Below are 72,089 nucleotides of genomic sequence, written 5' to 3'. Positions count from 1 at the left end.
GGCTTTCAACTTATGGGAGTTCGACCCGGCCCAGCACCAGACTCTACGCGAGCTCTTCGACACGACGCATAAGGACGTCTAGAAGGTGCTGTTCAAGGGCGCCGAGGTCCCTCCTTCTCTTACCGAGGACCGCGGGCTAAGCGCGAAGCGCCCTGCGAATCCGGTAAGTTTTGTTCATCTGGTAGGGCATTTATTTCCCATAGCTTAACCATGTGCAGGGTCTGAGCTCTCATGCCTTTGACAGGACTGGGTGGAGGCATCGGAGCAGATTAACTGTCTGGCCCCACTGCCCGAAGACCCTGCGGACGCTCTCCTGACGGAGATGCGAACTCCGGCTCCTTACGAGGTGCCGGAGAAGACCAAGAAGAAGGCCAAGGGAACCCGAAAGAGTTCCCGGCGCCAGGTGGTATCGGACTCATCGTTCGATAACTCCGAGACGCACTCCTCCCGTGAAGACGAGGAGAAGGAAGATGAAGATTCTCCCCCTCCAGCCGGGGGAGACAAGAAAAGGAAGGCCGCCCCAACCGGGAAGGCCGAAGGGTCCAAGAAGGGAAGCACTCTCCTTCTGGACTATTCCACCACCATCGCCGACGGTGAAGACGAGTGGCTGCTCAGGGCCAAGCCCCTGGCGAAGTCGTAAGTATTCGGATACCAGAGTAACTCATAGCATACTTTTATTGCACTGCTTCTCCTAACGTCGAATATGATTATGCAGTCCGCCCCAAGCCCGTATCGACGTATCATCGTCGGACAGTTCCTTGGACTCGTCGGACATGGATAGTGATACACTTCCAACCGCCACCTCTCCTTGCCCTACGGACAATGCCGAGGTACTGTCTCAAGGGGAACCGAGCCGGGGGGAGACAGTCCCGGAGGCGCCTTAGGGCGACCTTCCGGACTCCAAGAGCAAAGGGAGCAAGGCTCCCAGGGGCTCCAAGTTCGGCCCGCAGCCGGACACCGCACCGGAACCTCCAGTGGTTCCGGACTCGGCCAGGCGCCCCCTTCCAAGAGGGGCAACCCGTCCGTGCCGGTGACCTCTGTCCATCCAGAGGCACCGGATGAACTGTTGGGAGCGCTTAGCGGCGCTTCCATCGACAAAGAGCACCGCACTATTATGAGTGCGGTGATCAAGAAGGTTCAGTCCGCCAAGAGCGGACTGACTGAAGCCTGCACCAACCTTCTAACAGGCTTTGAGGTAAGTATTTAAAATATAGGAAAATATTACTGCATAGACAATAGCCCATGATGCTCTGTTTGGTGTTCACAAAGAAAAGCCGAATAGAGGATCAAATAATATCTGCAGGAGTCTAATATAAGTATGTCTGTATGCGTATGCAGGCTTCGCTGCTGATCTCTGCCGCACTGACTGCAGAGGTCGCCGCACTAAAGCAGGACCTTGAGCGGTCCGAGAAGGAGCTCGGCCTTGCCAAGAGGCAGCTCGAGGAGAACAAAGGTAAGTAATACCTTGTCTATATAAAAAAGAAAATGTGGTTGCGAACTGACAGGATCATCATGAATGTGCCAGGGGCCACGATCGAAGTGGCGACCCTGAAGCAAGCGCTGTCCAAGGCTGAAAACAAAGCGGCCAAGGAGCGCACCGAGTGGGAAAAACAAGAGGCACGGGTGGGCGAGGTGTAGCAAGAGCTCCAGGCTCTCGTGAAGAAGCACGAGGCTTTGGAGCTTGACTCGAAGACGCAAGAGTCCGAGCTTGCCGCGACCCTTGAGAGCACAAAGCATGCCAAGGCTGAAGCCCAAAAGGCCCTCCAGGAAATTGAGGCGATGAGGAAGATAGAGGTGGGTAAGGCATTCAATATGCAAAGCAAGCATGTGAAAGTAAATTACTTGTTACTTACCCGAGTCCGGAGCTCTCCAGGAGCATTCGCAGATTTGCCCCGCAGCGTGTCGGATGCCGCGAAATGTTACCAGGCCGAGGATGGAAGCTCGACGAAGAAGCTGTTCTGGTCTCAGTATACTGGAACCAAACATCCGATGCCTATGAGCGACTAGCTGAAGCAACTGGCCGAGATGCACAAGGCGGCCGAACAGGCCATGAGGGGCCTTATAGTCTGGATGTGGCCTGGCGACTCCCTTCCCAACAGATACTTCGACCTAGTGAGGCAGCTTGTGGATGCCTGCCCACGGCTGGAGGCCATAAAGCGGTCTGTCTGCATCGAAGGTGCACGCCTGGCCTTTGCCCGTGCGAAGGTGCACTGGGCCAAGATGGACGCCGAGAAGCTGGTGAAGGAGGGGCCGCCGCAGGGCAAGGAGCATCGCCACCCTGAGATGTATTATGAGGGTGTCCTGAAGGGTGCCCGTCTTGTGGCGGACGAGTGTGCGAAGGATGTAATTTTTGAATAAACTTGCTCGGGTGATCCTGTATTATGAAAACCTTTTTATATGCGCTATGCAACGCTTGTTTGAATTTAAAATATTACCTTTTGTGCGGCTGTTTATCAAATCTGAGAGATGGCCAGTCATCGGCTTCTGCCCCCATGCCATGAGTGCTGGGGTGTTCGGGATAAACCTGGGCACTCTTTTTCCCATTGTTGGGTCCTTCGAGGGAGGTGCTCAGCACAACGAACAAGGCAACCGGACTATAATGCTTTATCACTCTCACTTAGCCATAGAAGTCTACAATTTTAAATTTTGGCGAAGCCCCTAGTATTCGGAAGGCCGAGTTCGGGGCGCTATACACGCCTTAAGCCGGACAAAGCCGACTCCTCGCTCTAAGCGGCATAAGTCTTTAGGGACTCGAGACCTCTCGAACAGCGACCAGCTCTCGCCTTATCATGACAGTCAGTTTTAGCTTTCTCTACTGAGGTGCTTAGCCCAGCCGAACCGGGGCACAATCACAATAGTTCTCCTAGTGCTACCTTAGCCGATATAGCGGAACGTAAGGTACCAAAACATGGGAGCCGGGCAAACCCAACTATTGACCCAAGACATGATTCGGAGCTGATGCATATAATGCTGTAAGTTCGGGGTGTCGCACTGTCTAGTGTCCGGACTTCTCACGCCGTATTATGGGGTATGCTTAAGCCCCTGGCGTATTGGCCATACCAGAGTGTACGGGTGCTGAATGTCATGAATGAACACACACACACACACACACACACACACATATATATATATATATATATATATATATATATATAAGAATAGAGAATGTGGTAATAGTCTAGCGCTATGCATTGTTTATTCAAAAAGGTGCGTCGAAGCAGAATGATACAAGTAGTGCGATAAGCAAAAAGTAGGACTATTTGACATGTCCCCTCCAAGGGCAAGCTGAGGAACGGTATTTAAAGCAAGTATTTCACTCGTTATCGGAGACCACCGGGGAGTTCCGTGGTGCGACGTGGCTTATTACCTCCTTGGTTGTTGCATCGTGTGTCCGGCAATCGTACTGCCGGACGGGGTTTCCAGAGATTAAAGTCCTGAAAGAGAGAAAAATAACAAAGCGGGAAGCCCCTAGTGCGGTTGAGCCGCGTCTTGGGGCGTGCCGTAGTCGTGTTCCCCTCCCCACCTGTGCCCATGGTATTTCCAATGCGTAACTATGTACGTGTGGCACGGATTTCGCTGTTTGGCTGGGACTGGGGTGGGGGCCGCATTGCTATGCAAGCTCGGAACGTGCCAGTCGGTCTTGTTGCCGATTACTCTAGGCGCACTTGAAGGTGTCCGGGTCTTTAATCGCCGAACTGGTGGATTGCCTTAAGAGACTGCTTTGTGCTTCTACTACGAGGGCCGCAGTGTGCTCCTCCGTGCGGAGAGAGCGCTCTGTGTTTCCATTGACTGTGATGACCCCCCGAGGTCCTGGCATCTTGAGCTTGAGATATGCATAGTGTGGTACCGCGTTGAATCTTGCAAATGCGGTTCGCCCGAGCAGTGCATGATAGCCGTTGCGGAATGGGACTATATCGAAGATTAACTCCTCGCTTCGGAAGTTATCCGGGGATCCGAAGACCACTTCCAGTGTGACTAAGACTGTGCAATGGGCCTCTACACCTGGTATGACGCCTTTAAAGGTCGTTTTTGTGGGTTTGATCCTTGACGGGTCTATACTCATTTTGCGCACTGTGTCTTGATAAAGCAGGTTCAGGCTGCTGCTGCCGTCCATAAGGACTCGAGTGAGGTGAAATCCGTCGATGATTGGGTCTAGGACCAGTGCGGCGAATCCGCCATGACGGATACTAGTGGGATGGTCCCTGCGATCGAAGGTGATCGGACAGGAGGACCATGGGTTGAACTTTGGGGCGACTGGCTCCAACGCGTATACATCCCTTAACGCACGCTTTCGCTCCCTCTTGGGGATGTGGGTTGCGTATATCATGTTCACCGTCTGCACTTGTGGGGGGAACCTCTTCTGCCCTCCGGTGTTCGGCTGCCGGGGCTCCTCCTCGTCATCGCTATGTAGCCCCTTATCTTTGTCTTTGGCGCTTAACTTGCCGGCCTGCTTGAACAACCAACATTCCCCGTTGGTGTGGTTGGCTGGCTTGTCGGGGGTGCCATGTATTTGGCACGAGCGATCGAGTATACGGTCCAAACTGGACGGGCCCGGGGTGCTTCTTTTGAATGGCTTTTTCCGCTGACCGGGTTTAGAGCCTCTGAATCCGGCATTGACTGCCGTATCCTCGGTATTGTCGCTATTGACGCGGCGCTTATGTTTGTTGCGACGTGACCTGCCATTGCTATCCTTAGTATCTGAAGTACCATGGTTCTTTGATATGTTATTGTTGCGAGCCAGCCAGCTGTCTTCTTCCGCACAAAAGCGGGTCATAAGTGTCATGAGGGCTGCCATGAATTTCGGCTTTTCCTGGCCAAGGTGCCGGGCGAGCCACTCGTCACGGATGTTGTGCTTAAAAGCTGCTAGGGCCTCTGCATCCGGACAGTAAATGATTTGATTTTTCTTTATCGGGAACCATGTCCAGAATTGCCTGGCCAATTCCTCTGGCTGCTGAATTATGTGGCTCAAGTCATCGGCATCTGGTGGTCGCACATAAGTGCCCTGGAAGTTGTCGAGGAATGCGGCTTCCAGATCTTCCCAACAGCCAATGGATTTTGCTGGCAGGCTGTTGAGCCAATGCCGAGCTGGTCCTTTGAGTTTAAGTAGGAGGTATTTGATGGCATGTAGATCGTCACCCTGGGCCATGTGGATGTGCAGGAGGAAGTCCTCGATCCATACCGCAGGATCTGTTGTGCCGTCGTATGATTCTATATTTACGGGTTTGAAACCCTCTGGGATTTGGTGATCCATTACTTTGTCTGTGAATCATAGGGGGTGTGCGGCGCCTCTGTACTAGGTTATGTCGCGACGCAGCTCAAATGAGTCTTGTCCGCTGTGTTCGGCCCGGCCGAATTTACTTTTACTGTATCCGGCGTGATGGTTATCGTCCCGCGTGGTGGCGCGCCCTCGCGATCCGTAGATCGATCTTTCGTGTTTTGCTTTGTCCTCCAATATGTCTCGCAGGTCTAGCATGTTTCCCCATGCCTTGACATTTTTATTTGAGTGGCGTCGGGGTGCGGGCTGAGCTTTTGGCTGAAATGCCTCTCTGTCGCGGCTACGAGGTGGTCGATCAGCCACATCATACGCTGGAGATGTAGGTTTTAATGCTTCCTCCTGCAGTCGGGGTAGCAACCTGCGCTTTGGGTAACTCTTGGAGGGGCGTTCGATTTCATATTCCTCGGCCGCAAGGACATCAGTCCATCTGTCAGCTAGCAAATCTTGATCAACTTGAAGCTGCTGCTGCTTTTTCTTAAGGCTATTTGCCGTGGCTATAAGCCGACGCTTGAAGCGCTCTTGCTCGACGGGATCCTCGGGCACGACAAATTCGTCATTGTCGAGGCTTGCCTCGTCTTCGGAGGGAGGCATGTAATTATCATCCTCCGCATCTCCATCTGCCGCTCTCTCGGGAGGGCTGGCTTCTCCATCCTCGTGCTCTAAATCTTGCTGGAAGGGATTGTTGTCGTCTTTGGCACTGCCCGAAGTGCTATTATCTCCTGTGCTGGTGTCACCGCTTTTGCTTTGGCGAGACTTAGAGCGGCGCCGCTGATGTCGGCGCTTGGGTTGTTTCTTGGAGGGGTCATCCTCCCCTGTCTCGTCGCCATTGCCTTCTTTGGGTGTGTCCATCATGTATATATCATATGATGAGGTGGCTGTCCAATGCCCTGTGGGCAGTGGTTCCTCTTCATCTCCTGCATCGTCGTCCATACCATCGATGTCTTCAGAGTCGAAGTCGAGCATGTCGGTCAAATTGTCGACAGTGTCTACTAAGTGGGTGGTGGGTGGGCGGCGAATTTCTTCGTCATCCGCATCCCAATCCTGCCAAACATAGTTCGGCCAGGACTCTCCTGACAGGGAGAGAGACCTTAATGAGTTCAATATGTCGCCAAAGGGCGAGTGCTGAAAGATATCTGCGGAGGTGAACTCCATGATCGGCGCCCAGTCAGATTTGATAGGTATGGGCGCAGGCGGTTCGGAGTCTGTGGCCGGGGAAGAATGTAACGCCCCGAGACTGATGTGCCAGGTCTCCTCCAGTTATTCACTGTTGTTGCCTTGTCTTTGCTTGTGTGTCATGCATTTCATGTCATGTCATCATGTGCATTGCATCATCATGTTTTCGAAACTTGCATCCGTCCGGGTTCCCCCAATTCCGTCCGTTGTCCGTTCTGAGCCCAACCACACTTGCACGCGCCCGTGGCATGTCCGAAATATTATTTTATAAGTGGCCGGAAAATGTTCTCGGAATGGGATGAAAGTTGGCGTGTGGTCTTATTATAGTGTAGATAGACCGCCTGTCAAGTTTCATCGCATTCGGAGTTCGTTTGACGCCCCAACGATTAACTATAGCGGCAATATAGCCGGTCTAACATCGGACGTTTTCGGCCTCCGGAAACTGCTGCCGGGCCCTCTCTCTCTCTTCTCTCCTCTCGGCCTCGCCACGGTCCACCTAGGCCCATGCCTACCCTCTCTGCACAGTGCATCGAACCCCTCGCGTGCGTCCGAAAGTTGTCCCGAACCTGACCCGGACTGTCGCCACCGTTGTGTCCGGATCATCCCCAAACATCTACAAAACGTCTTCGTTTTCTTATTTGGGCTCCCTAGCCTATTTTTCCCGACCGTCCGATTATGATCGGAGGGACGGATTAGCCCCTACCCAAAAATCCCCTGCTATATATATATATATATATATATATATATATATATATAGAGAGAGAGAGAGAGAGAGAGAGATAGGTCCAACCCTAAAATCTAGGGACTTTGTCCCGCCGAGCCGCCGTCACCTACCGTATCTTCCTCGGGATCCAGATCCAATCCGCTTCCTCCCCGATCCAAAAGGCCCTCCTCGCTTTCACCACCACACCAACCAGAGCCCCCTGCTCCCTGTCTCCTTCTCCCCGCTCCCGATGGCCAACCAGCGCCCGAGCCAACTGCCCATCGCCGCCGCTAGCGGCCTCAACCACCACCACCGAAGCCTCCAGGTCCGGCCGTCGCCGGCAGCTACAACCAATAGATGAGCGCCGCCCTTATTTTATTTCTTCCCTCGTTCTTCCTCCTCTCCTTTTCTTGCTATCTCTCCCGAGCTCACCTCTCTCTCTCCCTCCCGTTCTGCAGGAAGCCACCTCCTGACGGCCTCCTCTCAAGCCCGGCGCCGCCGTGATGGATCCCCTCGCCGAGCTCCATCAAGTCCGCCGCCTGTTGCCGTCTTCTCGGCGAATCCCGTCGAAGCCGCCGCCCCGGCCACCTTGCATGACCTCCTGCCTCGTCCTCGTCTACGCGGGATATAAGCGATAGAGGCCGCGCGCCAAGCTTCCCTGCCTCGCCCGACCTTTCTCGTCGCAGAAACCACACCATGACGCCATCTCTCTGCTTCCTCTTCCAGCAGGACCACAAGACGTGTCCCCACCTCCTGCCGCGCCAAGCCTGCTTCCTCTCCAGCGCAGCGCCCGCCGCGGCAAGTCCCACGCCACCGCTACGCCCCTGTACTGAACCTGCTACTGCCCTACATTAGTCCGTCGTCATGCTCATGGACCTTCCCTGCGCCCCAAGCTAGTCCGCGTTGTCCGCATCGCCCACCGGAGTCGCCGCCTCGCCAAGCTCCGTCGCCGCCGGTGGTCTTCGCGTCGAGGAGCCAAAGTTCACGCCCCTGCCCCGCATCGTGACTCTGCCGTCCTTTGTTTCGCTGGTGGTCGAGCGAGCCGACCGCTCGCGTTGACTGCTCCCCCTCCCTCGTTCGATCCATCCAGCACCAAGGTGGCCCGGCCCAGCTCTAGTGCGTGGAAGGCCCAGCCAGATCCGGCCTGTCCAGCCGCATGCCAGCAGGCCTCTTCCACCAACCGGGCCAGCCCAATGTGAGCAGCGCTCCTGATTTCGGCCCAACTCTATATTTTTCTGCCTGAACGATTTTTCCCCATTATCCCGTTTTGCGCTCTTTTACAAAAAAGTCCCTCTTGATCATGCATATAATAACTCTCAAACCATACATCATAAGTAAAAACTTTATATATGAAACTTGCTTAAAATTTCATCTAGTTTCATAATATGTCATTTTCATCCATGTTTTAAGTGATTAAATTGTTGTTTGTTTAAATTTGCTTAAATAACTTGTTAAAACGGTTTAATTCATAACTAAATAACCGTAACTCCGAATTTAATAAACTTTATATGTAAATGGGGTGGAAAAATGCCTAGTTTATCATGGTGCACTCATCTTGCATGTTTAATAACTATAAAAATTTGGTTTAGGGCAGAACAGTACCAAATCCATAAATATGCACATGAGGAGTTTCCGGACTTGTTGTTTTGTTGTTCCGGCCTCATTTAAACATGCCTAAATGTTTAGTTTACTTTTGCTTCACCCTCTTGCCATGTTTAATAACATTTAATATTGTTGGGTACATAAACAAGATCGAACTAAATAACTTGTTGTGGTGTTTCGTCAATATGCAACTCGTTGCATATTGAGCCCCACTTAATTTGTAGAACTGCTTGTGCACTTTGCCATGCCATGCCTCATTAAACCGGACATGCATCATACTTGTTTGTGCATCATGCCATGTTATGTGGTGGTTGTTTACTATGTTGTGTGCTTCTTTCCGGTGTTGCTTCTTCGGGGTGGTTCCGATTACGTCGCGTTTGTGAGGAACCGTTCGACTACGTCCGTTTGTCTTCTTCATGGACTCGTTCTTCTTCCTTGCGGGATTTCAGGAAAGATGACCATACCCTCGAAATCACTTCTATCTTTGCTTGCTAGTTGCTCGCTCTTTTGCTATGCCTATGCTGCGATACCTACCACTTGCTTATCATGCCTCCCATATTGTTGAGCCAAGCCTCTAACCCACCTTGTCCTAGCAAACCGTTGTTTGGCTATGTTACCGCTTTGCTCAGCCCCTCTTATAGCGTTGTTAGTTGCAGGTGAAGATTGGAGCTTGTTCCTTGTTGGAACATGGATATTTTTGTTGGGATATCACAATATCTCTTATTTAATTAATGCATCTATATACTTGGTAAAGGGTGGAAGGCTCAGCCTTATGCCTGGTGTTTTGTTCCACTCTTGCCGCCCTAGTTTCCGTCATATCGGTGTTATGTTCCCGAATTTTGCGTTCCTTACGCGGTTGGGTTATAATGGGAACCCCTTGACAGTTCGCTTTGAATAAAACTCCTCCAGCAAGGCCCAACCTTGGTTTTACCATTCGCCACCTAGCCTTTTTCCCTTGGGAGTCGCACATCCCGAGGGTCATCTTTATTTTAAACCCTCGGGCCAGTGCTTGTCTAAGTGTTGGTCCAACCCAAAGCACCGTGCGGGGCCGTCCCTTGGCAACTTGGGTTACGTTGGCTCCCGTACGCTTAGCTTATCCGGTGTGCCCTGAGAACGAGATATGTGCAGCTCCTATCAGGATGTCGGCGCATCGGGTGGTCTTGCTGGACTTGTTTTACCATTGCCGAGGATGTCTTGTAACCGGGATGCCGAGTCTGATCGGGTATTCCCGCTAGAAGGAATATCCTTCGTTGACCGTGAGAGCTTGTGATGGGCTAAGTTGGGACACCCCTGCAGGGATTTGAACTTTCGAAAGCCGTGCCTGCGGTTATGGGCAGATGGGAATTTGTTAATGTCCGGTTGTAGAAAACCTGAAGTTGATCTTAATTAAAATACATCAACCGCGTGTGTAACCGTGATGGTCTCTTCTCGGCGGAGTCCGAGAAGTGAACACGGTGTTGGAGTAATGCTTGACGTAGGTTGTTCTAGGATCACTTCTTGATCATTAGTTGTTCGACCGTGCTTTTGCCTTCTCTTCTCGCTCTCTTTTGCGAATATGTTTAGCCACCATATATGCTAGTCGCTTGCTGCAGCTCCACCTCATACCTTTTACCCTTCCTATAAGCTTAAATAATCTTGATCGCGAAGGTGTGAGATTGCTGAGTCCCCGTGACTCACAGTTACTTCCAAAACCAGTTTGCAGGTGCCGAGGTTACCGAGCAAGTGACGCAACCAAGCTCAAGGAGGAGCTCGATGAAGATCTTGCCCTTTGTGTTGTTCGTTCTAGTTGATCAGTAGTGGAGCCCAGTCAGGACGATCGGGGATCTGTGTAGCTTTTGGGGTAGTCTTCTTTTATTTTGGTTCCGTAGTCGGACCTTGATTGTATCTGGATGATGTAATGCTTTATTCATGTATTGTGTGAAGTGGCGATTGTAAGCCAACTATGTATCTCTTTCCCTTATGTATTACATGGGTTGTGTGAAGATTACCTCACTTGCGACATTGCTTTCAATGCGGTTTTGCCTCTAAGTCATGCTTCAACACGTGGGAGATATAGCTGCATCGAGGGCGTTACAAAGAATCCGGCAGTTCGGCGTCACAGCTCCCGTAAAGGGTAAGGTCGATATTCGGCTCGATCGCCGCTGAGAATACGGCCTCCGAGGCGGGGTCTATCCACCCGTAAATGGATGGCGCAATTGGCTCCGAATTGAGGGTCGGAGCGGTCGCCGGTGCGGTCGCCTGAACACTGTCCGATGGTAGAGCCAAATCATGCTCATCGTGACCGTGCGGCGCACTCGGCAGGGGCTCGAATCCGTCGCAGATCAAGTCTCCGCGGATGTCGGCCGTGTAGTTTAAGCTTCCAAACCTGACCTGGTGGCCAGGGGCGTAACTCTCGATCTGCTCCAGATGGCCAAGCGAGTTGGCCCGCAGTGCGAAGCCACCGAATACAAAGATCTGTCCGGGGAGAAAAGTCTCACCCTGGACTGCATCGCTATCGATGATCGAAGGAGCCATCAAGCCTAACGGTGACGACACAGAGGAACTCCCAATGAAAGCACCAATGTCGGTGTCAAAACCGACGGATCTCGGGTAGGGGGTCCCGAACTGTCCATCTAAGGCGGATGGTAACAGGAGGCAGGGGACGCGATGTTTTACCCAGGTTCGGGCCCTCTTGATGGAGGTAAAACCCTACGTCCTGCTTGATTTATTCTTGATAATATGTGTAGTACAAGAGTTGATCTACCACGAGATCAGAGAGGCTAAAACCTAGAAGCTAGCATATGGTATGATTGTATGTTGTCCTACGGACTAAAACCCTCCGGTTTATATAGACACCGGAGGGGGCTAGGGTTACACAAGGTCGGTTACAAAGGAGGAGATATACATATCTGTATTGCCTAGCTTGCCTTCCACGCCAAGTAGAGTCCCATCCGGACACGGGACGAAGTCTTCAATCTTGTATCTTCATAGTCCAACAGTCCGGCCAAAGGATGTAATCCGGCCGGCCGGATACCCCCTAATCCAGGACTCCCTCACCCTCGATGCTCATTATGTGAAAGATATTATGTACTACTTTGATAATCCTGAAAAAACCCATTCAACTTTATAATGGGAGTAAGGTTGGATCAACGTGAATACTTTAGGGATTATCGCTTGACTCAAAAAGGGTAACTATTATGGGATCAAATTTATATGTTGCATTGGTATGCTCGGCAACTATGCTTGAGATATGATTATACTTATTGCTCTAGGATGAAGGCTCCACACCTTCCTTTTTCATGCGAATTTAATGATAATGAAACCTTAGCTTCTTATGCTAATGATATATATGATTACTATGATGTGGAACGAATAGAAGAATTCGTTGCTTTTATGGGTGCTTATGAAATTGAATCTTTGTTTAAAGAGTGTGGAAATCTTGATGATGCTGTTTACAGACCTGGAAATTTTGCTATACTTAGATATTGCTATGAGAATTGTCAATTCAACTCCAATATTGATGATTTTATTGAGAGAGTCTCTGCTGTCCAAGAAGAGACTAATATTTTGCACGAGTCTATGGAAGAAGAAATTGATGAAATTGTGAGCTCATTGGATGAAAAAGATGATGAGGAGAGCGAAGAACAAAAGGAGGAAGAGCGGATTAGCTACCCGTGCCAACCTTCTAATGAGAGTAACTCTTCAACTCGTACATTGTTTAATTTCCCTTCGTGCTTACCGAAGGATGATTGGTATGATGATTGTGATGATCCCGTTGATTCTTTTTCAGATATCCCTTTTTGATGATGCTTGCTATGCTTGTGACCAAGATGCCAATATGAATTATGCTTATGGAGATGAACTTGCTACAGTTCCTTATGCTAAACATGAAATTGTTGCTATTGCACCCACGCATGATAGTCCTATTATCTTTTTGAATTCTCCCGACTACACTATATCGGAGAAGTTTGCCCTTATTAAGGATTATATTGATGGGTTGTGTTTTACTACTACACATGATGATTTTGATAGATATAATATGCATGTGCTTGCTGCTCCTACTTGAAATTATTATGAGAGAGGAACTACATCTCCGCCTCTCCATGTTTCCAATATGATAAAATTGCAAGAAACTGTTTATACTATGCATTGGCCTTTACTATGTGTGCATGAATTTTTCTTTTATGATATGCCGATGCATAGGAAGAGAGTTAGACTTCATTGTTACATGATATATGTTGCTTTGTGCTCACTACTAAATGCCAAATCATTGCTAATTCCAATTGGCTTTGATATACCTTGGGATCTGGGTGGATTCATTACTCGAGCACTATATGCCTAGCTTAACGGCTTTAAAGAAAGCATTGCCAGGGAGACAACCCAGAAGTTTTAGAGAGTCATTTATTTCTGTTGAGTGCTTTTATATAGTTTAAAAACAAAAAAATAAAGAGGGGAACCCAAAACTTTTCAAAAAGGAAAGTGAAAGTGAGAGAGACAAGCATTGTTGAAGTGGGGGAGCTCCTTGAACTTTGTTCATGCTCACGGAAACTTTGTGAATCTTGATTATAGAATTTTTTCAACAAAAATAATTATCCCCTTGTACAATTCCATTGTATTATAAAAATAATGTACCAAGATTTGCCTTTAGGATGTTTACATTGCTTGTTGGTTTGTGCGGTGCAGAATAGAAACTTTGGCTGTAGTGCACGATTTTACATTTCTTACTGGAATGTCAAACGGTTCTGAAACTTTTTGCACTGTATTTATATACAAATTTTTTACTTTTTTCTAATTTTTTCATAATTTTTGGAGTACCAGAAGTATGGTGAATGTTCAGATTACTACAAACTGTCATGTTTAAGACATTCTGTTTTTGATGCATAGTTTGCTTGTTTTGATGAAACCATCAATTTCTGTCAGTGGATTAAGCCATGGAAAAGTTATATTACAGTAGCAACAATGCAAAAAAATGTGAATTGGTTTGCAATGGTACTTAGAGTAGTGATTTGCTTTATTATACTAACGGATCTTACCAAACTTTCTGTTAAATTTTGTGTGATTGAAGTTTTCAAGTTTTGGGAGAGATCGCGATGGATGAAGGAATAAGGAGTGGCAAGAGCCTAAGCTTGGGGATGCCCGAGGCACCCCAAGGAAATATTCAAGGACTCCCAAGCAACCAAGCTTGGGGATGCCCCGGAAGGCATCCCATCTTTCTTCTAACAATCATCGGTAATTTTACTTGGAGCTATATTTTTATTCGTCACATGATATGCGTAAATCATGGATCATATTTTGTATTTAGTTTTCACTTTTCTTTTATGCATCATGCTGGTATGAGATAGTCCTTGGTTGATTTATAGAATGCTCTTTGCACTTCACTTATATCTTTTGAGTATGGCTTTATAGAATGCTTCATGTGCTTCACTTATATCATTTGAAGTTTGGATTGCCTGTTTCTCTTCCCATAGAAAACCTCCATTTGTAGAATGCTCTTTTGCTTCAATTATATCTGTTAGAGCGTGGGCATATATTTTGTAGAAAGAATTAAACTCTCTTGCTTCACTTATATCTATTTAGAGAGATGACAGGAACTGGTCATTCACATGGTTAGTCATAGAATCCTACATAAAACTTGTATATCACTGAATATGATATGGTTGATTCCTTGCAATAGTTTTGTGATATAAAGATGATGATATTAGAGTCATTCTAGTGGGTAGTTGTGGATTGTAGAAATACTTGCGTTGAAGTTTGTGATTCCCATAGCATGCACATATGATGAACCGTTATGTAACGAAGTTGGAGCATGAGGTATTTATTGATTGTCTTCCTTATGAGTGGCGGTCGGGGACGAGCGATGGTCTTTTCCTACCAATCTATCCCCCTAGGAGCATGCGCATAGTACTTTGTTCTGATGACTAATAGATTTTTGCAATAAGTATGTGAGTTCTTTATGACTAATGTTGAGTCCATGGATTATACGCACTCTCACCCTTCCATCATTGCTAGCCTATTCGGTACTGTGCATTGCCCTTTCTCACCTCGAGAGTTGGTGCAAACTTCGCCGGTGCATCCAAACCCCGTGATATGATACGCTCTGTCACACATAAGCCTCCATATATCTTCCTCAAAATAGCCACCATACCTACCTATTATGGCATTTCCATAGCCATTCCGAGATATATTGCCATGCAACTTCCATCATCATCATCATATACATGACTTGAGTATTTATTGTCATATTGACTTGCATGATCATAAGATAGCTAGCATGATGTTTTCATGACTTATCCATTTTTTGATGTCATTGCTACGCTAGATCATTGCATATCCTGATACACCGCCAGAGGCATTCATAGAGTCATATCTTGTTCTATTATCGAGTTGTAATATTGAGTTGTAAGTAAATAAAAGTGTGATGATCATCATTATTAGAACATTGTCCCATGATCAAAATAAAAGTGGCTAAAGAAGCCCCCCACCCCACCCCCCAAAATGATAGAGGCCAAAGAAGCCTACAAAAAAAGGAAAAAAAGAGAAGGGACAATGTTACTATCCTTTTACCACACTTGTGCTTTAGAGTAGCACCATGTTCTTCATATAGAGAGTCCCTTGAGTTATCACTTTCATATACTAGTGGGAATTTTCATTATAGAACTTATATTCCAACGATGGGCTTCCTCAAATGCCCTAGGTCTTCATGAGCAAGCAAGTTGGATGCACACCCACTTAGTTTCAGTTTGAGCTTTCATACACTTATAACTCTTAGTGCATCCGTTGCATGGCAATCCCTACTCCTCGCATTGACATCAATTGATGGGCATCTCCATAGCCCGTTGATTAGTCGCGTCGATATGAGACTTTCTCCTTTTTTTGTCCTCTCCACACAACCTCCATCATCATATTCTATTCCACCTATAGTGCTATATCCATGGCTCATGTTCATGTATTGCGTGAATGTTGAAAAGGTTTGAGAACATCAAAAGTATGAAACAATTGCTTGGCTTGTCATCGGGGTTGTGCATGATTTGAATATTTTGTGTGGTGAAGATGGAGCATAGCCAGACCATATGATTTTGTAGGGATAACTTTCTTTGGCCATGTTATTTTGAAAAGACATGATTGCTTTATTAGTATGCTTGAAGTATTATTGTCTTAATGTCAAATGATAGACTATTGCTTTGAATCACTCGTGTCTTAATATTCATGCCATGATTAGATTACATGATCAAGATTATGCTAGGTAACATTCCACATCAAAAATTATCTTTTTTACCATTTACCTACTCGAGGACGAGCAGGAATTAAGCTTGGGGATGCTGAAACGTCTCCATCGTATCTATAATTTTTTTATTGTTCCATGCCAATATTCTAGAACTTTCATATACTTTTGGCAACTTTTTATACTATTTTTGGGACTAACATATTGAGTGCCTAGTGCCAGTTCCTGTTTGTTGCATGTTTTTTGTTTCGCATAAAATCCATATCAAATGGAGTCCAAACGGGATAAAAACTGACGGAGATTTTTTGGAATATATGTGATATTTTTGGGAAGAAGAATCAACGCGAGACAATGCCCGAGGGGGCCACGAGGCAGGGGGGCGCGCCCCAGGGGGTCAGGCGTGCCCTGGGCCCTCGTGGCCACCCCGTAAGACGGTTGGTGCCCTTCTTTCGCCGCAAGAAAGCTAATATCTAGATAAAAAACGTGTCCAAAATTCAGCCCAATCAGAGTTACGGATCTCCGGGGATTTAAGAAACGGTGAAAGGGCAGAATCTGGAACACAGAAATAGAGAGAGATAGAGAGACTGATCCAATCTCGGAGGGTCTCTCGCCCCTCCCATGCCATGGAGGCCATGGACCAGAGGGGAAACCCTTCTCCCACCTAGGGAGAAGGTCAAGGAAGAAGAAGAAGAAGAAGAAGAAGAAGGGGGCTCTCTCCCCCTCTCTCCCGGTGGCACCGGAACACCGTCGGGGCCATCATCATCACTGCAATCTACACCAACAACTTCACCGCCATCATCACCAACTCTTCCTCCCTCTATGCAGCGGTGTAACCCCTCTTTTACCTGTTGTAATCTCTACTTAAACATGGTGCTCAACGCTATATATTGTTTCCCAATGATGTATGGCTATTCTATGATGTTTGAGTAGATCCGTTTTGTCCTATGGGTTAATTGATGATCGTGATTGGTTTGAGTGCATGTTTTATTATTGGTGCTGTCCTATGGTGCTTTTCGTGTCGTGCAAGTATGAGGGATCCTCGCTGCCGGGTTTGCAATGTGTTCATGATTTGTTTATGGTGGGTGGCGTGAGTGATAGAAACACAGACCCGAGTAAGTAGGTTGTTTGCGTATGGGAATAAAGAGGACTTGATGCCTTATAATGCTATTGTTGGGTTTTACCTTAATGATCTTTAGTAGTTGCAGATGCTTTCTAGAGTTCCAATTATAAGTGCATATGATCCAAGAAGAGAAAGTATGTTAGCTTATGCCTCTCCCTCAAATAAAATTGCAATAATGATTACCGGTCTAGTTATCGATTGCCTAGGGACAAATAACTTTCTCGTGACAACAAGCTCTCTACTAAAACTAAATTAGTTGTGTCTTTATCTAAACAGCCCCTACTTTTTATTTACGTGCTCTTTATTATCTTGCAAACCTATCCAACAGCACCTACAAAGTACTTCTAGTTTCATACTTGTTCTAGGTAAAACGAACGTTAAGCGTGCGTAGAGTTGTATCGGTGGTCGATAGAACTTGAGGGAATATTTGTTCTACCTTTAGCTCATCGTTGGGTTCGACACTCTTACTTATCGAAAGAGGCTACAATTTATCCCCTATACTTGTGGGTTATCAAAGCGTTAAGTAACGCGGTTGATGTAGTCGAACGTCTTCGCGATCCAACCGATCAAGTACCGAATGCACGGCACCTCTGCGATCTGCATACATTTAGCTCAGTGACATCCCTCGTACTCTTGATTTAGCTGAGGCCGAGGGTGAGTTCTGTCAGCATGACGACGTGTTGATGGTGATGATGAAGTTACCGACGCAGGGCTTCGCCTAAGCACTACGACAATATGAGCGAGGTATAAAACTGTGGAGGGGGGCACCACACACGGCTAAAGATCAACTTGTGTGTCTATGGGGTGCCCCCTTCCCCGCATATAAAGGAGGGGAGGAGGAGGGCCGACCGCAAGGGGCGCGCCGAAGGGGGGGAATCCTACTCCTAGTAGGAGTAGGTTTCCCCCTTTCCTAATCCAAGTAGGAGAAGAAGGAAGGAGAGGAAGAAGAGAAGGAAAGGGGGCCCGACCCCCCTAGCCCTAGTCCAATTTGGTTTGGGCTAGGGGGGGAGCCACACTTTGGCCTGCCTCCTCTCTTCCACCATTAGGCCCATGAGGCCCAATAACTTCCCGGGGGGTTCCGGTAACCCCCGGTACTCCGAAACTTATTCGAAATGGCCCAAACCATTCCGGTGTCCGAATGTAGCCTTCCAATATATGAATATTTATGTCTAGACCATTTCAAGACTCCTCGTCATGTCTGTGATCACATTCGGGACTCCGACCAACCTTCGGTACATAAAATCACATAACTCATAATACATATCGTCATCGAACGTTAAGCATGCGGACCCTGTGGGTACGAGAACTATGTAGACATGATCGAGACTCATCTCCGGTCAATAACCAATAGCGGAACCTGGATGCTCATATTGGTTCCTACATATTCTATGAAGATCTTTACCGGTCAAACCGCATAACAACATACGTTGTTCCCTTTGTCATCGGTATGTTACTTGCCCGAGATTCGATCATCGGTATCATCATACCTATTTCAATCTCGTCACTGGAGTCTATTTACTCGTTATGTAATGCATAATCCCGCAACTAACTCATTAGTCACATTGCTTGCAAGGCTTATAGTGATGTGCATTACCTAGAGGGCCCAGAGATACCTCTCCGACAATCGGAGTGACAAATCCTAATCTTGATCTATGCCAACTCAACAAACACCATCGGAGACACCCATAGAGCATCTTTATAATCACCTAGTTACGTTGTGACGTTTGATAGCACACTAGGTGTTCCTCCGGTATTCGGGAGTTGCATAATCTCATAGTCATAGGAACATGTATAAGTCATGAAGAAAGCAATAGCAATAAACTAAACGATCATAGTGATAAGCTAATGGATGGGTCTAGTCCATCACATCATTCTCTAATGATGTGATCCCGTTCATCAAATGACAACACATGTCCATGGCTAGGAAACTTAACCATCTTTGATTAACGAGCTAGTCAAGTAGAGGCATACTAGGGACACTTTGTTTGTCTATGTATTCACACATGTACTAAGTTTCCAGTTAATACATTCTAGCATGAATAATAAACATTTATCATGATATAAGGAAACATAAATAACAACCGAATTATTGCCTCTGGGGCATATTTCCTTCAGCCTCCCACTTGCACTAGAGTCAATAATCTAGTTCACATCATCATGTGATTTCACACAAATAGCTCACATCGTCATGTGACTAATAGCCAAAGGGTTTACTAGAGTCAATAATCTAGTTCACATCGCTATGTGATTAACACCCGAAAAGTGATCATGTTTTGCTTGTGAGAGAAGTTTAGCCTACGGGTCTACAACATTCAGAGCCATATGTATTTTTTGCAAATTTCTATGTCTACAATACTCCGCACTGAGCTACTCTAGCTAATTGCTCCCACTTTCAATATGTATCTAGATCGAGACTTGGAGTCATCTAGATCGGTGTCAAAAAACTTGCATCAACGTAACTCTTTCTGATGAACTCTTTTATTACCTCCGTACCCGAGAAATATTTCCTTAGTCCTCTAAGGATAATTTTTACCTCCGTCTAGTGATCTACTCCTAGATCACTATTGTACTCCCTTGCCAAAATCATGCTAAGGTATACAATAGGTCTCGTACATAGCATAGCATACTTTATAGAACCTATGACTGATGCATAGGGAATGATTTTTCATTCTCTTTCTATTTTCTGCCGTGGTCGGGTTTTGAGTCTTCACTCAACTTTACACCTTGCAATACAGGCAAGAACTCCTTCTTTGACTGTTCCATTTTGAACTACTTCAAAATCTTGTCAAGGTATGTACTCATTGAAAAATCTTACCAAGCGTCTTGATCTATCTCTATAGATCTTGATGCCCAATATGTAAGCAGCTTTATCAAGGTCTTTCTTTGAAAACTCCTTCCAAACACTCCTTTTATGCTTTCCAGAAAATTCTACATCATTTCCGATCAACAATATGTCATTCACATATACTTATCAGAAAGGTTGTAGTGTTCCCACTCACTTTCTTGCAAATACAGGCTTCACCACAAGCAGTATAAAACTATATGCTTTGATCAACACATCAAAGCATATATTCCAACTCCGAGATGCTTGCACCAGTCCATAGATGGATCGCTGGAGCTTGCACACTTTGTTAGCACCTTTTGGATCGACAAAACCTTCTGGTTGCATCATATACAACTCTTCTTTAAGATATCCATTAAGGAAAGCAGTTTTGACATCCATTTGCCAAATTTCATAATCATAAAATGTGGCAGTTGCTAACATGATTCGGACGGACTTAAGCATCGCTACGAGTGAGAAGGTCTCATCGTAGTCAACTCCTTGAACTTGTCGAAAACCTTTCGCAACAAGTCGAGCTTTGTAGATAGTAACACTACTATCAGCGTCCGTCTTCCTCTTGAAGATCCATTTATTCTGAATGGCTTGCCGATCATCGGGCAAGTCCACCAAAGTCCACACTTTGTTCTCATACATGGATTCCATCTCAGATTTCATGGCCTCAAGCCATTTGTCGGAATCTGGGCTCATCATTGCTTCCTCATAGTTCGTAGGTTCATCATGGTCTAGTAACATGACTTCCAGAACAGGATTACCGTACCACTCTGGTGCGGATCATACTCTGATTGACCTATGAGGTTCGGTAGTAACTTGATCTGAAGTTTCATGATCATCATCATTAACTTCCTCACTAATTGGTGTAGGCATCACTGGAACTGATTTCTGTGACGAACCATTTTCCAATTTAGGAGAAGGTACAATTACCTCATCAAGTTCTACTTTCCTCCCACTCACTTCTTCTGAGAGAAACTCCTTCTCTAGAAAGGATCCACTCTTAGCAACAAATATCTTGCCTTTGGATCTGTGATAGAAGTTGTACTCAACAGTTTCCTTTGGGTATCCTATGAAGACGCATTTCTCCGATTTGGGTTTGAGCTTATCAGGTTGAAGCTTTTTCACATAAGCATCGCAACCCCAAACTTTAAGAAACGACATCTTAGGTTTCTTGCTTAAACCATAGTTCATACGATGTCGTCTCAACGGATTTAGATGGTGCCCTATTTAACGTGAATGCATCTGTTGTTGGGGAACGCGGTAATTTCAAAAAAAATACTACGCACACGCAAGATCCATCTAGGTGATGCATAGCAATAAGAGGGGGAGAGTATGTCTATGTACCCTCGTAGACCGAAAGCGGAAGCATTATGAAACGCGGTTGATGTAGTCGAACGTCTTCGCGATCCAATCGATCAAGTACCGAACACACGACACCTCTGCGATCTTCACACGCTCAGCTTGGTGACGTCCCTCGTACTCTTGATCCAGTTGAGGCCGAGGGAGAGTTTCATCATCATGATGGCGTGATGACGGTGATAATGAAGTTACTTGCGCAAGGATTTGCCTAAGCACTACAACAATATGACCGAGGTAGAAATCTATGGAGGGGGGCACCACACACGGCTAAACAATCAACTTGTGTGTCTATGGGGTGCCCCCTCCCCATATATAAAGGGGGAGTAGGAGAGGGCCGACCTAGGAGGAGGCGCGCCCAAGGGGGACAATCCTACTCCAAGTAGGTTTGCCCCCCTTTCCTATTCCTACCAGGAGAAGGAGGAAGGAGGAGGAGAGGAGAAGGAAGGGGGGCGGCCCCCCAAACCCTAAACCAATTCGGTTTGGGCCTAGGGGGCGCCCCACCACTTGCATGCTGCCCTCTATCTCCACTAGGGCCCATTAAGTCCCATTGACTCCCCGGGGAGTTCCGGTAACCTCCCGGTACTCTGGAAAATGCCCAGACTCATCCGGAACCATTTCGGTGTCCAAACATAGCCTTCCAATATATCGATCTTTATGTCTCAACCATTTCGAAACTCCTCGTCATGTTTGTGATCACATCCGGGACTCCGAACTACCTTCGGTACATCAAAACACATAAACTCATAATACCAATCATCATCAAACGTTAAGCGTGGGGACCCTACGGGTTCGAGAACTGTGTAGACATGACCGAGACTCACTTCTGGTCAATAACCAATAGCAGAACCTGGATGCTCATATTGGTTCCTACATATTCTACGAAGATCTTTATTGGTCAAACCGCATAATAACATACATTGTTCCCTTTGTCATCGGTATGTTACTTGCCCGAGATTCGATCGTCGGTTTCTCAATACCTAGTTCAATCTCGTTACCGACAAGTCTCTTTACTCGTTCCGTAATGCATCATCCCATAACTAACTCTTTAGTCACATTGCTTGCAAGGCTTATAGTGATGAGCATTACCGAGAGGGTCTATGGATACCTCTCCGACAATCAGAGTGACAAATCCTAATCTCGATCTATGACAACTCAACAAACACCATTGGAGACACCTTTAGAGCATCTTTATAATCACCCAATTATGTTGTGACGTTTGATAGCACACTAAGTGTTCCTCCGGTATTCGGGAGTTGCATAATCTCATAGTTATAGGAACATGTATAAGTCATGAAGAAAGCAATATAAATAAACTAAATGGTCATAGTGCTAAGCTAACGGATGGGTCTTGTCCATCACATCATTCTCTAATGATGTGATCCCGTTCATCAAATGACAACACATGTCCATGGCTAGGAAACTTAACCATCTTTGATTAACGAGCTAGTCAAGTAGAGGCATACTAGGGACACTCTGTTTGTCTATGTATTCACACATGTACTAAGTTTCCAGTTAATACAATTCTAGCATGAATAATAAACATTTATCATGATATAAGGAAATATAAATAACAACTTTATTATTGCCTCTAGGGCATATTTCCTTCAGTCACCCACGTGCACTAGAGTCAATAATCTAGTTCACATCGTCATGTGATTTCATACCAATAGTTCACATCTTTATGTGATTAGTTCACATCTTCATGTGACTAATGCCCAAAGGGTTCCTAGAGTCAATAATCTAGTTCACTTCTCTATGTGATTAACACCCAAAGAGTGATCATGTTTTGCTTGTGAGAGAAGTTTAGTCTACGGGTCTGCAACATTCAGATCGATATGTATTTCGCAAATTTCTATGTCTACAATACTCTGCATCGAGCTACTCTAGCTAATTGCTCCCACTTTCAATATGTATCTAGATCGAGACTTAGAGTCATCTAGATCGGTGTAAAAAGCTTGCATCGACGTAACTCTTTACGACGAACTCTTTTATCACCTCCATAACCGAGAAATATTTCCTTAGTCCTCTAAGGATAATTTTGACCAATGTCCAATGATCTACTCCTAGATCACTATTGTACTCCCTTGCCAAAATCATGCTAAGGTATACAATAGGTCTAGTACACAACATAGCACACTTTATAGAACCTATGACTGAGGCACAGGGAATGATTTTCCATTCTCTTTCTATTTTCTGCCGTGGTCGGGTTTTGAATCTTACTCGACTTCAGACGTTGCAATACAGGCAAGAACTCCTTCTTTGACTGTTCCATTTTGAACTACTTCAAAATCTTATCAAGGTATGTACTCATTGAAAAACTTATCAAGCGTCTTGATCTATCTCTATAGATCTTGATGCTCAATGTGTAAGCAGCTTCACCGAGGTCTTTCTTTGAAAAACTCCTTTCAAACACTCCTTTATGCTTCCAGAAAATTCTACATCATTTTCGATCAACAATATGTCATTCACATATACTTATTAGAAAGGCTGTAGCGCTCCCACTCACTTTCTTGTAAATACAGGCTTCTCCAAAAGTCTGTATAAAACCATATGATTTGATCACACTATCAAAGCATATATTCCAGCTCTGAGATGGTTGCACCAGTCCATAGATGGATCGCTGGAGCTTGCACACTTTGTTAGCACCTTTAGGATTGTCAAAACCTTCTTGTTGCATCATATACAACTCTTCTTTAAGAAATCCATTAAGGAATGCAGTTTTGACATCCATTTGCCAGATTTCATAAAATGTGGCAATTGTTAACATGATTCGGACAGACTTAAGCATCGCTATGAGTGAGAAAATCTCATCATAGTCAACATCTTGAACTTGTCGAAAACCTTTTGCGACAATTCGAGCTTTGTATATAGTAATACTACTATCAGCGTCTGTCTTCCTCTTGAAGGTCCATTTATTCTCAATGGCTTGCCAATCATTGGGCAAGTCAACCAAAGTCCACACTTTGTTCTCATACATGGGTCCCATCTCAGATTTCATGGCCTCAAGCCATTTTGCGGAATCTAGGCTCATCATCGCTTCCTCATAGTTCGTAGGTTCATCATGGTCTAGTAACATGACTTCTAAAAAGGATTACCATACCACTCTGGTGCGGACCATACTTTGGTTGACCTACGAGGTTCGGTAGTAACTTGATCTGAAGTTTCATGATCATCATCATTAGCTTCCTCACTAATTGGTGTAGGAATCACTAGAACTGATTTCTGTGATGAACTACTTCCCAATTTGGGAGAAGGTACAATTACCTCATCAAGTTCTACATTCCTCCCACTCACTTCTTTCGAGAGAAACTTCTTCTCTAGAAAGGATCCATTCTTAGCAACGAATATCTTGCCTTCGAATCTGTGATAGAAAGTGTACCCAACAGTTTCCTTTGGGTTTCCTATAAGGACGCATTTCTCCGATCTGGGTTCGAGCTTATCAGGTTGAAACTTTTTCACATAAGCATCATAGCCCCAAACTTTAAGAAACGACAGCTTAGCTTTCTTGCTAAGCCACAATTCATATGGTGTCGTCTCAACGGATTTAGATGGTGCCCTATTTAACGTGAATCCAGCTGTCTCTAATGCATAACCCCAAAACGATAGTGATAAATCGGTAAGAGACATCATAGATTGCACCATATCTAATAAAGTACGGTTATGATGTTCGGACACACCATTACGTTGTGGTGTTCCAGGTGGCGTGAGTTGCGAAACTATTCCACACCGTTTCAAATGAAGACCAAACTCGTAACTCAAATATTTGTCTCCGCGATCAGATCGTAGAAACTTTATTTTCTTGTTACGATGATTTTCCACTTCACTCTAAAATACTTTGAACTTTTCAAATGTTTCAGACTTATGTTTCATCAAGTAGATATACCCATATCTGCTCAAATCATCTGTGAAGGTCAGAAAATAATGATACCCGCCGCGAGCCTCAACACTCATTGAATCACATACATCAGTATGTATTATTTCCAATAAGTCAGTTGCTTGCTCCATTGTTCCGGAGAATGGAGTTTTAGTCATCTTTCCCATGAGTTATGGTTCACAAGTATCAAGTGATTCATAATCAAGTGATTCCAAAAGCCCATCAGCATGGAGTTTCTTCATGCGCTTTACACCAATATGACCTAAACGGTAGTGCCACAAATAAGTTGCACTATCATTATTAACTTTGCATCTTTTGTCTTCAATATTATGAATATGTGTATCGCTACGATCGAGATTCAATAAACCATTTATTTTAAGTGTATGACCATAGAAGGTTTTATTCATGTAAACAGAACAACAATTATTCTTTGACTGGAATGAATAACCTTATTGCAATAAACATGATCCAATCATATTATGCTCAACGCAAACACCAAATAACATTTATTTAGGTTCAACACTAATCCCGAAGGTAGAGGGAGTATGCGATGGTGATCTTATCAACCTTGGAATCTCTTCCAACACACATCGTCACTTTGCCCTCAACTAGTCTCTGTTCATTCTGTAACTCCTGTTTTGAGTTACTAATCTTAGCAACTGAATCGGTATCTAATACCTAGGGGTTACTATGTACACTAGTAAAGTACACATCAATAATCTGTATATCAAATATACCTTTGTTCACTTTGCCATCCTTCTTATCCGCCAAGTATTTGGGGTAGTTCCGCTTCTAGTGACCATTTCCTTTGCAGTAGAAGCACTCAGTTTCAGGCTTGGGTCTAGCTTTGGGCTTCTTCATGGGAGTGGCAACTTGCTTGACATTCTTCTTAAAGTTCCCTTTCTTTCCCTTGCCCTTTTACTTGAAACTAGTGGTCTTGTCAACCGTCAACACTTGATGCTTTTCTTGATTTCTACCTTCGCCGATTTCAGCATCGCGAAGAGCTCGGGGAATCATTTTCGTCATCCCTTGCATATTATAGTTCATCACGAAGTTCTAGTAAGTTGGTGATAGTGACTAGAGAACTCTGTCAATCACTATCTTATCTGGAAGATTAACTCCCACTTGATTCAAGCGATTGTAGTACTCAGACATTCTGAGCACATGCTCATTGGTTGAGCTATTCTCCTCCATCTTGTAGGCAAAGTACTTGTCAGAGGTCTGAAATACAAATTTTAGCTGTTGGAACATTCCGTGGCGTTCAAAATGTTTTTGAAGTCCCGGTTCTAAGCTGTAAAGCATGGTGCACTAAACAATCAAATAGTCATCAAACCGAGCTTTGCCAAACGTTCACAACATCTTCATCTGCTCCTGCAATAGGTCCGTCACCTAGCGGTGCATCAAGGACATAATTCTTCTGTGCAGCAATGAGGATAATCCTCAGATCACGGACCTAGTCTGCATCATTGCTACTATCATCTTTCAACTTATTTTTCTCTAGGAACATATCAAAAATAAAATAGGGAGCTATACGCGAGCTATTGATCTACAACATATATATGCAAAATACTATCAGGTGCTAAGTTCATGATAAATTAAAGTTCAATTAATCATATTACTTAAGAACTCCCACTTAGATAGACATCCCTCTAATCATCTAAGTGATCACGTGATCCACATCAACTAAACCATGTCCGATCATCACGTGAGATGGACTAGTTTTCAATGGTGAACATCACTATATTGATCGTATCTACTATATGATTCACGCTTGACCTTTCGGTCTCAGTGTTCCGAGGCCATATCTGCATATGCTAGGCTCGTCAAGTTTAACCCGAGTATTCTGCATGTGCAAAACTGGCTTGCACCCGTTGTGTGTGAACGTAGAGCTTATCACACTCGATCATCATGTGGTGTCTCGGCACGACGAACTGTCGCAACGGTGCATACTCAGGGAGAACACTTATACCTTGAAATTTTAGTGAGAGGTCATCTTATAATGCTACCGCCGAACTAAGCAAAATAAGATGCATAAAGGATAAACATCACATGCAATCAAATAAGTGATATGATATGGCCATCATCATCTTGTGCCTTTGATCTCCATCTCTAAAGCATCGCCATGATCACCATCTTCACCGGCTTGACACCTTCATCTCCATCGTAGCATCGTTGTTGTCTCGCCAACTATTGCTTCCATGACCATCGCTACCGCTTAGTGATAAAGTAAAGCAATTACATGGCGATTGCATTTCATACAATAAAACGACAACCATATGGCTCCTGCCAGTTGCCGATAACTGTGTTACAAAACATGATCATCTCATACAACAATAATCTTGTCTTGACCATATCACATCACAACATGCCCTGCAAAAACAAGTTAGACGTCCTCTACATTGTTGTTGAAAGTTTTACGTGGCTGCTACGGGCTTCTAGCAAGAACCGTTCTTACCTACGCATCAAAACCACAACGATTTTTTTGTCAAGTGTGATGTTTTAACCTTCAACAAGGACCGAGCGTAGTCGAACTCGATTCAACTAAAGCTGGAGAAACAGACACCCGCTAGCCACCTGTGTGCGAAGCACGTCGGTAGAACCAGTCTCATGAACACAGTCATGTAATGTTGGTCTGGGCAGCTTCATCCAACAATACCGCCGAATCAAAGTAAGACGTTGCTGGTAAGCAATATGACTATTATCGCCCACAACTCATTGTGTTCTACTCGTGCATATAACATCTACGCATAGACCTGACTCTGATACCACTATTGGGGAACGCAGTATTTCAAAAAAATTCCTATGATCATGTAAGATCTATCTAGGAGATGCATAGCAATGAGAGGGGATAGTGTGTCTACGTACCCTCGTAGACCAAAAGCGGAAGCGTTAAGTAACGCGGTTGATGTAGTCGAACGTCTTCGCGATCCAATCGATCAAGTAACGAACGCACGACACCTTCGCGATCTGCACACGTTTAGCTCGGTGACATCCCTCGTACTCTTGATCCAGCCGAGGCCGAGGGTGAGTTCTGTCAGCACAACGGTGTGTTGATGGTGATGATGAAGTTACCAACGCAGGGCTTCGCCTAAGCACTACGACAATATGATCGATGTGTAAAACTGTGTAGGAGTAGGTTTCCCCCTTTCCTAGTCCAAGTAGGAGAAGAAGGAAGGAAAGGAAGAAGAGAAGGAAAGGGGGGAGGCTAGCCCTAGTCCAATTCGGTTTGGGCTAGGGGGGGCACACCTTGGCCTGCCTCCTCTCTTCCACCATTAGGACCATGAGGCCCAATAACTTCCTGAGGGGGGGGGGGTCCGGTAACCCCCGGTACTCCGAAACTTATCTGAAACGACTCGAACCATTCCGGTGTCTGAATGTAGACTTCCAATATATGAATCTTTATGCCTTGACCATTTCGAGACTCCTCCATGTTCGTGATCACATCCGGGACTCCGAACAACCTTCAGTACATCAAATCACATAACTCATAATACATATCGTCATTGAACGTTAAGCGTGCGGACCCTACGGGTTCAAGAACTATGTAGACATGACCGAGACTCATCTCCGGTCAATAACCAATAGCGGAACCTGGATGCTCATACTGGTTCCTACATATTCTACGAAGATCTTTATCGGTCAAACCGCATAACAACATACGTTGTTCCCTTTGTCATCGGTATGTTACTTGCCCGAGATTCGATCGTCGGTATTATCATACCTAGTTCAATCTCATCACCGGCAAGTCTCTTTACTCGTTACGTAATGCATCATCCCACAACTAACTCATTAGTCACATTGCTTGCAAGGCTTATAGTGATGTGCATTACCGAGAGGGCCCAGAGATACCTCTCCGACAATCAGAGTGACAAATCCTAATCTCGATCTATGCCAACTCAACAAACACCATAGGAGACACCTATAGAGCATCTTTATAATCACCCACTTATGTTGTGATGTTTGATAGCACACTAAGTGTTCCTCCGGTATTCGGGAGTTGCATAATCTCATAGTTATAGGAACATGTATAAGTCATGAAGAAAGCAATATCAATAAACTAAACGATCATAGTTCTAAACTAACAGATGGGTCTAGTCCATCACATCATTCTCTAATGATGTGATACCGTTCATCAAATGACAACACATGTCCATGGCTAGGAAACTTAACCATCTTTGATTAACGAGCTAGTCAAGTAGAGGCATACTAGGGACACTTTGTTTGTCTATGTATTCACACATGTACTAAGTTTCCGGTTAATACAATTCTAGCATGAATAATAAACATTTATCATGATATGACGAAATATAAAAAGCAACTTTATTATTGCCTCTATGGCATATTTCCTTTAGTTCAAACACGCATGGAAATGACATAAACAGATTTTTCATATTTTAAGATATTTTTTCATATATAAATTATTTCATTTGGATTTACGGTTTAATTTCCATGAATTTTAGAAGTTTTAAACATTTTTGGAAATAATAAATTATTTTTATTTATTTAAAATTACAGAAAAGCTTCACTCTGTCAGCACTACGTCAGGCTGAGGTCAGTAGGTCAACTGACCCGGTCCAGGTCAAACCTGACCAATGGGTTTCACTGGTGAGTGACTCAGCATTAATTAAATTTGTTTTTTAGCACTAACTAAGATTAGCAGGGCATTGGGCCCGCATGTCAATGATTGTTAGTGTTAATTAGGTTTAAGTTAAACTAAATTGAAATTATTAGGGGCTGGCCCCACTTGTCATAGACCCAGGGAGTCAAACCCCAGTTCAACTGGGACAAGTCCGCCGGCGATGTCCGAGACGGCGGAGACGCTCAGAAACGGCGCCCCAACGACCAAATCAGTGGCGGAGAGCATGAGACTGATATGCTCGGCTGCGAGCAGGAGAGCTCGGGAGCATGAGACTTGCCGGCCATGGCGAACGGGGGTGCTTGGCCAAGGTGGCGAAGCTAGCTAGGGGGCGTGTGCGACTAGTGGATGAGAGGGGTTCGAGGGAGGAGCTCACAACGGTTCGGATGAGCGGGCCATCGAGGTCGGGGAAGCGCGGACGGCGGCAAATCAACGGTGAGGTTGCTGGCGGCCGAAGGTTGAAGATGAGCTCGGGGACGACGCTGCAGGGCTCCCACGGTCGAACGGGTTGGTCTAGACGACGCATGAGACGATGGCAGTTCTTTTGGACGTGTCGGCAAGGAAAGAGGTGGACAATGGCTGCGGTGGTGAACGTCGGTACTCTCGAGCACTCACAGACGATCGCGGGAGAGAGCAGAGGAGGGGAGCGAGACCGAGAGAAAGGGGAGACGGACGAGGAGCTCGTGAGCGTCGCGCTGGCAAGGCCGAAGGGCCGAGGCATCGCGGTGGAAGCAGGAGCTGGCGCGCGCGCCGCAATCACGCGCCCTACCTATAGGCACGGGGAGGAAGACGACAAGGGAGGCTGCGTGGGCTGGGCCAATGCAGCTGGGACGACGGTGTATAGTCGTCGGGCCACAGGTAAGTTGTTCTATCTCTGCTTTCTATTCTATTTTTCCATTTTGCAAATTTGTTTTAATTTGGTTTTCAAACCAAACCACTTCTAAAGATTCTGAAAATAATTATGGGCACTAAATGAATTATTCCAGAGGCCCTCAATTAATTCGAAAATTATTGGAGCATTTAAAAAATATAGTATTTAAATGCCCCAATTCAAATATAATACGAGTTAATTCAAAAATCCAGAATGGCCTAGGAAAATGTGCACCATTTTTGGCAGAGGTTTTCACCATTATCAAAAATCATGAACTTTTCTAAAGGGCATTTTGGGTTCATTGAAATATTTTTATTTTGATCCTAGTTGAATTCCATTTGATGCTAGGGTTTGAACATCCCCCATTTCAAATACATTTAAACTTAGATATGATGCATGGATGCTGATGCAACTAGTTACACACAAATTCTAGGGTCGTGACATCAATCCAATAGGAGAACCATGTGAAGCCTCGTGAACAACACCTACACATAAAAGAGCAAATACTTGCACCCAACATGATCAAGGGGGTTGTCAATCCCCTCGGCGGTTATTTGCAAGGATAAAAAATCTGATAATGGTAGACATATAAAAAATTAAAAGAATAGTAAATAAATTGTAGCAAGGTATTTTTGGATTTTAATATGTGATAAAGGTAGACCTGGGGGCCATAGTTTTCACTAGAGGCTTCTCTCGAACAAAAAACATATCGTGGATAAACAAATTATTGTTGGGCAATTGATAGAAAAGCGCATAGTTATGACGAATTAACGACGTTCAATGCAATGACCACGTATATAGGCATCATGTTCGATACAAGTAGACCGACTCCTTCCCGCATCTACTACTATTACTCCACACATCAACCGCTATTCGGCATGCATCTAGAGTATTAAATTCATAAAGAACAGAGTAATGCCTTAAGCAAGATGACATGATGTAGACAAAGTAAACTCAATAATTATGAATAAACCCCATCATTTCCCCCTTAATGGAAACAATACAAATAGGTGTCTCGTCCATTTCTGTCACTGGGATATAGATCACCGCAAGATTGAACCCATTACAAAGCACCTTCCCATTGCAATATAAAATCAATCTAGTTGGCCAAACCAAATGGATAGATCGGAGAGAAATACAAAGCTATAATAATTATGCAGATAAGAATTCAGAAAAGACTCAAATATTTCTCATGAATAATCTGATCATAAACCCACAATTCATCGAATCCCAACAAACACACCGTAAAAGGAGATTACATCAAATAGATCTCCAAGAACATCGAGGAGAACATTGTATTGAAGATCGAAGAGAGAGAAGAAGCCATCTAGCTACTAGCTATGGACTGGTAGGTCTGTGGTAAACTACTCACACATCATCGAAAGGGCAGCAAGGTTGATGTAGAAGCCCTTCGTGATCGATCCCCCCTTCGGTGAAGTATCTAAAAAGGCCTCAAGATGGGATCATGGAAGAACGAAAACTTGCAGCAGCGGGAAAAGTATTTTGGGTGGCTCTCTGTTGGTTTCCTGATTTTAGATAATTTTTAGAGCTGGAATTAGGTTAGACGAAGCCCCGAGGGACCCACAAGGTACTAGGGCACCCCCACGGCGCGCCCTAGTTCCTTGTCGTCTACTCGTTTACTTTCTGGTCTCCTCCCGAAGCTTCCAGTGTCTCTTTTGTCCAGAAAAAAATCTTCAAAAAGTTTCGTGGCATTTGGACTTCCTTTGGTACTGATTTCCTAGAAAACCAAAAACAGGCAAAAAACAGCAAGTGGCACTTGACACTAAGTTAATAGGTTAGTCGCAAAAAATGATATATAATTGCATATAAAACATCCAAGATTGACACTATAATAGCATCGAACAATAAAAAGTTATAGATATGTTGGAGACGTATCAGGCATCCCCAAGCTTAATTCTTGTTCGTCTTCTAGTGTGTAAATGATAAAAACGGAATTTTTCATGTGGAATGCTACCTAACATGTTCATCATGTAATCTTTCTTTTATGGTATGAATATTTAGATCTGAATGATTCAAAGCAATAGTCTATAATTTGAGATAAAGACATCAATACTAAGGTATACCAACAAACAATCATGTCTTTCAAAATAAAAATGCTAAAGAACGTTATCTCTACAAAATCATAGCCTTGTGGAATAATCATGTATCCATCTTCTTAACACAAAGTATAAATCATGCACTACCCCGGTGTCAGCCAAGCAATTGGTTCAGATTTTCTAACGCGCTTCAGCTTATTTAACCCCCACGCTATACATGAACGCAGGCCATGGCTATATCACTATGAGTGGAATAGAATATGGTGGTAGAGATATGGAGAAAAAAGGAGAAAGTCTTCCACCGAGGAGGCTAATCAACTAGCTATGGAGATGCGTGATACGTCTCCAACGTATCTATAATTTTTATTGTTCCATGCTGTTATATTATCATTCTTGGATGTTTTACAATCATCTTATATCATTTTTTGGTACTAACCTATTGACATAGTGCCAAGTGTCAGTTGATGTTTTTTTGCATGTTTTTTACATCGCAGGAAATTAATACCAAATGGAGTCCAAACGCAGTGAAACTTTTTGTGGAATTTTTTTGGACCAGAAGGCATCCAATGGGCCGGAGAAGCACCTGGGGGTGCTTTGAGGGGAGCACAACCCACTAGGGTGCGCCTGGAGGCCCAGGTGCGCCCTGTGGGTTGTGACCACCTCGGGTGCCTCCTGAACCGCCTCTTTACTCTATAAATACCCCAATATTCCAGAAACCATAGGGGAGTCGACAAAAATCAAATACAGTCGCCGCAAGTTCCAGAACCACCAGATCCAATCTAGACACCATCATGGAGGGGTTCATCATGTCCATTGGTGCCTCTTCGATGATGCGTGAGTAGTTCTTTGTATACCTTCGGGTCCATAGTTAGTAGCTAGATGACTTCCTGTCTCTCGTTTGATTCTCTATACAATGGTCTCTTGGAGATCCATATGATGTAACTCTTTGCGGTGTGTTTGTTTGGATCCGATGAACTTCGAGTTTATGATCAGATCTATCTTTTTATCCATGAAAGTTATTTGAGTCTCCTTTGATCTCTTATATGCATGATTGATTATAGCCTCGTATTTCTTCTATGATATTTGTTTTTTTGGCCAACTTGATCTATTTATCTTGAAACGGGAAGAGGTGCTTTGTGATGGGTTTGATCTTACGGTGCTTGATCCCAGTGATAGAAGGGGAACCGACACGTATGTATCATTGCCATTAAGGATAACAAGATGGGGTCTATTCCTACATAAATAGATCTTGTCCACATCATGTCATCGTTCTTATTGCATTACTCCATTTCTCCATGAACTTAATACACTAGATGCATGCTGGATAGTGGTTGATGTGTGGAGTAATAGTAGTAGATGCAGGCAGGAGTCAGTCTAGTAATCTTGGATGTGATGCCTATATAATGATCATTGCCTGGATATCGTCATGATTATTTGAAGTTCTATCAATTGCCCAACAGTAATTCGTTTACCCACCGTTTGTTATTTTTCTCGAGAGAAGCCACTAGTGAAAACTACAGACTCGGGTCTCTTCTTTAATATATTTGCCTTTGCGATATATTTTCCTTTCTTTTATTTTCAGATCTATTAAACCAAAAATACCTTGCTACACTTTATTTTATTTGGCATTCGATGTATCAATTTATTACAACTTTCTCATGTCCGTTTTCCAATTTCTGGCGCCGTTACCTGAAAGGGATTGACAACCCCTTTAATACGTCGGGTTGCGAGTATTTGTTATTTGTGTGCAGGTGTTGTTTACTTAGTGTTGCTTGGTTCTCCTACTGGTTCGATAACCTTGGTCTCATCATTGAGGGAAATACCTACCGTCGCTGTGCTGCATCATCCCTTCCTCTTTGGGGAAATACCGACGTAGTCTAGCAGACATCAAAAGGAATTTTTGGCGCCGTTGCCGAGGATACATCATCAACATCTACCAGGTTCCCTAATCACAAATATCATCTCCTCACAATTTACATTATTTGCCATTTGCCTCTCGTTTTCCTCTCCCCCACTTCACAAAAAATTTCGTTTTATTTGCCTTCTTTTTCGTTCGCTGTTTTCTTGCCGGATCTGTTTTTGCGTGTGTTCTTGTATGCATAGTCATGATGCCTAAAAGAAAATATTATGATGTTCCTTACCCCAATATTTTGCTTGAAATTGAGAAAAGTACTAAGGAATATATGACTACACAATTTGAGCATAATAAGTATTTTACCGAAGAACTCAAGGAGCACTCCATTGTGTTAGATGCTATAACAAAACAACTTGATGATATTAGTAGAGAAGTTTGCAATCTCCAATCTAAGTATGCTTTTGCTGAAAGTTTGCTAGGAAAAATATCTGATGCACAAACTACCCTAGTAAATCAAATGGTCGCTAAACCAATCTCGCTAGAAGATAAAAATGATAAAGATCTTAAAATGATTGGTGTTTCTTCTATTGATTCCTGGTTTAGTAAAATTAAGATTGATGAAAAAGGGACCGGAGAAGAGTCAAGTTTAGCTAGAAGGTGTCCCGATAATTCAGAGGGTGAAAATCATGCTGAGAAAAATGATAAAAGTGGGTTTGAAGAGGTCAAAACTTTAACTAGTGACATGCCCACTCTTTTGGATTACAAAGACTTTAATTATGATAGTTTCTCTTTGGTTGATTGTATTTATTTGTTTCAATCCATGATAAATTCACCCCATGCTTATGAACAAAATAAAGCTTTTACTAAACATATTGTTGATGCTTTGATGAAAGCTTTGGAAGAAAAGTTGGAATTAGAAGTTTCAATTCCTAGAAAATCACATGATGAGTGGCAACCTACTATCAAAGTCAAGATTAAAAATTATGAGTGTTTTGCTTTATGTGACTTTGGTGCTAGTATTTCTACAATTCTGAAATCTTTATGTGATGTGCCTGGTCTTACTGATATTGAAGAGTGTTCTTTAAATTTGCACTTGGCAGATTCTACTATTAAGAAGCCTATGGGAAGAATTAATGATGTTCTTATTCTTGCAAATAGAAATTATGTGCCAATAGATTTTATTGTTCTTGATATTTATTGCAATTTGTCTTGTCCAATTATTCTTGGTAGACCATTTTTACGCACTATTGGTGCCGTGATTGATATGAAAGAAGACAATATTAAATTTCAATTTCCACTAAGGAATGGTATGAAACACTTACCTAGAACAAGAATTAGGCCACCATATGAATCAATCACGAGGGCATCTTATGGATCTAGAAACAAAGACGACAATACTTATATCCTTGCTTTATTCCTAGCTAGGGGCGTGAAACGATAGCGCCCCAAGGAATAAAATTTATTTTTGTCTTTTGCTTTCTGTTCTTGAGTGTTTGCACAATTATTCTACTGTTATGATTGTGTTTTTTGTGTTTTAATTAGTGTTTGTGCCAAGCAAAGCCTTTAGGATCTTCTTGGGTGATAGTTGATTTGACTAGCTGAAAAACAGAAACTTTTGCACTCACGAAAATAATTCTCATTTTTAACAGAAGCATGATAAAATACCAATTCTTTTTGCAGAAGATTAATATACAAATTGCTCAGGTTTTCCTAATTTTTCAGAATTTGTGGAGTTACAGAAGTATTAGAAATATCCATATTACTACAGACTATTCTGTTTTTGACAGATTCTGTTTTCTTTGTGTTGTGTGCTTGTTTTGATGATTCTATGGTTTTCTTTGAAGAGTTTTTGCCATAGAAAAGTTGGAATACAATAGATATATGAATGGGTTTGCAACAGTACTTATAGTAGTGATTTGTTTTCTTATACTAACGGATATCACGAAGGTTTTATTGAGTTTTGTGTGATTGAAGTTTTCAGGTTTTGGGTGATGTTATGATGGATGAAGGAATAAGGAGTGAGAAGAGCATAAGCTTGGGGATGCCCACGGCATCCCAAGCTATTATCCAAAGAGAAGAAAGCAACTAAGCTTGGGGAAGCCCCGAGTGGCATCCCCTCTTTCTTCTAACGACCATCGGTATTTTACTCAGAACTATATTTTTATTCGTCACATACTATGAGTCTTTGCTTGTTTTGATTTTTGTTTTAAGTCTTGAATCCTTGCTGGACACACCTATTTGAGAGAGCAAAATTATGCCATGACTTGTTAGAATTGCTCTCTATGCTTCACTTAAATCTTTATGAGCTATGGAATTGCTCTAGTGCTTCACTTATATCTTTTTGAGCACGGTGTGCTTTAGTATTTTTGAATAGATGCACTCTTGCTTCACTTAGGTTTATTTGAGAGTTAGTAATTTTTTAAGAAATTCTCTCTTGCTTCACTTAAATTAATTTGAGAGAAAGAAATATTATGCTCATGATCTTCACTTATATTTGTTTGAGCTTATCAAAAGCAACACATAAAAATTAGTCCCAAAGTGATAGATATCCAAGAAGGATATAATAAAAACTTTCATGAAGATCATTGGACAAAATAAACTTGATTCCTTGTAATAGTTTTTAGATATGATGATGTGATATGTGAGTCATGTTGATGAGTAATTATGCTTTAGTAAGAATATTAGTGTTAAGGTTTTGTGATTCCCTATGCAAGCACGAAAGTCAATAGTTATGCAATGAAATTACATCTTACTTGTGGTGCATTATTCGGTGTTAATTATGCTCAATGCTCGCTTATGAGATTATTCGTTCCTTGGTTGGTCGCTTCTCAATCTTTTGCTAGCCTTCATTTTGCACTAAGTATGATCACTACTTGTCCATCCAAAATCCTTTAAACCAGTTTTGCCACATGAGTCAACCATACCTACCTATATGCGGTATTATTTTGCCGTTCTAAGCAAATTTGCATGTGCCATCTCTAATTTTCAAAATAAACTTCTCTTTTGTGTGCTCGTACCGCTCATGAACCGGCAGGGGGTGGTTAATATATTTCCATGCTAGATATGTTATTCTCACGATGAGTGTTTATTCACTTGTCATTGCACGAGAGTAAGGCAAAGGTATTGGGGATGCCCAGTCCCGACATGACAAATGAATTTACTTTATGTTGTCAAATAATAAATTCCTTGGAAAGTGTTGGTATGGAAGGCACCCGTGGATACAACTAGCCATGCAAAGTGAAAGTATGGTTGAAAAAGAAATAAACTTTAATTTCTATTTGGGAACCGCCTATGATATATCTAGCATGGAAAGTATTGGGAACTACTCGATCATTCTCGTTGATAGGAAAAGCATGCCTCCCAAAATGTTTTTATCTCTATGTTTTTCGCTTTGAGCTCTGGCACCTCTACAAATCCCTACTTCCCACCGCGAAGGGCCTTTCTTTTACTTTATGCAATTTTTATTTTTAATTTGAGTCTCCATCTTCTCTTATAAAGCACCAACTAGGGGGTACTATGATCGTACTTGAGCATTGGGTGTAGCTAATATGCGAGTGTGTTTCATGAATGGATCAATGATTGAGCATAATGGGCTAGGGATAACTTATTTTAGCATTGATATTTTGAAAGACATGGTTGCTTGTTGATATGCTTGAATATTTAAATCTCATGTCAAAACTAGACTATTGCTTATAAAAGTCCAAACGTCCATGCTACAAAGAAAAGAATGTGAGATGAGCATGTTAGGCAGCATTCCACATCAAAAATTCTGTTTTTATCATTTACCTACTCGAGGACGAGCAGGAATTAAGCTTGGGGATGTTGATGCGTCTCCAACATATCGATAATTTTTTATTGTTCCATGCTGTTATATTATCATTCTTGGATGTTTTACAATAATTTTATAGTCATTTTATATCATTTTTTGGTACTAACCTATTAACATATTGCCAAGTACAAGTTGTTGTTTTTTTTGCATGTTTTTACATTCGCAAGAAATCAATACCAAACGGAGTCCAAACGCAGCGAAACTTTTTGTGGATCTTTTTTGGACCAGAAGACATCCAATGGGCTGGAGAAGCACCTGGGGGGGGTGCTCCGAGGGGAGCACAACCCACTAGGGCGCGCCTGGAGGCCTAGGCACGCCCTGGTGGGTTGTGCCCACCTCGGGTGCCTCTCGAACCGCCTCTTTACTCTATAAATACCCCAATATTCTAGAAACCCTAGGGGAGTCGACAAAAATCAATTCCAGTCGCCGCAAGTTCCAGAACCACCAGATCCAATCTAGATATCATCACGGAGGGGTTCATCATGTCCATTGGTGCCTCTCTGATGATACATGAGTAGTTCTTTGTAGACCTTTGGGACCATAGTTAGTTGCTAGATGGCTTCCTCTCTCTCATTTGATTCTCAATACAATGGTCTCTTGGAGATTCATATGATGTAACTCTTTTTGCGGTGTGTTTGTTAGGATCCGATGAACTTTGAGTTTATGACCAGATCTATCTTTTTATCCATGAAAGTTATTTGAGTCTCCTTTGATCTCTTATATGCATGGTTGCTCATAGCCTCGTATTTCTTCTCCGATATTTGGGTTTTATTTGGCCAACTTGATCTATTTATCTTGCAATGGGAAAGGTGCTTTGTGATGGGTTCAATCTTACGGTTCTTGATCCCTGTGACAGAAGGGGAACCGACACGTATGTATCGTTGCCATTAAGGATAACAAGATGGGGTCTGTTTCTACATAAATAGATCTTGTCTACATCATGTCATCGTTCTTATTGCACTACTCCGTTTCTCCATGAACTTAATACAATAGATGCATGCTGAATAGCGGTCGATGTGTGGAGTAATAGTAGTAGATGCAGGCAGGAGTCGGTCTACTAATCTTGGACGTGATGCCTATATAATGATCATTGCCTGGATATCGTCATGATTATTTGAAGTTCTACCAATTGCCCAACAGTAATTCGTTTACCCACCGTTTGCTATTTTTCTTGAGAGGAGCCACTAGTGAAAACTATGGCCCCCAGGTCTCTTCTTTAATATATTTGCCTTTGCAATCTATTTTCCTTTTCTTTTATTTTCAGATCTGTTAAGCCAAAAATACAAAAATACCTTGCCGCATTTTATTTTATTTGGTGTTCGATGTGTCAATTTATTACAACTTTCTCACGTCCGTTTGCCAATTTCTGGCGTCGTTACCCGAAAGGGATTGACAACCCCTTTAATACGTCGGGTTGCGAGTATTTGTTATTTGTGTGCAGGTGCTGTTTACTTAGTGTTGCTTGGTTCTCCTACTGGTTCGATAACCCTGGTCTCATCACTGAGGGAAATACCTACCGTCGCTGTGCTGCATCATCCCTTCCTCTTTGGGGAAATACCGACATAGTCTAGCAGACATCAATGCCCATCAATTGATGTTAACGGAAGGATTAGGGATTGCCATGCAACAGATGCACTACAAAAAAAGACACATCCATGACATTATGGCCCGAACAAATTTTTTCCTGTCATGGTTATGACCCTTCTATGACGATAATTGTGACAAAAACATGTTTCATCATAGATGTGGTGAGCTCCTACTTCTATGACAAAAAATCATGACAGAAAATGGGCTTTTCGTCCTAGGCGGGCCGGGGACGCACCTGCATGACATTCTTTGGGCAGTCCGTGACATAAAAAATCGTGATAGAAGTGAAGGCGAGGAAGTTTTCGCGGAGTTCCCGATTATGATGGGTGGTCGGGGCCGAGCAATGCAGTGTGGTCTATGTGTTTCTCTCTCATACGCGCATGTGGTGCGAGCCGTGTCGCTATAACTGAACCCGAGCAAGAGGCGTTCGCTTACTGAACCTGAGCGATCGCATTGCTACGCATTTAAGCTGATCAATCGATCCCTTCGCTGCTAACTAAACCTGACCGACTCCTTCGCTGCTAACTGAACCCGATCAATCACTGCTGCTGCTTACTGAAGCCAATCGCCCCCCTGCGAGATGTAGCTAGCCGGCTGGGTTGCCTCTGGATGAACAGTGCCCGTTTGCTACCGCACGTGTGATACGTATAACGAGTCAATACGTGGTGAGTCCAGCCGGTTGGTTGGCTGTGGTTGAAGGGTTTCCGGTGGGGGTTGGATGAACAGGACCCCGGCCGTGTGTAGGCGTTACCGTTGGATGAACATGACCCCGTGGTAGTAGGCTGTTGCTGTTGGATGAACAGGACTTCGAGGAGGCCGCCACACACCCTAGCCGGTGGGGGCTGGATGAACTGGACTCCGTGGAGGCTGGTTGAACAGTAGCTGGTGGAGGCTGGATGAACAGTATCCCGTGGATGAACAGTTGATACGTCTCCATCGTATCTACTTTTCCAAACACTTATGCTCTTGTTTTGGACTCTAATTTGCACGATTTAAATGAAACTAACCTGGACTGACGTTGTATTCAACAGAATTGCCATAGTGTTGTTTTTGTGTAGAAGTCGAAGTTCTCAGATTGACCTGAAAAATTACAAAGGTTTTTTTATAGAATATATAAAAAATACTGGCGGAAGAATATACCAGAGGGGCCCACCCAGGAGCCACAAGTTCAGGGGGCGCGCCTACCCCCCAGGGCGCGCCCTACGAGCTTGTAGGCCCCTGGACCTCTGGCAACCCTAACTCCAACTCCATATATACCTATTCACCAAGAAAAAAATCTAAGAGAAGGATCCATCGCGTTTTATGAAATGGAGCCGCCGCCACCTATTCTTCATCGGGAGTGCTGATTTGGAATCTGTTTGGGGCTCCGGGAGGGGGATCCAAAGCTATTATCATCATCAACCTTCCTTCGTCACCAATTTGATGATGCTCACCGCCGGGAGTGAGTAATTCCTTCGTAGGCTTGCTGGACGGTGATGGGTTGGATGAGATTTATCCTGTAATCGAGTTAGTTTTGTTAGGGCTTGATCCCTAGTATCCATTATGTTGTGAGATTGATGTTGTTATGACTTTGCTATACTTAATGCTTGTCACTAGGTGTCACACCCTAGCTAGTTCATGCATTAGAGTGTTGCATCATGTTTATTTTCCCAGAAAACTGAAATGGGGATGACAGAACCCCCAGCACCCCCTGGAACAACTAGGGTTTACTAAAAACTTTTTCAATGAACCTGAAATGCCCTTCTAAAAAGTCCACCCTTTTTGTTTTGGGTTAAAACCTTTGACAAAAATGGTGCACACTTTTCTAGGACATCATAAGGTCATTGGATTAAATCATTACTAATTGCATTTGGGCAATTTAAATCCTATAAATATTTTAAAATGCCCAAATAATCCTGAAAGTATTTTTAGGCTGTTGAGAATATTTTCAAATGTGCCTCTGAATATTTCCAGGTTTTTCCTAAATGGAATAGTATTTTTACTATTTCAAAACACAGAACAGGAATAAATAAAAAGAAAATAGAAAGCAGAAAGAGTAGAGGCTTACCTGACGCCCACCTAGCAGGCCCACCTGCTGGCCCAGCCCAGCCACCGCTCCAGCGAGCTACTTGGCTTGGCCAGGCAGGTGCTCGACGCCAGCACCTGTGTGCGCCACGCAGCTGCCCGCCACCCTGCTTCCTCCCCTCGCCGTGCTGATGCCCTAGTTCGGTCACACACTTCTCTCCCGAGCTCGCAGACACGCCTCTCTCTCCCCAGCTCCTCTCCCTCGCTCTCCCGAACCATGGTCGACAATGCCGCGCCCGCACCACCGTGCTAACCGCGTCCGCCGTCGTCCCCGTGCCGCGTCACCGTGTCCACCAGCTCCGCCGTCGTCGACTATGTCGAGCAGGCTTAGCCCCGAGCGCTCGCTCGCTCTGGAGTCGCCGCTGACCCCGTCTCCCCCAACTCCGGCCGCCGAGATCGCCATCGTCGCCCCGCTCAGCTCCGGCCTTCCCCGAGCCCGCTTCGACGCTTGCTGCAATCGCCGTGATCCTAGCTCCGTCCTCCCACTCTCCATTAACTCCCTCCTGCACCGTGTGCACCGCACCACCCTCACCCGAGCACCCGCCATCGCCGAGCTCGTCGCCGACGTGACTCCGGCCACCCATCGTCCACACCATTGTGACCAACGCACTCACCGCACTCGCAGGAGCCCGTAGCACCACTCCACGCGCCTCGCCGTGCCCCGTAGCCTCGATTTCGACCTCGCTCGAACTCCGGGGACGTTTCCGGCCACCCCAGCTCCACCCACTGCCACCACTCGATGCGGCTTGCTCCCAGCTACGCGTAGATGCTCTCCGCCGTTGTTTTGGTCGCCGGAGCACGAAACCCGCACCACTCCGCCACGTCTGGCCTCGTCGGCGGCTAAACGCCGGCGAGTTTGACCCTATTTGACCCCGCGTGGGCCCAGGTTGACTCCCCCTGAGTCTATGACACGTGGGACCGCTCTGCTAATTAACCTGGATTAGCACTAACTAAATTTAGTTAGTTAATTAACTACTGACATGCGGGTCCCACTGGTCAGGTTTGACCTGGACATGCCCCGTTGACCATTGACGTCACCCTGACGCAATGCTGATGCAATAATTCAATTACTGGAATTATTCTTATACAGGAAATTCCAGAAAATATTACAAACTTCAAAAATTCATAACTTTTAATCTGTAACTCCAAATGCAAAGATTTATATATGAAATTTGATTAGAAAAATTCAATATTTCCATCTGTAATGGTTCCATGCATGACAAAACACTTTAACCTTGTTGTTTAGGTGAAACAAGCTAATGCACTTATATGACTTAAGAACATAAGCTTTCATTTGAATCCGTGATTCAAATAGACTCAAACCATCTTGTTTCACAATGCATTAGGCAGGACACCTCATATTGCCATGTCATAGCATGCATCATATTATTGCCTATTGCCATGGATGATTGTGTTTCTGTGGTGTCTTTTGTGGTAGGTTCTGCCTCCGAGGATATTCACGAGTATCCAACTGAAGGACAGTACCCTACTACTACTCCATCATGCAAGCAGCCCCATCGATCATATCGATACAATCCCATGTTCTCGCTTCTACTCTCATTTACTGCATTAAGACAACAACGTTTCAAACTGCTGTGTGCTGCGGTAGTTGAACCCTTATCCTCTGCATGACCTGTCATTGCCACAGTAACTAGATGAAACCCACTAGCATGTGTAGGAGTTGATTGAGCCATGCATGTGTTTCCTACCTTTCTATGCCTGCTATGCTTAGAGTTGTGTCAGGTCTGGTTCATCTGGGTGATGGGCTAGAGTGAAATGATTACATCGGTAATGTGAGGGATGTGTTGAACATGTTTTGGTAAAGGTATTGATGAGAGGCCATGTAGGAGTACATGGTGGGTTGTTTCATTGAGGCCGTCCCTAAGAACTGAGATCTATATGCGTGATTTAAGATTCAGCTACTACCACACATTGGGCCCTGAAATATGACCCCGCTCAACTTACTGACCCCTCTCGTCCTCTGTCCAGGAGTTGCAACTAGTTTTTGGTGTTTATAGGTTATGTGTTGGCGGCCGTGCGTAGTGCTGACCCTAGGGGTGGGCTATGATGCGGTAGATACACCGTGGCCGGGTATGCCGGGCGCCCATTTGGCGTCTCGGGACCCTGTACACATCATTTGGGGCCGTTGAGGACACCCCGGCCGGATTTCCTTGCCGATGGAACCCGAATAGGCGATAAATCTGGACTAGAGACTTGTGTGGTTAGTCAGGTCGTGGTCTACACCCACGTCGACTTTCGCTTGAAGTTTGCCGAGCACATGTCGTGTGCAGACGCTAAGTGGTGGAAACATGTGTGACGAAATACACCCGTATAAAACTATTTGAATAGCCGCGTCCGCAGTAAAGGACTACTTGGTTGCCTATATAGTTCATAGACAAGTTAATGGCTACTACTAAAAGACTCAAGATAAATGTGAGTACCGAGGATGGCCCTCTCGTAGAATGACGAGGGAGGATCCCCGGTGGAGTATTGTGTTGGTGATTAGTGGACTCGTGTGCAAGAACTATTTTACAGTGGTGTCTCGTAGGATAGCTTAGCCAAGAGTCAAAGCTAGCTTGCCGCAATAACTCCACCACCTTCTTGAGAATGAGCATGTATCGTAGGATCTGTTGTAAGACTTGCTGAGTACCTTTGTACTCATGTTGCTTTAATTTCTGTTTTCAGACGAAAACACCGCCCCCTTCGATGGGTTTTACGTAGACCTCGACGTCGATGAGTAACTTGCCACCCAGATGGTGATTCTGGCCATGGAGGGCCCTTTGTAGATAGACAGGCTTCGTCAAGCCTTCTTTCTTTCTAGTGTCTGTACTCAGACTTATTTGCTTCCGCATGTGCTTGTATGTTTGTATGACTTGAGTGTCGGGTCATGTGACCCCTACCTGTATGAACATGTTACTAGCACATATGCCCGTGCGTTGCACCGAGAGAAAATCTAAGACTTCCTCTTTGCCGCTGTACTAAAAACCTTCAGGATTCATGTCGCGCCAGTCCAAAGGCTTCAAAGGCTTCCTGCCGCTGCCATCCTCTTTGCCACTGGGCGAAGGAACTCCTCTCTGGAAGCCATATGTAGCTTCAAGTAGTTGAAGGTATGTGGATGCAAAGGAAGCTCAGTATATGCTGAATGTTAATGTAATCGTAATCCAGAGATTATTACCAGCAGAATGGTACATTTGCTATGTTAAAATTGGTAAAAAATGGTTTAATGGTAGCCTGTTGTATCACAGATCATAATATTGCTATAAATTTGTGTAAGCAAAAAAGAAAAAGAAACATGAACTGCCATATTCAAATTCTATCAAACCAAGACACTGTTATTCATAAATATCTAGTGTAGATAACAATGACCAATCTGCACGAATAGAATAGTAGTTAGGAGAACCAGTTAATTTTCTTGGAAAAACATACTGAAAAATAGAAGTGATGGAGTGTAGCACTAGCAGATAATCATTAATGTGTTGGAACATTCATTCACATAGTAATAATCTGTCAAATGCTAGCAGTAATGTTTCTCGTGGGATTGGCCAAAAACATCAAACAAAACTATAAGCATCATCTACCTAAGATAGTATCAATGTTACTAAACACATACCTTAAAGTGCAACATGACTATTAGTGTTTGATAGGTTGGTATGTGCCTCCTTAAACGCTGACCGAACTCGGGTCCACCTTGGCGCCCTTCGCTCGCCCACCTCCTCGTCCTTGTTGTCAGTTAGTACCGCGTACTCCCTGCCCTATAAGCTCAGCATCATGTGCACCCGCTCCTGCAACACCAAGCCCACCGACCCAAAATTACACTATGAAGCATCAACAACTACAAGATGTTACAACAAGAACACCATTCTGGTCTACAGCAAAGTTGAAGTCCACTCAATCATTTGCAATACAAAACTTAGAAATACGTACTAACAATCAAAAGTGCTTCCTGTAAAAAAATCTCAGGGGTTTTGCACCTGGAGGAGCTTCCTTTTGAGTCAGAGACATGTAGACATGGCGGATTCCAGCTGATTTTGGAGCGATTCCTACACGAAGCTCCTCAAACTGAAGAATGTAACAATAGCAAACCCATCAACTTGGTGCTTCACTATTTTCATTCAAATCGACCGCCTATGCAGGAAGGAAGCAAAAGGGGAGGAGGGCTGACCGGTGAAATTTAAGAAATAAAGCTTTCGTATGTGCAACATCTCCATATGTTCCGACGTTCAACTTTTTTTATTTAAAAATGGGTCACAACTTTAAATAACAAAACTGAATCACCTACAAATCATGATGTCACACAATGCTAACAATATATGAAGTTTTACCCATATCAAATGTTAAATGAATAATCACTTTCTAATTTAAAAGAGATACAGAGTTCAAAATAGTATGATGAATAAAAAATGAAAATCAACTATGAGACACGAAGGTCAGGTGGCTTGCTATGTTTTGTAGCACCAATCTCCATTACCAAAATTGAGATGCTGAGAAATAGGATTAAGAACTAAAAAATCAACAAAGCTTATCAGAAGATATGAAAATGTTACCCTATAATTATCAGACCATCGAGTTGATCCTTTTTTCAGATGTAGAATTTGTCATATTAGGCAAGAGGATCAATGAACTCCTTGTGGGCTGACATTGAGAAGCATACAATGGTAATACAATTCACTAGATTAGCACCTCAAGTCCTTAACCCATGCCACTTCCTTTGTTAATTAGCAAAGCCAACTCCAATATGTCCGCTAAAGCATTGTCCATCTGCAATGTCCTGTTTAAGAAATTAAGACATCAAATTACACATAGGAGACAACTCCAGTTCTGTTGTCAAACTGCGGTGATGTTTCAGGTCCTTACATCAAATTACATTTGGAAAATTGTCAGAACAAATTAGATAAAATTAAACTATTAATTACTCATGTCTATATGATGACCCAAGCAAGGTGGCAACCAGAGTATGTCGGAATAGCTTTATTGAGTGCTTATAGTTATATATCATTGCCCAGAATAGAAGGACATATGAAAAAACAAGTGTAGGAAGATAGAATTAGATCAATAACAAAGTACCTAAAATTACCATAGGTGCGAGATGTCAATGAGCCTTAAATGCAAGCAGTGCCCTGTCGAGCATATAGGCTGGAGTTTGGAGGCAAACCATGATATATGTGTAGATGTTTCATCTGCACAACAAACCTATATTTGGCTCACTATTTTGTGATTTTCCTAAAGTAGCTAATTAGTCATCAACTTTATCCATTAAATCTCCATCACGTATGTCAAACTCCTGAACATGGAGACTGTCTGCCTGTAGCTAGCCCCTACAAAATAACTAGAGAAAAATGCATCTATCAGTGAGAAATAAACTTTTAACAGTGTAAGTTTCCAGCCATATCAATCCTCGCTTTGAGACTTTCGACAAAGATCGGTTGAGGAGCTACAATTGTCTGTTAGGCTCGAGAGCCAGCAGCACAAACAACATGTACGTACCACCAACAGCAAGACCAATGATGCCATGCTGGATGCTAATGGTTTTAGGTCTAGCACAGACGGACGACGACGTCGACCGGGGAGACTCGCGGAGGCCGTTGGGACCGTGCTGGATGCGGCGGCGGCGCATCCCATAACTCTAGAGAGGGACAGGGGATTGAGCGAGACGGGATTTTGGAATTAGCCATCGACGGGTTAATAGATGGCTTCTAAATATCATGACAGAGATGGAGATAGCGATAATTGAGAGAGAGGTGTCCCCAGCAGCTAGCTCAACCGACGTCGCTGCTTGTCGATGCCTCAAACACCTGCAACATGTAGCAGAAAAATCAGAGAAGGAAGCGCAGCAGCAGCTCCTCCGATGCAAGCGTTGGCTACCGTCACCGGAGGGAAGGGTGGGATGCAACAGAGCACGAATCAATTAACACATAAACCATACCAAAAAATTGAGCTCAAACAGTAGCAAGTTGATGAGCACGGGAGGCACATGGACCTCAAGCAGTACCAATTTTTTTCATCTTTCAGTACCAGCTCCCTAAATTCAAGATTGAACAATTGAATTAACAACTGCAGTTAAGCCAGGCATTAATTCAACTAACAAATTCATGGTTAACTTTGCTGTTCAATTCAAGGAACAATCAACACCTCAATGCCTCAATGGCCACGAACAAGAGGAGAGAGAGGAGGGGGTGAACTCACCTGACAGAAAGGAGGAAGCTCCATGGGTGGTGCGTCCTAAGCTGCAGCAAGGCAAGGTCGACCCCTCCTTCCTCAAGCATCCAATCCTTGCCCTGCACATCTAACATGGAGGACCAAACCAACTATTAGAGAGAGAAAGGTGGGCGTCGGAGAGGAGCCGCCGGAGGCATCGGAGCCACACCAGTGTGGAGGCACCTGAAACCCTAGCCATGGTGAGGGCTTAAAGTCATCACTGGTGGCCGGGAGCGGCGAATCCCGCTGGGGTAAAAGAGCCAGCGGAGCAAGAAGAGCTCGGCCCGGTGCTGCGCGGTGGCGGAATTCGCCGGAGAACGCCGTAATCGACCGTCATCTGTGGCGGAGGAGATGTGTCCAGGGAGAGAGAGAAAGGGGTCGCGGGAGAGAGAGAGAGATGGATGGGTGGGGGATCGAATTGATGTGGGAGGGGCAAAGGCCGCCGGAGGTGAGGTTTGGGAGGGACGATGCTATGGGTGGCAGCGGCGGCGGCGATGCAGCGACATGCCTGGCCTATGACGATGATTACCACGAAGAAAGAAAAGCACGACGGACGAAATAAAATACAAAGCATTTTTTACTTACCGCATTGATTTTGACTGCGGGTTGAATACCGAAAAATACAATGACTTTTTCGCAAAAAGGCCACGACGGTGAACCCGGAGACTCAATCCGTGCTTTATTATTAGGGAGAGATGTAGCTCTCCGGAGTCTTTAAATAAAGTACTTGAGTTGTAGAGTTTTGTTGTGATGCCATGTTGTATTTACACGTATCGAACATATTGTGTGTATGATTGAAATGCTTGGTATGTGTGGGATCCGACAATCTAGTTGTTTATCCTTGGCAGCCTCTCTTATGGGGAAATGTAGTCTAGTGCCTTCTTGAGCCATAGTAGTCCACTACAGCCCGGTTCACCGGAGTCCTACTAGCCCAACACTACTGCTCATGACACTTGACTGGCCGACATGTGTTTCACTTTGTTCCTGTGTCTGTCCCTTCGGGGAAATGTCACACGGTGACATCCGGAGTCCTGCCTAGCCTGCTACAGCCCGGGTTCCCCGGAGTCCTGTTAGCCCAGTGCTACAGCCCGGATTCACACGCTGCTGACCAACATGCTCGTTGTGATTCATGAATGCATGTCCCCATAGGTTAGTGCCGCTTTGGGTTCATGACTAGCCATGTCGCCCTGGGTTCTCTATCATATGGATGCTAGCGACACTATCATATACGTGAGCCAAAAGGCGCAAACGGTCCCGGGCCATGGTAAGGCGACACCCGTGGGGATACCGTGCGTGAGGCCGCAAAGTGATATGAGGTGTTACCGGCTAGATCGATGTGACTTGGAATCGGTGTCCTGACACTAGGGCCCGAGTGTTATGATTTCAGATCTGAACCTATTATGTTTTCATGAATATATGTGTGTTCTTGATCCTATCTTGCAAGTTATATGCATCTATTACGAGTTATGATCCACATACCCTAAGGTGACAATAATTGGGACTCTTTCCAATGATTACTGTAGTTTCAGGAGTGCATGTATTCACTAAGTGCTAATGTGATGACCCATGATGTCTACTACACAACCTTCTTCTTGTAGACGTTGTCGGGCCTCCAAGTGCAGAGGTTTGTAGGACAGTAGCAAATTTCCCTCAAGTGGATGACCTAAGGTTTATCAATCCGTGGGAGGCATAGGATGAAGATGGTCTCTCTCAAGCAACCATGCAACCAAATAACAAAGAGTCTCTTGTGTCCCCAACACACCCAATACAATGGTAAATTATATAGGTGCACTAGTTCGGCGAAGAGATGGTGATACAAGTGCAATATGGATAGTAGATAATGGTTTTTGTAATCAGAAAATATAAAAACAGCAAGGTAGCAAGTGGTAAAAGTGAGCACAAACGGTATTGCAATGCTAGGAAACAAGGCCTAGGGTTCATACTTTCACTAGTGCAAGTTCTCTCAACAATAATAACATAATTGGATCATATAACTATCCCTCAACATGCAACAAAGAGTCACTTCAAAGTCATTAATACGGAGAACAAACGAAGAGATTATGGTAGGGTACGAAACCACCTCAAAGTTATCCTTTCTGATCGATCTATTCAAGAGTCCGTAGTAAAATAACATGAAGCTATTCTTTCCGTTCGATCTATCATAGAGTTCGTACTAGAATAACACCTTAAGACACAAATCAACCAAAACCCTAATGTCACCTAGATACTCCAATGTCACCTCAAGTATCCATGGGTATGATTATACGATATGCATCACACAATCTCAGATTCATCTATTCAACCAACACAAAGAACTTCAAAGAGTGCCCCAAAGTTTCTAGCAGAGAGTCAAGACGAAAACGTGTGCCAACCCCTATGCATAAGTTCACGAGGTCACAGAACTCGCAAGTTGATCACCAAAACATACATCAAGTGGATCACGTGATATCCCATTGTCACCACAGATAAGCACGTGCAAGACATACATCAAGTGTTCTCAAATCCTTAAGGACTCAATCCGATAAGATAACTACAAAGGGAAAACTCAATCCATACAAGAGAGGAGAGGGGGAGAAATATCATAAGATCCAAATATAATAGCAAAGCTCACGATACATCAACAACGTATCACCTCAAGAACACGAGAGAGAGAGAGAGATCAAACACATAGCTACTGGTACATACCCTCAGCCCCGAGGGTGGACTACTCCCTCCTTGTCATGCAGAGCGCCGGGATGATGAAGATGGCCACCGGAGAGGGATTCCCCCCCTCCGGCAGGGTGCCGAAATGGGTCTAGATTGGTTTTCGGTGGCTACGGAGGCTTCTGGCGGCGGAACTCCCGATCTATTCTGTTCTCCGATGTTTCTAGGGTATATGGATATATATATATATGCGAAAGAAGTTGGTCAGGGGGGCCACGAGGCAGGGGGGCGCGCCCCCCACCCTCGTGGTGGCCTCGGGACTCTTCTGGCCCACCTCCGGTACTCCGCGGGCTTCTTCTGGTGCAAAAATGATCTCCGTGAAGTTTCAGGCCAATTGGACTCCGTTTGATTTTCCTTTTCTGCGATAGTTAAAAACAAGGAAAAAACAGAAACTCGCACTGGGCTCTAGGTTAATAGGTTAGTCCTAAAAATCATATAAAATAACATATTAATGCATATAAAACATCCAAGGTTGATAATATAATAGCATGGAACAATAAAAAATTATATATATGTTGGAGACGTATCAAGCATCCCCAAGCTTAATTCCTGCTCGTCCTTGAGTAGGTAAATGATAAAGACAGAATTTTTGATGTGGAATGCTACCTAACATATTTATCCATGTAATTCTCTTTATTGTGGCAAGAATATACAGATCCATAAGATTCGGGAAAAAAGTTTAATATTGACATAAAAATAATAGTACTTCAAGCATACTAACAAAGTAATCATGTCTTCTCAAAATAACATGGCCAAAGAAAGCTATCCCTACAAAATCATATATTCTGGCTATGCTCTATCTTCATCACATAGAATATTTAAACCATGCACAACCCCGATGACAAGCCAAGCAATTGTTTCATACATTTGATGTTCTCAAACTTTTTCAATCTTGACACAATACATGAGCGTGAGCCATGGACATAGCACTATAGGTGGAATGGAATGGTGGTTGTGGAGAAGACAAAAAAGGAGAATATAGTCTCACACCAACTAGGCGTATCAACTGGCTATGGAGATGCCCATCAATAGATATCAATGTGAGTGAGTAGGGATTGCCATGCAACAGATGCACTAGAGCTATAAGTGTATGAAAGCTTAAAAAGAAACTAAGTGGGTGTGCATCCAACTCGCTTGCTCACTGTGACGCCCAAGACCAGAGCTTCAGATGCCTTCCATGTTTCCGAGTGTTGTCGGGTGATTCGTTCTGGTTCGTTGTATCATGTGCATTGCATCATGCCATCATATCATCATGTCATAAGTCTTTTTGCATCTCAACTAAATAATTTGTGTGGATCTTTGATCCATTTAAATTGAGGGAAGAGTGACTTCTCTTTATAACATTATCCTCCCGATATTAGGGAGCTATATTAAATATTCCATTTTCAGAATCACCTATAACACACTTGCAATTTATCACATGCCCTTTTTCGCTTCAAGTTTGGTCCCCAAACTTTTCCTATAATTTCTTTCGTCACTTCCCCGAGCTCCACCTAAATTCTCAACATTTCTAGGCACTTCAAAACCCTAGCCCTAGTTCAAACCATTTGATTAAATTCAAATGAGTTTACATTCATATCTTCCGATCTTGCCACTTCTAATTTTCTCGAACCTTGCATATTTTTATGAGTCCGGGAAATTGTCCTCGTGCCCAGATTCTGCCCCTACCTTCTCTTTATTTTCATTCTCCTTCTCTGGTTTGTTTTCTAAAAGAAAAAGAATGGAGAGAGGAGCCCAGCCAGGCCTCTGGCCACTTGCGCCTCCTAGCAGAAGCCCACCTAACCTAAACCTAGGCCCGATCCCCTCCTCCATCTCCTCTCCCCTCGCGCCGCCAGGGAGCCTGACTCCCGCATCTCGCTCGATCCCATCTCATCCCCCTCGTTCCCTTGCGCCATCTCTCCCTCCTCTCGATCCATCTCTCTCCCCAATTCCCTCGCGCCTCCTGACGCCATCCAGGCCAGGGTTCCCTCGCCACCGGAGCGGAGCTCCTCTACATGCCGCGAGACCCCCGCGCCCGTCCTCCTCCTTGCTGCCCTTGGTGCCGCGCCACCAGACCTCCCCGTCGCCCTCGTCGTCGACCAGCGCGCCCCTGCCTTCCTCCCTCCTCCTTCGGTTCAGGGAGCCAGGCCGAAGCCCGTCGGCCTCCTCGCCTCCGTTCACCTTCGCCTCGAGCTGCCGGAGAGCGCCGCCGCGCCTCCTACCATGGCCTTCGTCTTTTCTTCCTCGCGCGCCCGCGACCAGGGCCCTCGTCATCAAGTTCGCCTGCGTGCTATCTCCTGCTCCTTCGACCTTGCCTTGCTCTGCGACCAGCGCCATCGCCCACTGCTTCCTGCGTTGAGGAGGCCCGCCAGCCAAGTCCCTGTGCTCGCGCCTCCTGCCCGAGCCGTCCTCTTCAGACAAGTCCATGGCCGCCGCTTCACCAGGGACGCCGGGCGCCACCAGCAGCAGTTCTAGTCGGCCCCGCCGCCAAGTCCCGTCGCCGGAGCTCGCCTTTGTCCCGACTCTGGCGGGTTCAGGCCCTTTGTCGTGCCTTGCTTCCCGCAGCTGACCGTGACCAGCCGTAGGCCTCCGTGCTTTCATCCTGCCGCTGCCGGCCACTCTGGCCCTTGTACATCAGGTTTGACTCGAGGAGACGGACACCGCCGGCAAGTCCGAAGACCCCAATGCACCCGTGGCAGTCAAGTACCTCTGCCGAAGACTCCCACCGAAAACACGTGAACGACTACTACATGAACGAGCACCACGACGACCCTCGAAGAGTTCGGATTCGTCAAGTTCATGTACGTGTGTGTACGACTACATACCTGGGATTCGTCTAGTACCTCTACGGGAGACCCGAACGTTTACGAACGGTGCACGACGCCCGGAGCCCTCGGATCCATCAAGTTTGACTACCTTCATGTGAACCACTACTGTCGCCCCGAAGACGTTGGAGTCATCAAGTACCTCTCCGAACGAACGTGAACGACTACCATCACCAGAACGGGACCGGAAAGTCTGAAGACCCCAAGTACCACGACACCGATGACATGGACATCTACGGAAACTCGGGCAACGATAAACATGTACCACTACCGTCGCCGAGATCGTGAGAATCTCTACCGTCGACCCTAGAGCATGCGAGAACGGCTACTTCCCCTACCGCCGTCGCGAGAACTGTCCCGTTTGCACACTTTGAAGGTATAACCCCGAGACGACCACCCGTGAACGAATGCATGCGTGATGTATGAGATGCTCGTGCTTGCTCCGTGCTCGAATTGTCGGTGCATGTTACCCCTCTTTTGCCTTGTCACCATCGTCGACACATGGGACACCCGGTATCCGGGAGTGCCCCACCATCTTTTGCACGCATCCGCACACTTCTCCTTTGCATCGGTATCTCAATCGAGTTACCGGAACTGGAACATTGCAGTGGCACCGTTTTCGTTATCGTTGCCGTGGCACCCCTTTTATTTCCTCCACGATGACAAATGCTCCATATAATGTTCTTATCAACATTTTCTTTAAAACTTGCATAATTTTGCACATGTCATCCGCATCATGATAACAACATCAAGAATGTTTAAAATTGTTGTTTGCTTTAAATTGCTAATTGCATATGGGGTTTTACCAGAATTATTGTTTGGCGTTCCGGCCTCATTTAAACTTGCCTAAATAGATGATTTCCTTATGCTCTCCTCTTGCCATGTTTAGCAACATTTAATATTGTTGAGTACCTAAACGAGATCGAACTAAATAACTTGAATGTGGTGTTCCGTCAATATGCAACTTGTTGCATAATTGAGCTCCACTTAATTTGTAGGATTGTTTGTGCATTTTGCCATGCCGATATTTAAACCGGACATGCATCATCCTTGATTGTGCATCATGCCATGTATTTGTGGTGGTTGTTTACTATGTTGTTTGCTTCTTTCCGGTGTTGCTTCTTTGGGTTGGTTCCGATAACGTTGTGTTTGTGAGGATCCGTTCGACTACGTCCGTTTGTCTTCTTCATGGACTCGTTCTTCTTCTTTGCGGGATCTCAGGCAAGATGATCATACCCTCGAAATCACTTCTATCTTTGCTTGCTAGTTGCTCGCTCTTTTGCTATGCCTACGCCGCGATACCTACCACTTGCTTATCATGCCTCCCATATTGTTGAACCAAGCCTCTAACCCACCTTGTCCTAGCAAACCGTTGTTTGGCTATGTTACCGCTTTGCTCAGCCCCTCTTATAGCGTTGTTAGTTGCAGGTGAAGATTGAAGTTTGTTCCTTGTTGGAACACGGAGATGTTGTTTCTTGTTGGAACATGGTTACTTGTTGGGATATCACGATATATCTTATTTAATTAATGCATCTATATACTTGGTTAAGGGTGGAAGGCTCGACCTTATGCCTGGTGTTTTGTTCCACTCTTGCCGCCCTAGTTTCCATCATATCGGTGTTATGTTCCCGGATTTTGCGTCCTTATGCGGTTGGGCTATTATGGGAACCCCTTGACAGTTCGCCTTGGATAAAACTCCTCCAGCAATGCCCAACATTGGTTTTACCATTCGCCACCTAGCCTCTTTTTCCCTTGGGTTTCGCGGACTCAAGGGTCATCTTTATTTTAACCCCCCCGGGCCAGTGCTCCTCTGAGTGTTGGTCCAAACTAGAGCCCTGTGCAGCGCCCCCTCGGGGAAACTCGAGGTTTGGTTTTAGTTGTACGGATTGCTCATCTGAGTGTGCCCTGAGAACAAGATATGTGCAGCTCCTATCTAGATTTGTCGGCACATTCGGGCGGTGTTGCTGGTTTTGTTTTAACTTGTCGAAGTTGTCTTGTAGAACCGGGATACGGAGTCTGATCGGAATGTCTCGGGAGAAGGTATATCCTTCGTTGACCATGAGAGCTTGTGATGGGCTAAGTTGGGACTCCCCTGCAGGGTTTTGAACTTTCGAAAGCCGTGCCCGCGGTTATGGGCAGATGGGAATTTGTTAATGTCCGGTTACAGAAAACCTGAAGTTGACCTTAATTAAAATACATCAACCGCGTGTGTAACCGTGATGGTCTCTTTCCGGCGGAGTCCGGGAAGTGAACACGGTGTTGGAGTTATGTTAACGTAGGTTGTTCTAGGATCACTTCTTGATCATAGTTTCTCGATCGTGCTTTGCCTTCTCTTCTCGCTCTCATTTGCGTATGTTAGCCACCATATATGCTAGTCGCTTGCTGCAGCTCCACCTCATACCTTTTACCTTACCCATAAGCTTAAATAGTCTTGATCGCGAGGGTGTGAGATTGCTGAGTCCCGTGACTCACAGATACTTCCAAAACCAGCTTGCAGGTGCCGATGAGTCCGTGCAGATGACGCAACCAAGCTCAAGGAGGAGCTCGACGAAGATCTTGTCCTTTGTGTTGTTTCGTTCTAGTTGATCAGTAGTGGAGCCCAGTTGGGGTCGATCGGGGATCTGTGTAGCATTTGGGGTAGTCTTCTTTTATTTTGGTTCCGTAGTCGGACCTTGATTGTATCTGGATGATGTAATGCTTTATTCATGTATTGTGTGAAGTGGCGATTGTAAGCCAACTATGTATCTCTTTCCCTTATGTATTACATGGGTTGTGTGAAGATTACCTCACTTGCGACATTGCTTTCAATGCGGTTATGCCTCTAAGTTGTGCTTCGACACGTGGAAGATATAGCCGCATCGAGGGCGTTACAAGTTGGTAATCAGAGCCTTCCCCGACCTTAGGAGCCCCACTGCTTGATCGAATTAGCGGACGAGTTGAGTCTAGAAAAAATATTTTGAGTCATTTAGAAATTATATATCGGAGAGTTTAGGAATTCTTTTTACTCCCCAGTCCCTTCATCGCTCTGGTAAGGCATCCTGACCTAGAGTTTTGACTCTTCTCTTCTCAAATTTCACTAAAAAAAAATTAGGATCACGCGGGTATATTGGAATCGTTCCGATCGATTTGTGACGAGAACATTGTTCCTGGTGCCTGCTGTCATTTAGGGGTTGTGGCAGTGTACCGGGGAGTTGAGCTCCGAGGTGTTGTCGTGATAATTTTATCGTTGCAGTTCTGGAATACCTGAGTTTAGTTTCGCCGACATTGAAAATCTCTTTTATGCAGTTGTTGGTGAGATAACCTCGACGCCGCCCAGTACTGGGGCGGGAGTTCAGGAGTATTGCCATAACTCGTATAACGGATGCTTTTCGAAGGTTGAGGTAAACGATTTCCGAAGATTTCTTGGTTATGTGTTGAAGGATGGATACAGCTGGATGTATGATTTGTTAGTTTTGGGTGAGATATTATGCTTCCCCTGTATCCCCAACACCTGATTGCATAACCGGAAAATTTCGGGAGTTTATAGGTGGGAATTCAAGTAGTTCGTAGGATATCTTTCTGACGGATGTATGATATGAAATTGGGGTTCGACGTCTAGTGGTCCGCCTATCCACGGTTGGTTTTACAGTGGTCTTGTTGTGTCTTAAAGAGTCCTTGGCTATGCAGACTCGGGGACGCTTCGTATGTCATGTGCACTGCCTTGTACATGATGGTGCTGTACGATCGAGCCCGTGTAGGCCCCACCACGAAAACTTTGGACGAAATCTCTATCATATGTTTGTTCCGGCTTATTTTGCAAGCCAATCCTTGTTTTGTTTTGAGATGTGTTATTCGAGTTGCTTCGAAGTCAAATGTTGATTCCATACCCTTTCCTAAGCGGTGTTCTCATATTTCTATGTGAGTACTAATCCTTCTCGATCATCGAGTTGGTCATTCCAATTTCTTCTCAACCGGCGAGCTTCCCTTCAAGTGGATCCGATCATTTCAACATTTGCAAGATCCAATCTCAGTTCTTCTCAACGGTGTTCATTTCATTCGTCCCAAGCTGCCTTTGTTTTCCCACCCACCCACCCTTTTTCTTCGAGGACTTAGAATTCTTAATCAAGTATCCATCTTATTGGTTATGAAGTCTTCCTCTTCCTTTTCCATCAATATTCTTATCCGGTGATTCTCATGAAGAGTCTAACGGAGATTCAAGTTCATCATTCTCCATTCTTTCCTTTTCTGGTGGATCCAATTCAAGCTTTCGGTGTTGATCATATTCTTTTCTGTATTTCAAATGCTTTTCCCGTGCCAGTGTACCTCATAACCATTCATTTCTCGCTATTCATTTGTTCCGGAGTGCTCAAGATATCTCGAAGATTCGTGTTTTCCACTCTGCATTCGTTCAAGATCTTTCGAGGTTGTTATCTCATTCTAGCCATTCAATTCAATTGGTGCAATCTCAGTTTCTAGCGATCGTTTTACGGTGTATCTTTTGAGTGGGCCCTAACCCACAGGTCTTTTCCCAAGATCTTACCTGACTCTTCTTATTTTCCCGGAGCTATCCTAAATTCTTGTCAAAGTTTGATGTAAGTTTAAATTTTCATTAGTCATATGTCTTTCTCCAAGATCTGTCAAATTCTTTCATCGTTGGTTCAACCTTTCTAATTTTTCATCCCAGAGTATCTCAACAATTCATGGTGGTGTTTCTCATCGTCATTCTCAACATTTGAATACCGGAGAAGAGTTTTTCCTCCATATCTTATCCGCTCTCTCACAGATTCATGGTTCTAACTTGATGTCATCCTCTCATAATTGTTTTGATTGTGATAATTCTTTTCACCCATCCGGAGCAATTCAAGAGTCTTCTCAGTTTGATTATCTGGAGTCCATCAAATTCAGGTTTATTCATTCTCAGCTTTCAGTTGTCATTCTCCAATCTTACTGGTGCATTGTTCAAGTGATCTCTAATCAGTCGTGATTCCTTCGTTCTCATGGATCTAAATTCTCTCAAGCATCTTCGTTTATTTGCTAATTCATCCCGGTGTTTTCCTTATCTTCTCTTCGTTCATTCTTAATTCTTATGGTGGTTCGTTCAAGAATTCTCTTCCGTTGCTATTCTAATTATTCATTCGTTGTCCCCAAATCCTACCGGTAACTTGTTGAAGACGTTCTCAAGTTATGCTAATCCTTTCTACAAGAATAAGTAATATGTCAAATTCATTGATTGTCATCAATTTAATTGGTGAAGGTTAAGCATAATGTAATTCTTATTCTTGTTTCATCCATATGTTAATCTTTTCTTCCGGAGTTTGTTCATGATGATTAAATTCTTGGCTTCAATAGTTCATCTTTCTTTTTTGGAGTTCCAAGCTCTTGCAATTATATCATCACAAAGATCCATCAAAATCATTACAAGGTTTCACCTTGTGTTTTAAACTTCACTTTCTTTTCGTTATCCTTTTGTTACCGGAGTTGGCCATGAAGGTTCTACGTGATGGTTCATCAAGGATTTAATTCATTCTCGAAGTGTTCATTGAGAGTCTTTTCTAAGAAGCTCAAGCTTTCTTCATATTGTAATCCAGAGTGCAATTCTTTCTTTCGTATCATTGGAGGTGGTATTTATGTCATTCTTGATAATTTGAATTCATGTCTCATGATTCACATGTTGTCATGAATGAGGTATTTTAAATCCATCAACCTCTTCGTTGGGGTTATCTTGTGTCATGTTTCTCCTAAAGCCTTCTCTAAGGATCGTTGCTATTTATGGTGCTTATAAATGACCCAAGTTCTTCATTTATCCTCCCGGTGAAATAAGTTCTCGTCTCCTTGTTGATATCAATCCAATCTATTGTTTTTCGTTAGTGGCAGAATTTCACCTCATAGTTTTGAGATGTTCTCCATAAGCCCACTACAAGCTTACTCTTTTTGTTGTTGGTTTTTCAAACAACTCCATTCGAACCTTCTCCTAAAGATGCTTTTGCAAGCTCATTTAAGGTAGAAGATGTTGTTTTCTCCTCCGTTCATTCCATTCCATTTCTCTCTTTTCTTCCGGAGGCATTGTGTTGTTGCTCTCTTCAACCCTTCTTCTTGTTCTTGTCAAGACCTTGTTCTTTTCATGCTTATCCATTTAACCAGAGTGTCGCGTCCTCTTTTCAAGTATCCTCTCATCTTGTCAGGATCATGTTCAATTCCTTCCATGTCCAACCGGAGTGTTGTCGTATGTGATCTCTATCGTTTCGTGTGCTTCGTCTTTCAACCAGAGTCCTTGCATGTGCTTCTTGTTCATTGCATCCTTTATTCTTATGTCTTTCAACCTACAAGGTTCTAGTAATGTTCCTTGTTCCTCTTTCCTAACGGAGTGCTTTCAACTTTGTGCATGTTCGTTGTTTTCTTTTCTCAAAATGGCTTAACCTTTTCAAGGTTCCTTGGTTTCAATCCTTTCTCAAAGGAGCAACTTAGTTTTACCTCTTCTCTTTTCTCTTCTGTTTTTCCCTCCGGTGCCATTCTAGATCTCGGGACGAGATCCTCTCGTAGTGGTGGAGTGTTGTGATGCCCAAGACCGGAGCTTCAGATGCCTTCCATGTTTCCGAGTGTTGTCGGGTGATTCGTTCTGGTTCGTTGCATCATGTGCATTGCATCATGCCATCATATCATCATGTCATAAGTCTTTTTGCATCTCAACTAAATAATTTGTGTGGATCTTCGATCCATTTAAATTGAGGGAAGAGTGACTTCTCTTTATAACATTATCCTCCCGATATTAGGGAGCTATATTAAATATTCCATTTTCAGAATCACCTATAACACACTTTTAATTTATCAAATGCCCTTTTCCGCTTCAAGTTCGGTCCCCAAACTTTTCTTGTAATTTCTTTCGTCACTTCCCCAAGCTCCACCTAAATTCTCAACATTTCTAGGCACTTCAAAACCCTAGCCCTAGTTCAAACCATTTGATTAAATTCAAATGAGTTTACATTCATATCTTCCGATCTTGCCACTTCTAATTTTCTCGAACCTTGCATATTTTTATGAGTCCGAGAAATTGTCCTCGTGCCCAGATTCCGCCCCTACCTTCTCTTTATTTTCTTTCTCCTTCTGTGGTTTGTTTTCTAAAAGAAAAAGAATGGAGAGAGGAGCCCAGCCAGGCCTCAGGCCACTTGGGCCTCCTAGCAGAAGCCCACCTAACCTAAACCTAGGCCCGATCCCCTCCTCCATCTCCTCTCCCCTCGCGCCGCCAGGGAGCCTGACTCCCGCATCTCGCTCGATCCCATCTCATCCCCCTCGTTCCCTTGCGCCATCTCTCCCTCCTCTTGATCCATCTCTCTCCCCAATTCCCTCGCGCCTCCTGACGCCATCCAGGCCAGGGTTCCCTCGCCACCGGAGCGGAGCTCCTCTACATGCCGCGAGACCCCCGCGCCCGACCTCCTCCTTGCTGCCCTTGGTGCCGCGCCACCAGACCTCCCCATCGCCCTCGTCGTCGACCAGCGCGCCCCTGCCTTCCTCCCTCCTCCTTCGGTTCAGGGAGCCAGGCCGGAGCCCGTCGGCCTCCTCACCGCCGTTCACCTTCACCTTGAGCTGCCGGAGAGCGACGCTGCGCCTCCTGCCATGGCCTCCGTCTTTTCTTCCTCGCGCGCCCGCGACCAGGGCCCTCGTCATCAAGTTCGCCTGCGTGCTATCTCTTGCTCCTTCGACCTTGCCTTGCTCTGCGACCAGCGCCATCGCCCACTGCTTCCTGCGTTGAGGAGCCCCGCCAGCCAAGTCCCTGTGTTCGCCTCCTGCCCGAGCCGTCCTCTTCAGACAAGTCCACGGCCGCCGCTTCACCAGGGACGCCGGGCGCCACCAGCAGCAGTTCTAGTTGGCCCCGCCGCCAAGTCCCGTCGCCGGAGCTCGCCTTCGTCCCGTCTCCGGCGGGTTCAGGCCCTTTGTCGTGCCTTGCTTCCCGCAGCTGACCGTGACCAGCCGTAGGCCTCCGTGCTTTCATCCTGCCGCTGCCGGCCACTCTGGCCCTTGTACATCAGGTTTGACCCGAGGAGACGGATACCGCCGGCAAGTCCGAAGACCCTAATGCACCCGTGGCCGTCAAGTACCTCTGCTGAAGACTCCCACCGAAAACACGTGAACGACTACTACATGAACGAGCACCACGACGACCCTCGAAGAGTTCGGATTCGTCAAGTTATCTACGTGTGTGTACGACTACATACCTGTGATTCATCTAGTACCTCTACGGGAGACCCGAACGTTTACGAACGGTGCACGACGCCCGGAGCCCTCGGATCCATCAAGTTTGACTACCTTCGTGTGAACCACTACCGTCGCCCCGAAGACGTTGGAGTCATCAAGTACCTCTCCGAACGAACGTGAATGACTACCGTCGCCAGAACGGGACCAGAAAGTCCGAAGACCCCAAGTACCACGACACCGATGACATGGACATCTACGGAAACTCGGGCAACGATAAACATGTACCACTACCGTCGCCGAGATCGCGAGAACCTCTACCGTCGACCCTAGAGCATGTGAGGCTACTTCCCCTACCGCCGTCGCGAGAACTGTCCCGTTTGCACACTTTGAAGGTATAACCCCGAGACGACCACCCGTGAACGAATGCATGCGTGATGTATGAGATGCTCGTGCTTGCTCCGTGCTCGAATTGTCGGTGCATGTTACCCCTCTTTTGCCTTGTCACCATCGTCGACACATGGGACACCCGGTATCTGGGAGTGCCCCACCATCTTTTGCACGCATCCGCACACTTCTCCTTTGCATCGGTATATCAATCGAGTTACCGGAACTGGAACGTTGAAGTGGCACCATTTTCGTTATCATTGCCGTGGCACCCCTTTTCTTTCCGCCACGATGACAAATGCTCCATATAATGTTCTTATCAACATTTTCTTTAAAACTTGCATAATTTTGCACATGTCATCCGCATCATGATAACAACATCAAGAATGTTTAAAATTGTTATTTGCTTTAAATTGCTAATTGCATATGGGGTTTTACCGGAATTGTTGTTTGGTGTTCCGGCCTCATTTAAACTTGCCTAAATAGATGATTTCCTTATGCTCTCCTCTTGCCATATTTAGCAACATTTAATATTGTTGAGTACCTAAACAAGATCGAACTAAATAACTTGAATGTGGTGTTCCGTCAATATGCAACTCGTTGCATAATTGAGCTCCACTTAATTTGTAGGATTGTTTGTGCATTTTGCCATGCCATGCATATTTAAACCAGACATGCATCATACTTGATTGTGCATCATGCCATGTATTTGTGGTGGTTGTTTACTATGTTGTTTGCTTCTTTCCGGTGTTGCTTCTTCGGGTTGGTTCTGATAACGTTGTGTTTGTGAGGATCCGTTCGACTACGTCCGTTTGTCTTCTTCATGGACTCTTTCTTCTTCCTTGCGGGATCTCAGGCAAGATGATCATACCCTAGAAATCACTTCTATCTTTGCTTGCTAGTTGCTCGCTCTTTTGCTATGCCTATGCCGCGATACCTAACACTTGCTTATCATGCCTCCCATATTGTTGAACCAAGCCTCTAACCCACCTTGTCCTAGCAAACCGTTGTTTGGCTATGTTACCGCTTTGCTCAGCCCCTCTTATAGCATTGTTAGTTACAGGTGAAGATTGAAGTTTGTTCCTTGTTGGAACACAGAGATGTTGTTCCTTGTTGGAACATGGTTACTTGTTGGGATATCACGATATATCTTATTTAATTAATGCATCTATATACTTGGTTAAGGGTGGAAGGCTCGACCTTATGCCTGGTGTTTTGTTCCACTCTTGCCGCCCTAGTTTCCGTCATATCGGTGTTATGTTCCCGGATTTTGCGTTCCTTACGTGGTTGGGCTATTATGGGAACCCCTTGACAGTTCGCCTTGGATAAAACTCCTCTAGCAATGCCCAATATTGGTTTTACCATTCGCCACCTAGCCTCTTTTTCCCTTGGGTTTCGCGGACTCAAGGGTCATCTTTATTTTAACCCCCCCCCCCGAGCCAGTGCTCCTCTGAGTGTTGGTCCAAACTAGAGCCCTGTGCAGCGCCCCCTCGGGGAAACTCGAGGTTTGGTTTTAGTTGTACGGATTGCTCATTTGAGTGTGCCCTGAGAACGAGATATGTGCAGCTCCTATCAGGATTTGTCGGCACATTCGGGCGGTGTTGCTGGTTTTTTTTAACTTGTCAAAGTTGTCTTGTAGAACCGGGGATACCGAGTCTGATCGGAATGTCTCGTTAGAAGGTATATCCTTCGTTGACCGTGAGAGCTTGTGATGGGCTAAGTTGGGACTCCCCTGCAGGGTTTTGAACTTTTGAAAGCCGTGCCCACGGTTATGGGCAGATGGGAATTTTTTAATGTCCGGTTGTAGAAAACCTGAAGTTGACCTTAATTAAAATACATCAACCGCGTGTGTAACCGTGATGGTCTCTTTTCGGCAGAGTCCGGGAAGTGAACACGGTGTTGGAGTTATGTTGACGTAGGTTGTTCTAGGATCACTTCTTGATCATAGTTTCTCGATCGTGCTTTGCCTTCTCTTCTCGCTCTCATTTGCGTATGTTAGCCACCATATATGCTAGTCGCTTGCTGCAGCTCCACCTCATACTTTTACCTTACCGATAAGCTTAAATAGTCTTGATCGCGAGGGTGCGAGATTGTTGAGTCCCCGTGGCTCACAAATACTTCCAAAACCAGCTTGCAGGTGCCGATGAGTCCGTGCAGATGACGCAACCAAGCTCAGGAGGAGCTCGACAAAGATCTTGTCCTTTATGTTGTTTCATTCTAGTTGATCAGTAGCGGAGCCCAGTTGGGGTCGATCGGGGATCTGTGTAGCATTTGGGGTAGTCTTCTTTTATTTTGGTTCCGTAGTCGGACCTTGATTGTATCTGGATGATGTATTGCTTTATTCATGTATTGTGTGAAGTGGCGATTGTAAGCCAACTATGTATCTCTTTCCCTTATGTATTACATGGGTTGTGTGAAGATTACCTCACTTGCGACATTGCTTTCAATGCGGTTATGCCTCTAAGTCGTGCTTCGACACGTGGAAGATATAGCCGCATCGAGGGCGTTACACTCACGAAGACCTAGGGCATTTTGAGGAAGCCCATCATTGGAATATACAAGCCAAGTTCTATAATGAAAGATTCCCACTAATATATGAAAGTGACAACATAGGAGACTCTCTATCATGAAGATCATGGTGCTACTTTGAAGCACAAGTGTGGTAAAAGGATAGTAGCATTGCCCCTTCTCTCCTTTTCTCTCCTTTTCTTTTTTGGCCTCTTTTCTCTCTATCTCTCTCTCTCTTTTAATTTATTTTTCGTCCGGAGTCTCATCCCGACTTGTGGGGGAATAATAGTCTCCATCATCCTTTCCTCACTGGGACAATGCTCTAATAATGATGATCATCACACTTCTTTTTACTTACAACTCAAGAATTATAACTCGATACTTAGAACAAAATATGACTCTATATGAATGCCTCCGACGGTGTACCGGGATGTGCAATGACTCATGAGTGACATGTATGATAGAATTATGAACGGTGGCTTAGCCACAAATACGATGTCAACTACATGATCATGCAAAGCAATATGACAATGATGAAGCGTGTCATAATAAACAGAACGGTGGAAAGTTGCATGGCAATATATCTCGGAATGGCTATGGAAATGCCATAATAGGTAGGTATGGTGGCTGTTTTGAGGAAGATAATGGTGGGTTTATGGTACCGGCGAAAGTTGCGCGGTACTAGAGAGGCTAGCAATGGTGGAAGGGTGAGAGTGTGTATAATCCATGGACTCAACATTAGTCATAAATAACTCACATACTTATTGCAAAAATCTATTAGTCATCGAAACAAAGTACTACGCGCATGCTCCTAGGGGGATAGATTGGTAGGAAAAGACCATCGCTCGTCCCCGACCACCACTCATAAGGAAGGCAATCAATAAATAAATCATGCTTCGACTTCATCACATAACGGTTCACCATACGTGCATGCTACGGGAATCACAAACTTCAACACAAGTATTTCTCAAATTCACAACTACTCAACTAGCATGACTCTAATATCACCATCTCCATATCTCAAAACACTCATCAAGTATCAAACTTCTCTTAGTATTCAATGCACTTATATGAAAGTTTTTATTATTGCCATGTTGTTCTAAAGACTCTCAAAGTAATATAAGTGAAGCACAAGAGTTCATCTATTTCTATAAAATAAAACCACTGCCGTTCTCTAAAAGGATATAAGTGAAGCACTAGAGCAAATGACAAACTACTCCGAAAGATATAAGTGAAGATCAATGAGTAGTCGAATAATATGCAACTATGTGAAGACTCTCTAACATTTAATAATTTCATATCTTGGTATTTATTCAAACAGCAAGCAAAACAAAAGAAAATAAAATGATGCTCCAAGCAAAACACATATCATGTGGTGAATAAAAATATAGCTCCAAGTAAAGTTACCGATGAACAAAGACGAAAGAGGGGATGCCATCCGGGGCATCCCCAAGCTTAGGCTCTTGGTTGTCCTTGAATATTACCTTGGGGTGCCTTGGGCATCCCCAAGCTTAGGCTCTTGGCACTCCTTATTCCATAGTCCATCGAATCTTTACCCAAAACCTGAAAACTTCACAACACAAAACTTAACAGAAAACTCGTAAGCTCCGTTAGCGAAAGAAAACAAAACACCACTTCAAGGTATTGTAATTAACTCATTATTTATTTATATTGGTGTTAAACATAATTTATTCCAACTTCTCTATGGTTATAAACTCTTTTACTAGCCATAGATTCATCAAAATAAGCAAACAACACATGAAAAACATAATCTGTCAAAAAACAGAACAGTCTGAAGTAATTTGTAACTAACGCAAACTTTTGGAACCCCAAAAATCCTGAGAAATTAGGAAGTCCTAGGAAATTTGTTTATTAATCTACTACAAGTGGAATTGGTATTTTATCTCTCTCTGGTAAAAGACTAAAATTATTCTCGTGAGCGCATACTTTCTGTTTTTTACAGCAAGATCAAATAACAATCACCCAAGAAGGTCCTAAAGGCTTTAGTTGGCACAAACACTAATTAAAACATAAAAACACATCTAAACAGAGGCTAAATAAATTATTTATTACTAAACAGGAACAAAAAGCAAGGAACAAAAATAAAATTTGGTTGCCTCCCAACAAGCGCTATCGTTTAACGCCCCTAGCTAGGCATGATGATTTCAATGATGCTCACATAAAAGATAAGAATTGAAACATAAAGAGAGCATCATGAAGAATATGACTAGCAAAATTTATGTCTAACCCACTTTCTATCCATAGGGATTTTGTGAGCAAACAACTTATGGGAACAAGAATCAACTTGCATAGGAAAGCAAAACAAGCATAACTTCAAGAGTTTAAGCACATAGAGAGGAAACTTGATATTATTGCAATTCCTACGAGCATATATTCCTTCCTCATAATAATTTTCAGTAGCATCATGAATGAATTCAACAATATAACTAGCACCTAAAGCATTCTTTTCATGATCTACAAGCATAGAAAATTTACTACTCTCTACATAAGCAAAATTCTTCTTAATCGGAATACTAGTGGGAGCAAACTCAACAAAATAACTATCATGTGAGGCATAATCCAATTGAAAGTTAAAATCAAGATGACAAGTTTCATGGTTATCATTGTTCTTTATAGCATACATGTCATCACAATAATCATCATAGATAGCAACTTTGTTCTCATAATCAATTGGAACCTCTTCCAAAATAGTGGAATCACTACTAACTAAAGTCATGACTTCTCCAAATCCACTTTTATCAATATAATCATCATAAATAGGAGGCATGCTATCATCATAATAAATTTGCTCATCAAAGCTTGGGGGACTAAACATGTCATGTTCATCAAACATAGCTTCGCCAAGCTTGTGGCTTTGCATATCATTAGCATCATGGATATTCAAGGAATTCGTACTAACAACATTGAAATCATGCTCATCATTCAAATATTTAGTGCCAAACATTCTAATGCATTCTTCTTCTAGCACTTGAACACAACTATCGGAATCCTTATTCTCATGAAAGATATTAAAAATATGAAGCATATGAGGCACCCTCAATTCCATTTTTTGTAGTTTTCTTTTATAGAGTAAACTAGTGATAAAACAAGAAACAAAAAGATTCAATTGCAAGATCTAAAGATATACCTTCAAGTTCTAACCTCCCCGCCAACGGTGCCAGAAAAGAGCTTGATGTCTACTACACAACCTTCTTCTTGTAGACGTTGTTGGGCCTCCAAGTGCAAAGGTTTGTAGGACAGTAGCAAATTTCCCTCAAGTGGATGACCTAAGGCTTATCAATCCGTGGGAGGCGTAGGATGAAGATGGTCTCTCTCAAGCAACCCTGCAACCAAATAACAAAGAGTCTCTTGTGTCCCCAACACACCCAATACAATGGTAAATTGTATAGGTGCACTAGTTCAGCGAAGAGATGGTGATACAAGTGCAATATGGATAGTAGATAATGGTTTTTGTAATCCGAAAATATAAAAACAGCAAGGTAGCAAGTGGTAAAAGTGAGCACAAATGGTATTGCAATGCTAGGAAACAAGGCCTAGGGTTCATACTTTCACTAGTGCAAGTTCTCTCAACAATAATAACATAATTGGATCATATAAATATCCCTCAACATGCAACAAAGAGTCACTCCAAAGTCACTAATAGCGGAGAACAAATGAAGAGATTATGGTAGGGTACGAAACCACCTCAAAGTTAGCCTTTCTGATCGATCTATTCAAGAGTCCGTAGTAAAATAACATGAAGCTATTCTTTCCGTTCGATCTATCATAGAGTTTGTACTAGAATAACACCTTAAGACACAAATCAACCAAAACCCTAATGTCACCTAGATACTCCAATGTAACCTCAAGTATCCGTGGATATGATTATACGATATGCATCACACAATCTCAGATTCATCTATTCAACCAACACAAAGAACTTAAAAGAGTGCCCCAAAGTTTCTACAGAAGAGTCAAGATGAAAACGTGTGCCAACCCCCATGCATAAGTTCACGAGGTCACGGAACTCGCAAGTTGATCACCAAAACATACATCAAGTGGAGCACGTGATATACCATTGTCACCACAAATAAGCACGTGCAAGCCATACATAAAGTGTTCTCAAATCCTTAAAGACTCAATCCTATGAGATAACTTCAAAGGGAAAACTCAATCCATTACAAGAGAGGAGAGGGGGAGAAACATCATAAGATCCAAATATAATATCAAAGCTCACGATACATCAAGATCGTACCACCACAAGAACACGAGATAGAGAGAGATCAAACACATAGCTACTGGTACATACCCTCAGCCCCGAGGGTGGACTACTCCCTCCTCGTCATGGAGAGCGCCAGGATGATGAAGATGGCCACCGGAGAGGGATCCCCCCCTCCGGCAGGGTGCCGGAACGGGTCTAGATTGGTTTTCGGTGGCTACAGAGGCTTCTGGCGGCGGAACTCCCGATCTATTCTGTTCCCTGATGTTTCTAGGGTATATGGATATATATAGGCGAAAGAAGTTGGTCAGGGGGGCCATGAGGCAGGGGGGTGCGCCCCCACCCTCGTGGTGGCCTTGGGACTCTTCTGGCCCACCTCCGGTACTCCGTGGGCTTCTTCTGGTCCAAAAATGATCTCCATGAAGTTTCAGGTCAATTGGACTCTGTTTGATTTTCCTTTTCTGCGATAGTTAAAAACAAGGAAAAACAGAAACTAGCACTGGGCTCTAGGTTAATAGGTTAGTCCCAAAAAGCATATAAAAATAGCATATTAATGCATATAAAACATCCAAGGTTGATAATATAATAGCATGGAACAATAAAAAATTATAGATGCGTTGGAGATGTATCAAGCATCCCCAAGCTTAATTCCTGCTCGTCCTCGAGTAGGTAAATGATAAAGACAGAATTTTTGATGTGGAATGCTACCTAACATATTTATCCATGTAATTCTCTTTATTGTGGCAAGAATATTCAGATCCATGAGATTCAGGACAAAAGTTTAATATTGACATAAAAATAATAATACTTCAAGCATACTAACAAAGTAATCATGTCTTCTCAAAATAACATGGCCAAAGAAAGCTATCCCTACAAAATCATATAGTCTGGCTATGCTCTATCTTCATCACACAGAATATTTAAATCATGCACAACCCCGATGACAAGCCAAGCAATTGTTTCATACTTTTGATGTTCTCAAACTTTTTCAATCTTCACGCAATACATGAGCGTGAGCCATGGACATAGCACTATAGGTGGAATGGAATGGTGGTTGTGGAGAAGACAAAAAAAAGGAGAAGATAGTCTCACATCAACTGGCTATGGAGATGCCCATCAATAGATATTAATGTGAGTGAGTAGGGATTGCCATGCAACGGATGCACTAGTGCTATAAGTGTATGAAACCTTAAAACTAAGTGGGTGTGCATCCAACTTGCTTGCTCACGAAGACCTAGGGCATTTTGAGGAAGCCCATCATTGGAATATACAAGCCAAGTTCTATAATGAAAGATTCCCACTAATATATGAAAGTGACAATATAGGAGACTCTCTATCATGAATGAGGGAGTCCTAGATTAGGGGGTCTCCGGACAGCCGGACTATCTCCATTGGCCGGACTGTTAGACTATAAAGATACAAGATTGAAGACTTCGTCTCGTGTCCGGATGGGACTCTACTTGGCATGGAAGGCAAGCTAGGCAATACGTATATGGATATCTCCTCCTTTGTAACCGACCTTGTGTAACCCTAACCCTCTCTGGTGTCTATATAAACCGAAGGGTTTTAGTCCGTAGGACAACAATCACAACATACAATCATACCATAGGCTAGCTTCTAGGGTTTAGTCTCTCTGATCTCGTGGTAGATCTACTCTTGTAACACCCATATCTTCAATATTAATCAAGCAGGATGTAGGGTTTTACCTCCATCAAGAGGGGCCGAACCTGGGTAAAACTTCGCGTCCCTTGCCTCCTGTTACCATCCGGCCTAGATGCACAGTTCGGGACCCCCTATCCGAGATCCGCCGGTTTTGACACTGACATTGGTGCTTTCATTGAGAGTTCCTCTGTGTCGTCGCCGTTAGGCTTGATGGCTCCTACTATCATCGATAGCGATGCGGTCCAGGGTGAGACTTTTCTCCCCGGACAAATCTTCGTATTCGGCGGCTTTGCACTGCGGGCTAATTCGCTTGGCCATCTGGAGCAGATTGAAAGCTACGCCCCTGGCCATCATGTCAGATTTGGAAGTTTGAATTACGCGGCCAACATCCGTGGGGACTTGATCTTCGACGGATTCGAGCCACAGCCGGGCGCGCCCCACTATCGCGATGGGTATGACCTGGCTCTACCACCGAACAGTACCCCAGAAGCCACGCCCGCATCAGCTCCGACCTTAGTTCAGAGCCAACTGCGTCAATCGAGGACAGGTGGTCAGACACCACCTCAGGGGTCGCAGTCTCAATGGCGATCGAGCCGAACACCAGCGCAAATCTCCGTGCAGCTCGTGACTCCAAGGTGTCGGACTCTCTTCCGGAAACTGAACCATCCGCGCCCCTGCCAATCGAATCTGATTGCGCGCTGATCATGGAATTCACCGTCGCGGATATCTTTCAGCACTCGCCCTTCGGCGACATTCTGAATTCACTAAGGTCTCTCTCTTTGTCAGGAGAGCCCTGGCCGGATTATGGCCAACAGGATTGGGATGCAGACGACGAAATTCGACGCCCACCCACCACCCACTTAATAGCCACTGTTGATGACTCAACCGACATGCTCGACTTCGACTCCACAGACATCGACGGTATGGACGACGATGCGGGAGGCGGAGAGGAACCACCGCCCACAAGGCGCTGGACGTCCAATTCATCATATGACGTATACATGGTGGACACACCAAAGGAAGACGACGAGGAACGGAAGGACGCACCGAAGGCTTATTCCCTCGAGAAGCAGTCAAAGCGGCGGCGCAAGCGCCGCCCCAGATCACGCCTCGCCAGAAATAACGATAACACAGACCCAACGTTGGAGCAGGGCGAACCACTGCCGTACCACGACAATACGGAGAATCAAACCGAACAAACCAATTCTGTCAAAGATAATAGTCCGGACGACACAACGCCAGACAGGCACTCGGAGCAGCAGAATGCCCGTCAAAGGCTTGTTGCCACCGCGAGGAGTCTGAAAAAGCAGTAGCAAAGGCTCAAGGCTGCGCAGGACACACTCCAAATCAGATGGAGTAAAGTACTCAACACAGCAGCGAAGTACGGCGATAATCGCCCCACCAAG

At 44.4% G+C, this 72,089-nt stretch overlaps 1 long non-coding RNA gene across 1 annotated transcript; it reads right to left on the bottom strand.

Moving 5' to 3' along the window:
• Nucleotides 1–45,010: 45,010 nt before the first annotated feature.
• On the bottom strand, nucleotides 45,011–46,061 carry LOC123112679 (uncharacterized). Its single transcript, XR_006455649.1, has 3 exons — nucleotides 46,011–46,061; nucleotides 45,650–45,821; nucleotides 45,011–45,113 (listed from the first exon to the last, which is right to left on the bottom strand). It is a non-coding gene; the product is annotated as an uncharacterized lncRNA (long non-coding RNA).
• Nucleotides 46,062–72,089: the final 26,028 nt, after the last annotated feature.

Source organism: Triticum aestivum, chromosome 1A, assembly GCF_018294505.1.
Source record: "Triticum aestivum cultivar Chinese Spring chromosome 1A, IWGSC CS RefSeq v2.1, whole genome shotgun sequence".
In the NCBI taxonomy this organism is placed as follows: domain Eukaryota; kingdom Viridiplantae; phylum Streptophyta; class Magnoliopsida; order Poales; family Poaceae; genus Triticum; species Triticum aestivum.
Note: the sequence above shows the minus strand (reverse complement) of the source record. Positions and strands in the feature narration are given on the sequence as shown.